Consider the following 72,089-nt stretch of genomic DNA (forward strand, 5'->3'; position numbering starts at 1 on the left):
ACGAAATAAGGTAGAACAGGGACGGACTATGGGCACCGAAGGTACACTGAGTGAAGTGGAGCCTAAGGCGCTTAGGCATCCCAATCACATAGTGGATGTTCAATACCTGTGGTTATCCTCACTCTGTTTTTCTGTGGAAAAGGCTTCAAACCTTTGGAGGGAAGTCTTTTTTAGGTGGGTTTCGAGGCCTTGTTGAATGTTTCATGAAAGAAGCCGTTAGGACTGCCTGTGTGCTAAACAGGAATAGGCGCGTATAGGGCTCTAGTGTCAGATGGCCATCCCCTCGAAAATAGGACATTCTGTTTGTGGAAACTCCTTCAGGCGCATTCTCCTTTCTGACAGTGTGTTTCCAGTGGAGGAAAACAGAAAAAGGACGGAGAGAGGGCAGGTTGCATACTGTGAGTGAAGGGCAGGGTAATGCACTTGGCCTCACAGACACATACTCGACGTGCAGCACCCTTGATATTCCACAGAGTCTAGCTCTGCTCAAAACACTTCAAATGTTCTGAGAAAACAGTGCCATGGGACGTACTCATTACAGGGATGCGTCTGTGCAAAGCTGGAAACTGTGGTACCTGTCTGTGGTGAGATCTTGATGTGTTCCATAAGGGCGCTTACCTGTGTTCATAGTAAAGTGTCTATTCAGGGAAACTAGTTCAGTTGGATACTCACTGATAACAGTGTCTTCTCCTTTAAGGAATGAAGGTAGAACAAGGACGGACTATGGGCACTTCAGATACTGTGAATGAAGTGCAGGCTATAGCTTGTAGGCATCCAAAACCAATATGGAATGTGCACGACATGTGGTCATCCGCACTCTGTTTCTGTGTCGATTCCCCAGTGTCTACCTCTGCTCAAAACACTTCTAATGTCACGAGGAACGGCGTTCTAGGACGTACTCATGACAGGGACGAATCTGTGGAAAGTGGGTAGCTCTGGGACCTGTCTGTGTTGAAATGATTAAGTGTTGCACACAGGGCCCTTACAGGTGATTCATAGGAAAATATCTGTTTGGGGAAACGACTTCAGGTGGATACTCATTCATAACAGTGTCTTTTCCTTGGAGGAATGAAGATAGAACAGAGGCGGACTATGGGCACTTTGGGTACTGTGAGTGAAGTGCAGCCTATGGTGCGTAGGCATCCCAAACACATAATGGATGTTCACGAACAGTTGTCATCCGTACAGTCTTTCGTGTCAAGAGAGCTTCACACATTGGGAGACAAGTGTGCTTGAGGAGGGATTCGTGGCAGTGTTCAGTCTGTCCAATAAAGAAGCTGCTGGGACTGCATTGTGGCAAACAGGAATAGTCGCGAATAGGGCGCTAGTATCAGACGTCCATCCCCTTGACCCTAGGACATTCTGTTTCAGGCAAACTGCTTCAGGCGGATCCTCATATCTGACAGTCTCTTTCCAGTGGAGGAAAGATGATAGAACAAGGCCGGACAGAGGGCAGGTTGCATACTGTGTGTGAAGGGCAGGGAAATGCACTTAGGCCTCTAAGACACATACTGGTAGTGTATTGAACCCTTGAGAGTTCACAGAGTCTACCTCTGCTCCAAACACTTCAATTTTGCGAGACAACTGTGGTATGGCACGTACTCATGACAAGGAAGCCTCTGGGCAAAACTGAATACAGTGGTACCTGTCTTTGTTGAAATCATGATGTGTTCCCTACAAGGCACTTACCTGTGTTCCAAGGAAGGTACCTATGCAGAGAAACGATTCCGGGTGGATACTCAATCCAACCAGTGTGTTCTCCTTTTACGAAATAAGGTAGAACAGGGACGGACTATGGGCACCGCAGGTACACTGAGTGAAGTGCAGCCTAAGGCGCTTAGGCATCCCAAACACATAGTGGATGTTCAATACCTGTGGTTATCCTCACTCTGTTTCTCTGTCAAAAGGCTTCAAACCTTTGAAGAGAAGTCTGTTTTAGGTGGGTTTCGAAGCCTTGTTGAATATTTCATGAAAGAAGCTGTTAGGACTGCCTGTGTGCTAAACAGGAATAGGCGCGTATAGGGCTCGAGTGTCAGATGGCCATCCCCTCGAGCATAGGACATTCTGTTTGAGGCAAACTCCTTGGGGCGCATTCTCCTTTCTGACAGTGTCTTTCCAGTGGAGGAAAGCAGATAGAAAAAGGACGGAGAGAGTGCAGGTTGCATACTGTGAGTGAAGGGCAGGATAATGCACTTGGCCTCACAGACACATACTCGACGTGCAACAGCCTTGATATTCCACAGAGTCTAGCTCTGCTCAAAACACTTCAAATGTTCTGAGAAAACAGTGCCATGGGACGTACTCATGACAGGGATGCGTCTGTGTAAAGCTGGAAACTGTGGTACCTGTCTGTGGTGAGGTCATGATGTGTTCCATAAAGGGCGCTTACCTGTGTTCATAGTAAAGTGTCTATTCAGGGAAACTAGTTCAGTTGGATACTCACTCATAACAGTGTCTTCTCCTTTAAGGAATGAAGATAGAACAAGGATGGACTCTGGGCACTTCAGATACTGTGAATGAAGTGCAGGCTATAACGTGTAGGCATCCAAAACCAATAAGGAATGTGCACGACATGTGGTCATCCGCACTCAGTTTCCGTGTCGATTCCCCAGTGTCTACCTCTGCTCAAAACACTTCTAATGTCACGAGGAACGGTGTTCTAGGACGACTCATCACAGGGACGAATCTGTGGAAAGTGCATAGCTCTGGGACCTGTCTGTGTTGAAATGATTAAGTGTTGCACACAGGGCCCTGACAGGTGATTCATAGGAAAATATCTGTTTGGGGAAACGACTTCAGGTGGATACTCATTCATAACAGTGTCTTCTCCTTGGAGGAATGAAGATAGAACAGAGACGGACTATGGGCACTTTGGGTACTGTGAGTGAAGTGCAGTCTATGGTGCGTAGGCATCGAAAACACATAATGGATGTTCACAACCAGTTGTCATCCGTACTGTCTTTCGTGTCAGGAAAGCTTCACACATTGGGAGACAAGTGTGCTTGAGGCAGTGTTCAGTCTGTCCAAGAAAGAAGCTGCTGGGACTGCATTGTGGGAAACAGGAATAGTCGCGTATAGGGCTCTAGTATCAGACGTCCATCCCCTTGACCCTAGGACATTCTGTTTCAGGCAAACTGCTTCAGGCGGATCCTCATATCTGACAGTCTCTTTCCAGTGGAGGAAAGATGATAGAACAAGGCCGGACAGAGGGCAGGTTGCATACTGTGTGTGAATGGCAGGGAAATGCACTTAGGCCTCTAAGACACATACTGGCAGTGGAAAACCCTTGAGAGTTCACAGAGTCTACCTCTGCTCAAAACACTTCAATTTTGCGAGACAACTGTGATATGTCACGTACTCATGACAAGGAAGCCTCTGTGCAAAACTGAATACAGTGGTACCTGTCATTGTTGAAATCATGATGTGTTCCCTACAAGGTAATTACCTGTGTTCCGAGGAAAGTACCTATGCAGAGAAACGAGTCCTGGTGGATACTCAATCCAACCAGTGTGTTCTCCTTTTACGAAATAAGGTAGAACAGGGACGGACTATGGGCACCGAAGGTACACTGAGTGAAGTGGAGCCTAAGGCGCTTAGGCATCCCAATCACATAGTGGATGTTCAATACCTGTGGTTATCCTCACTCTGTTTTTCTGTGGAAAAGGCTTCAAACCTTTGGAGGGAAGTCTTTTTTAGGTGGGTTTCGAGGCCTTGTTGAATGTTTCATGAAAGAAGCCGTTAGGACTGCCTGTGTGCTAAACAGGAATAGGCGCGTATAGGGCTCTAGTGTCAGATGGCCATCCCCTCGAGCATAGGACATTCTGTTTGTGGAAACTCCTTCAGGCGCATTCTCCTTTCTGACAGTGTGTTTCCAGTGGAGGAAAACAGAAAAAGGACGGAGAGAGGGCAGGTTGCATACTGTGAGTGAAGGGCAGGGTAATGCACTTGGCCTCACAGACACATACTCGACGTGCAGCACCCTTGATATTCCACAGAGTCTAGCTCTGCTCAAAACACTTCAAATGTTCTGAGAAAACAGTGCCATGGGACGTACTCATTACAGGGATGCGTCTGTGCAAAGCTGGAAACTGTGGTACCTGTCTGTGGTGAGATCTTGATGTGTTCCATAAGGGCGCTTACCTGTGTTCATAGTAAAGTGTCTATTCAGGGAAACTAGTTCAGTTGGATACTCACTGATAACAGTGTCTTCTCCTTTAAGGAATGAAGGTAGAACAAGGACGGACTATGGGCACTTCAGATACTGTGAATGAAGTGCAGGCTATAGCGTGTAGGCATCCAAAACCAATATGGAATGTGCACGACATGTGGTCATCCGCACTCTGTTTCTGTGTCGATTCCCCAGTGTCTACCTCTGCTCAAAACACTTCTAATGTCACGAGGAACGGCGTTCTAGGACGTACTCATGACAGGGACGAATCTGTGGAAAGTGGGTAGCTCTGGGACCTGTCTGTGTTGAAATGATTAAGTGTTGCACACAGGGCCCTTACAGGTGATTCATAGGAAAATATCTGTTTGGGGAAACGACTTCAGGTGGATACTCATTCATAACAGTGTCTTCTCCTTGGAGGAATGAAGATAGAACAGAGGCGGACTATGGGCACTTTGGGTACTGTGAGTGAAGTGCAGCCTATGGTGCGTAGGCATCCCAAACACATAATGGATGTTCACGAACAGTTGTCATCCGTACAGTCTTTCGTGTCAAGAGAGCTTCACACATTGGGAGACAAGTGTGCTTGAGGAGGGATTCGTGGCAGTGTTCAGTCTGTCCAATAAAGAAGCTGCTGGGACTGCATTGTGGCAAACAGGAATAGTCGCGAATAGGGCGCTAGTATCAGACGTCCATCCCCTTGACCCTAGGACATTCTGTTTCAGGCAAACTGCTTCAGGCGGATCCTCATATCTGACAGTCTCTTTCCAGTGGAGGAAAGATGATAGAACAAGGCCGGACAGAGGGCAGGTTGCATACTGTGTGTGAAGGGCAGGGAAATGCACTTAGGCCTCTAAGACACATACTGGTAGTGTATTGAACCCTTGAGAGTTCACAGAGTCTACCTCTGCTCCAAACACTTCAATTTTGCGAGACAACTGTGGTATGGCACGTACTCATGACAAGGAAGCCTCTGGGCAAAACTGAATACAGTGGTACCTGTCTTTGTTGAAATCATGATGTGTTCCCTACAAGGCACTTACCTGTGTTCCAAGGAAGGTACCTATGCAGAGAAACGATTCCGGGTGGATACTCAATCCAACCAGTGTGTTCTCCTTTTACGAAATAAGGTAGAACAGGGACGGACTATGGGCACCGCAGGTACACTGAGTGAAGTGCAGCCTAAGGCGCTTAGGCATCCCAAACACATAGTGGATGTTCAATACCTGTGGTTATCCTCACTCTGTTTCTCTGTCAAAAGGCTTCAAACCTTTGAAGAGAAGTCTGTTTTAGGTGGGTTTCGAAGCCTTGTTGAATATTTCATGAAAGAAGCTGTTAGGACTGCCTGTGTGCTAAACAGGAATAGGCGCGTATAGGGCTCGAGTGTCAGATGGCCATCCCCTCGAGCATAGGACATTCTGTTTGAGGCAAACTCCTTGGGGCGCATTCTCCTTTCTGACAGTGTCTTTCCAGTGGAGGAAAGCAGATAGAAAAAGGACGGAGAGAGTGCAGGTTGCATACTGTGAGTGAAGGGCAGGATAATGCACTTGGCCTCACAGACACATACTCGACGTGCAACAGCCTTGATATTCCACAGAGTCTAGCTCTGCTCAAAACACTTCAAATGTTCTGAGAAAACAGTGCCATGGGACGTACTCATGACAGGGATGCGTCTGTGTAAAGCTGGAAACTGTGGTACCTGTCTGTGGTGAGGTCATGATGTGTTCCATAAAGGGCGCTTACCTGTGTTCATAGTAAAGTGTCTATTCAGGGAAACTAGTTCAGTTGGATACTCACTCATAACAGTGTCTTCTCCTTTAAGGAATGAAGGTAGAACAAGGATGGACTCTGGGCACTTCAGATACTGTGAATGAAGTGCAACTATAACGTGTAGGCATCCAAAACCAATAAGGAATGTGCACGACATGTGGTCATCCGCACTCAGTTTCCGTGTCGATTCCCCAGTGTCTACCTCTGCTCAAAACACTTCTAATGTCACGAGGAACGGTGTTCTAGGACGACTCATCACAGGGACGAATCTGTGGAAAGTGCATAGCTCTGGGACCTGTCTGTGTTGAAATGATTAAGTGTTGCACACAGGGCCCTGACAGGTGATTCATAGGAAAATATCTGTTTGGGGAAACGACTTCAGGTGGATACTCATTCATAACAGTGTCTTCTCCTTGGAGGAATGAAGATAGAACAGAGACGGACTATGGGCACTTTGGGTACTGTGAGTGAAGTGCAGTCTATGGTGCGTAGGCATCGCAAACACATAATGGATGTTCACAACCAGTTGTCATCCGTACTGTCTTTCGTGTCAAGAAAGCTTCACACATTGGGAGACAAGTGTGCTTGAGGAGGGATTCGTGGCAGTGTTCAGTCTGTCCAAGAAAGAAGCTGCTGGGACTGCATTGTTGCAAACAGGAATAGTACGGATAGGGCTCTAGTATCAGACGTCCATCCCCTTGACCCTAGGACATTCTGTTTCAGGCAAACTGCTTCAGGCGGATCCTCATATCTGACAGTCTCTTTCCAGTGGAGGTAAGATGATAGAACAAGGCCGGACAGAGGGCAGGTTGCATACTGTGTGTGAAGGGCAGGGAAATGCACTTAGGCCTCTAAGACACATACTGGCAGTGTATTAAACCCTTGAGAGTTCACAGAGTCTACCTCTGCTCCAAACACTTCAATTTTGCGAGACAACTGTGGTATGGCACGTACTCATGACAAGGAAGCCTCTGTGCAAAACTGAATACAGTGGTACCTGTCTTTGTTGAAATCATGATGTGTTCCCTACAAGGCACTTACCTGTGTTCCGAGGAAGGTACCTATGCAGAGAAACGAGTCCTGGTGGATACTCAATCCAACCAGTGTGTTCTCCTTTTACGAAATAAGGTAGAACAGGGACGGACTATGGGCACCGCAGGTACACTGAGTGAAGTGTAGCCTAAGGCGCTTAGGCATCCCAAACACATAGTGGATGTTCAATACCTGTGGTTATCCTCACTCTGATTTTCTGTGGAAAAGGCTTCAAACCTTTGGAGGGAAGTCTGTTTTAGGTGGGTTTCGAGGCCTTGTTGTATCTTTCATGGAAGAAGCTGTTAGGACTGCCTGTGTGCTAAACAGGAATAGGCGCGTATAGGGCTCTAGTGTCAGATGGCCATCCCCTCGAGCATAGGACATTCTGTTTGAGGCAAACTCCTTGAGGCGCATTCTCCTTTCTGACAGTGTCTTTCCAGTGGAGGAAAGCAGATAGAAAAAGGACGGAGAGAGGGCAGGTTGCATACTGTGAGTGAAGGGCAGGGTAATGCACTTGGCCTCACAGACACATACTCGACGTGCAGCACCCTTGATATTCCACAGAGTCTAGCTCTGCTCAAAACACTTCAAATGTTCTGAGAAAACAGTGCCATGGGACGTACTCATTACAGGGATGCGTCTGTGCAAAGCTGGAAACTGTGGTAATTGTCTGTGGTGAGATCATGATGTGTTCCATATAGGGAGCTTACCTGTGTTCATAGTAAAGTGTCTATTCAGGGAAACTAGTTCAGTTGGATACTCACTGATAACAGTGTCTTCTCCTTTAAGGAATGAAGGTAGAACAAGGACGGACTATGGGCATTTCAGATACTGTGAATGAAGTGCAGGCTATAGCGTGTAGGCATCCAAAACCAATATGGAATGTGCACGACATGTGGTCATCCGCACTCTGTTTCTGTGTCGATTCCCCAGTGTCTACCTCTGCTCAAAACACTTCTAATGTCACGAGGAACGGCGTTCTAGGACTTACTCATGACAGGGACGAATCTGTGGAAAGTGGGTAGCTCTGGGACCTGTCTGTGTTGAAATGATTAAGTGTTGCACACAGGGCCCTTACAGGTGATTCATAGGAAAATATCTGTTTGGGAAAAAGACTTCAGGTGGATACTCATTCATAACAGTGTCTTCTCCTTGGAGGAATGAAGATAGAACAGAGACGGACTATGGGCACTTTGGGTACTGTGAGTGAAGTGCAGCCTATGGTGCGTAGGCATCCCAAACACATAATGGATGTTCACGACCAGTTGACATCCGTACTGTCTTTCGTGTCAAGAAAGCTTCACACATTGGGAGACAAGTGTGCTTGAGGAGGGATTAGTGTCAGTGTTCAGTCTGTCCAAGAAAGAAGCTGCTGGGACTGCTTGTGGCAAACAGGAATAGTCGCATATAGGGCTCTAGTATCAGACGTCTATCGCCTTGACTCTAGGACCTTCTGTTTCAGGCACTGCATCAGGCGGATCATCATATCTGACAGTGTCTTTCCAGTGGAGGAAAGCAGATAGAAAAAGGACTGACAGAGGGCAGGTTGCATACTATGAGGGAAGGGCAGGGTAATGCACTTGCGCCTCTCAGACACATACTGGACGGGCAACACCCTTGATAGTCCACAGAGTCTACCTCTGCTCAAAACACTTCAAATGTCCTGAGATAACTGTGCCATGGGACGGACTCATGACAGGGATGCATCTGTGTAAAGCTGGAAACTGTGGTACCTGTCTGTGGTGAGATCATGATGTGTTCCATACAGGGCGCTTACCTGTGTTCATAGTAAAGTGTCTATTCAGGGAAACTAGTTCAGTTGGATACTCACTGATAACAGTGTCTTCTCCTTTAAGGAATGAAGGTAGAACAAGGACGGACTGTGGGCACTTCAGATACTGTGAATGAAGTGCAGGCTATAGCGTGTAGGCATGCAAATCCAATATGGAATGTGCACGACATGTGGTCATCCGCACTCTGTTTCTGTGTCGATTCCCCAGTAACCTCTGCTCAAAACACTTCTAATGTCACAAGGAACGGCGTTCTAGGACGTACTCATCACAGGGACGATTCTGTGGAAAGTGCGTAGCTCTGGGACCTGTCTGTGTTGAAATGATTAAGTGTTGCATACAGGGCCCTTACAGGTGATTCATAGGAAAATATCTGTTTGGGGAAACGACTTCAGGTGGATACTCATTCATAACAGTGTCTTCTCATTGGAGGAATGAAGAGAGAACAGAGACTGACTATGGGCACTTTGGGTACTGTGAGTGAAATGTAGCCTATGGTGCGTAGGCATCCAAAACACATAATGGATATTCACGACCAGTTGTCATCCGTACTGTCTTTCGTGTCAAGAAAGCTTCACACATTGGGAGACAAGTGTGCTTGAGGCAGTGTTCAGTCTGTCCAAGAAAGAAGCTGCTGGGACTGCATTGTGGGAAACAGGAATAGTCGCGTATAGGGCTCTAGTATAAGACGTCCATCCCCTTGACCCTAGGACATTCTGTTTCAGGCAAACTGCTTCAGGTGGATCCTCATATCTGACAGTCTTTTTCCAGTGTAGGAAAGATGATAGAACAAGGCCGGACAGAGGGCAGGTTGCATACTGTGTGTGAAGGGCAGGGAAATGCACTTAGGCCTCTAAGACACATACTGGCAGTGGAAAACCCTTGAGAGTTCACAGAGTCTACCTCTGCTCCAAACACTTCAATTTTGCGAGACAACTGTGGTATGGCACGTACTCATGACAAGGAAGCCTCTGTGCAAAACTGAATACAGTGGTACCTGTCTTTGTTGAAATCATGATGTGTTCCCTACAAGGCACTTACCTTGTTCCGAGGAAGGTACCTATGCAGAGAAACGAGTCCTGGTGGATACTCAATCCAACCAGTGTGTTCTCCTTTTACGAAATAAGGTAGAACAGGGACGGACTATGGGCACCGCAGGTACACTGAGTGAAGTGCAGCCTAAGGCGCTTAGGCATCCCAAACACATAGTGGATGTTCAATACCTGTGGTTATCCTCACTCTGTTTTTCTGTGGTAAAGGCTTCAAACCTTTGGAAGGAAGTCTGTTTTAGGTGGGTTTCGAGGCCTTGTTGAATGTTTCATGAAAGAAGCTGTTAGGACTGCCTGTGTGCTATATAGGTATAGGCGCGTATAGGGCTCTAGTGTCAGATGGCCATCCTCTCGAGCATAGGACATTCTGTTTGTGGAAACTCCTTCAGGCGCATTCTCCTTTCTGACAGTGTCTTTCCAGTGGAGGAAAGCAGATAGAAAAAGGACGGAGAGAGGGCAGGTTGCATACTGTGAGTGAAGGGCAGGGTAATGCACTTGGCCTCACAGACACATACTCGACGTGCAACACCCTTGATATTCCACAGAGTCTAGCTCTGCTCAAAACACTTCAAATGTTCAGAGAAAACAGTGCCATGGGACGTACTCATGACAGGGATGCGTCTGTGTAAAGCTGGAAACTCTGGTACCTGTCTGTGGTGAGGTCATGATGTGTTCCATAAAGGGCGCTTACCTGTGTTCATAGTAAAGTGTCTATTCAGGGAAACTAGTTCAGTTGGATACTCACTCATAACAGTGTCTTCTCCTTTAAGGAATGAAGGTAGAACAAGGACGGACTGTGGGCACTTCAGATACGGTGAATGAAGTGCAGGCTATAACGTGTAGGCATCCAAAACCAATAAGGAATGTGCACGACATGTGGTCATCCGCACTCTGTTTCCGTGTCGATTCCCCAGTGTCTACCTCTGCTCAAAACACTTCTAATGTCACGAGGAACGGTGTTCTAGGACGACTCATCACAGGGACGAATCTGTGGAAAGTGCGTAGCTCTGGGACCTGTCTGTGTTGAAATGATTAAGTGTTGCACACAGGGCCCTTACAGGTGATTCATAGGAAAATATCTGTTTGGGAAAAAGACTTCAGGTGGATACTCATTCATAACAGTGTCTTCTCCTTGGAGGAATGAAGATAGAACAGAGACGGACTATGGGCACTTTGGGTACTGTGAGTGAAGTGCAGCCTATGGTGCGTAGGCATCCCAAACACATAATGGATGTTCACGACCAGTTGTCATCCGTACTGTCTTTCGTGTCAAGAGAGCTTCACACATTGGGAGACAAGTGTGCTTGAGGAGGGATTCGTGGCAGTGTTCAGTCTGTCCAAGAAAGAAGCTGCTGGGACTGCATTGTGGCAAACAGGAATAGTCGCGAATAGGGCGCTAGTATCAGACGTCCATCCCCTTGAACCTAGGACATTCTGTTTCAGGCAAACTGCTTCAGGCGGATCTCATATCTGACAGTCTCTTTCCAGTGGAGGAAAGATGATAGAACAAGGCCGGACAGAGGGCAGGTTGCATACTGTGTGTGAAGTGCAGGGAAATGCACTTAGGCCTCTAAGACACATACTGGTAGTGTATTGAACCCTTGAGTGTTCACAGAGTCTACCTCTGCTCCAAACACTTCAATTTTGCGAGACAACTGTGGTATGGCACGTACTCATGACAAGGAAGCCTCTGTGCAAAACTGAATACAGTGGTACCTGTCTTTGTTGAAATCATGATGTGTTCCCTACAAGGCACTTACCTGTGTTCCAAGGAAGGTACCTATGCAGAGAAACGATTCCGGGTGGATACTCAATCCAACCAGTGTGTTCTCCTTTTACGAAATAAGGTAGAACAGGGACGGACTATGGGCACCGCAGGTACACTGAGTGAAGTGCAGCCTAAGGCGCTTAGGCATCCCAAACACATAGTGGATGTTCAATACCTGTGGTTATCCTCACTCTGTTTCTCTGTCGAAAAGGCTTCAAACCTTTGAAGGGAAGTCTGTTTTAGGTGGGTTTCGAGGCCTTGTTGAATATTTCATGAAAGAAGCTGTTAGGACTGCCTGTGTGCTAAACAGGAATAGGCGCGTATAGGGCTCGAGTGTCAGAATGCCATCCCCTCGAGCATAGGACATTCTGTTTGAGGCAAACTCCTTGGGGCGCATTCTCCTTTCTGACAGTGTCTTTCCAGTGGAGGAAAGCAGATAGAAAAAGGACGGAGAGAGTGCAGGTTGCATACTGTGAGTGAAGGGCAGGGTAATGCACTTGGCCTCACAGACACATACTCGACGTGCAACACCCTTGATATTCCACAGAGTCTAGCTCTGCTCAAAACACTTCAAATGTTCTGAGAAAACAGTGCCATGGGACGTACTCATGACAGGGATGCGTCTGTGTAAAGCTGGAAACTGTGGTACCTGTCTGTGGTGAGGTCATGATGTGTTCCATAAAGGGCGCTTACCTTTGTTCATAGTAAAGTGTCTATTCAGGGAAACTAGTTCAGTTGGATACTCACTCATAACAGTGTCTTCTCCTTTAAGGAATGAAGGTAGAACAAGGACGGACCTTGGGCACTTCAGATACTGTGAATGAAGTGCAGGCTATAGCGTGTAGGCATCCAAAATCAATATGGATAGTGCACGACATGTGGTCATCCGCACTCTGTTTCTGTGTCGATTCCCCAGTGTCTACTTCTGCTCAAAACACTTCTAATGTCACGAGGAACGGCGTTCTAGGACGTATTCAAGACAGGGACGAATCTGTGGAAAGTGGGTAGCTCTGGGACCTGTCTGTGTTGAAATGATTAAGTGTTGCACACAGGGCCCTTACCGGTGATTCATAGGAAAATATCTGTTTGGGGAAACGACTTCAAGTGGATACTCATTCATAACAGGGTCTTCTCCTTGGAGGAATGAAGATAGAACAGAGACGGACTATGGGCACTTTGGGTACTGTGAGTGAAGTGCAGGCTATAGTGCATAGGCATCCCAAACACATAATGGATGTTCACGACCAGTTGACATCCGTACTGTCTTTCGTGTCAAGAAAGCTTCACACATTGGGAGACAAGTGTGCTTGAGGAGGGATTCGTGGCAGTGTTCAGTCTGTCCAAGAAAGAAGCTGCTGGGACTGCTTGTGGCAAACAGGAATAGTCGCATATAGGGCTCTAGTATCAGACGTCTATCGCCTTGACTCTAGGACCTTCTGTTTCAGGCAAACTGCATCAGGCGGATCATCATATCTGACAGTGTCTTTCCAGTGGAGGAAAGCAGATAGAAAAAGGACTGACAGAGGGCAGGTTGCATACTATGAGGGAAGGGCAGGGTAATGCACTTGCGCCTCTCAGACACATACTGGACGGGCAACACCCTTGATAGTCCACAGAGTCTACCTCTGCTCAAAACTCTTCAAATGTCCTCAGATAACTGTGCCATGGGACGGACTCATGACAGGGATGCGTCTGTGTAAAGCTGGAAACTGTGGTACCTGTCTGTGGTGAGATCATGATGTGTTCCATACAGGGCGCTTACCTGTGTTCATAGTAAAGTGTCTATTCAGGGAAACTAGTTCAGTTGGATACTCACTGATAACAGTGTCTTCTCCTTTAAGGAATGAAGGTAGAACAAGGACGGACTGTGGGCACTTCAGATACTGTGAATGAAGTGCAGTCTATAGCGTGTAGGCATGCAAAACCAATATGGAATGTGCACGACATGTGGTCATCCGCACTCTGTTTCCGTGTCGATTCCCCAGTGTCTACCTCTGCTCAAAACACTTCTAATGTCACAAGAAACGGCGTTCTAGGACGTACAAATCACAGGGATGATTCGGTGGAAAGTGCGTAGCTCGGGGACCTGTCTGTGTTGAAATGATTAAGTGTTGCACACAGGGCCCTTACAGGTGATTCATAGGAAAATATCTGTTTGGGGAAACGACTTCAGGTGGATACTCATTCATAACAGTGTCTTCTCCTTGGAGAAATGAAGATAGAACAGAGACGGACTATGGGCACTTTGGGTACTGTGAGTGAAATGTAGCCTATGGTGCGTAGGCATCCAAAACACATAATGGATATTCACGACCAGTTGTCATCCGTACTGTCTTTCGTGTCAGGAAAGCTTCACACATTGGGAGACAAGTGTGCTTGAGGCAGTGTTCAGTCTGTCCAAGAAAGAAGCTGCTGGGACTGCATTTTGGGAAACAGGAATAGTCGCGTATAGGGCTCTAGTATCAGACGTCCATTCCCTTGACCCTAGGACATTCTGTTTCAAGCAAACTGCTTCAGGCGGATCCTCATATCTGACAGTCTCTTTCCAGTGGAGGAAAGATGATAGAACAAGGCCGGACTGAGGGCAGGTTGCATACTGTGTGTGAATGGCAGGGAAATGCACTTAGGCCTCTAAGACACATACTGGCAGTGGAAAACCCTTGAGAGTTCACAGAGTCTACCTCTGCTCAAAACACTTCAATTTTGCGAGACAACTGTGATATGTCACGTACTCATGACAAGGAAGCCTCTGTGCAAAACTGAATACAGTGGTACCTGTCATTGTTGAAATCATGATGTGTTCCCTACAAGGTAATTACCTGTGTTCCGAGGAATGTACCTATGCAGAGAAACGAGTCCTGGTGGATACTCAATCCAACCAGTGTGTTCTCCTTTTACGAAATAAGGTAGAACAGGGACGGACTATGGGCACCGCAGGTACACTGAGTGAAGTGCAGCCTAAGGCGCTTAGGCATCCCAAACACATAGTGGATGTTCAATACCTGTGGTTATCCTCACTCTGTTTTTCTGTGGAAAAGGCTTTAAACCTTTGGAAGGAAGTCTGTTTTAGGTGGGTTTCGAGGCCTTGTTGAATGTTTCATGAAAGAAGCTGTTAGGACTGCCTGTGTGCTATACAGGTATAGGCGCGTATAGGGCTCTAGTGTCAGATGGCCATCCTCTCGAGCATAGGACATTCTGTTTGTGGAAACTCCTTCAGGCGCATTCTCCTTTCTGACAGTGTCTTTCCAGTGGAGGAAAACAGATAGAAAAAGGACGGAGAGAGGGCAGGTTGCATACTGTGAGTGAAGGGCAGGGTAATGCACTTGGCCTCACAGACACATACTCGACGTGCAGCACCCTTGATATTCCACAGAGTCTAGCTCTGCTCAAAACACTTCAAATGTTCTGAGAAAACAGTGCCATGGGACGTACTCATTACAGGGATGCGTCTGTGCAAAGCTGGAAACTGTGGTACCTGTCTGTGGTGAGATCATGATGTGTTCCATATAGGGCGCTTACCTGTGTTCATAGTAAAGTGCTATTTAGGGAAACTAGTTAAGTTGGATAATCACTCATAACAGTGTCTTCTCCTTTAAGGATTGAAGGTAGAACAAGGATGGACTGTGGGCACTTCAGATACTGTGAATGAAGTGCAGGCTATAACGTGTAGGCATCCAAAACCAATAAGGAATGTGCACGACATGTGGTCATCCGCACTCAGTTTCCGTGTCGATTCCCCAGTGTCTACCTCTGCTCAAAACACTTCTAATGTCACGAGGAATGGTGTTCTAGGACGACTCATCACAGGGACGAATCGGTGGAAAGTGGGTAGCTCTGGGACCTGTCTGTGTTGAAATGATTAAGTGTTGCACACAGGGCCCTTACAGGTGATTCATAGGAAAATATCTGTTTGGGGAAACGACTTCAGGTGGATACTCATTCATAACAGTGTCTTCTCCTTGGAGGAATTAAGATAGAACAGAGACGGACTATGGGCACTTTGGGTACTGTGACTGAAGTGCAGCCTATGGTGCGTAGGCATCCCAAACACATAATGGATGTTCACGACCAGTTGTCATCCGTACTGTCTTTCGTGTCAAGAAAGCTTCACACATTGGGAGACAAGTGTGCTTGAGGAGGGATTCGTGGCAGTGTTCAGTCTGTCCAAGAAAGAAGCTGCTGAGACTGCATTGTGGCAAACAGGAATAGTCGCGAATAGGGCTCTAGTATCAGACGTCCATCCCCTTGACCCTAGGACATTCTGTTTCAGGCAAACTGCTTCAGGCGGATCCTCATATCTAACAGTCTCTTTCCAGTGGAGGAAAGATGATAGAACAAGGCCGGACAGAGGGCAGGTTGCATACTGTGTGTGAATGGCAGGGAAATGCACTTAGGCCTCTAAGACACATACTGGCAGTGGAAAACCCTTGAGAGTTCACAGAGTCTACCTCTGCTCAAAACACTTCAATTTTGCGAGACAACTGTGATATGTCACGTACTCATGACAAGGAAGCCTCTGTGCAAAACTGAATACAGTGGTACCTGTCATTGTTGAAATCATGATGTGTTCCCTACAAGGTAATTACCTGTGTTCCGAGGAATGTACCTATGCAGAGAAACGAGTCCTGGTGGATACTCAATCCAACCAGTGTGTTCTCCTTTTACGAAATAAGGTAGAACAGGGACGGACTATGGGCACCGAAGGTACACTGAGTGAAGTGGAGCCTAAGGCGCTTAGGCATCCCAAACACATAGTGGATGTTCAATACCTGTGGTTATCCTCACTCTGTTTTTCTGTGGAAAAGGCTTCAAACCTTTGGAGGGAAGTCTGTTTTAGGTGGGTTTCGAGGCCTTGTTGAATGTTTCATGAAAGAAGCTGTTAGGACTGCCTGTGTGCTAAACAGGAATAGGCGCGTATAGGGCTCTAGTGTCAGATGGCCATCCCCTCGAGCATAGGACATTCTGTTTGAGGAAACTCCTTGAGGCGCATTCTCCTTTCTGACAGTGTCTTTCCAGTGGAGGAAAGCAGATAGAAAAAGGACGGAGAGAGGGCAGGTTGCATACTGTGAGTAAAGGGCATGGTAATGCACTTGGCCTCACAGACACATACTCGACGTGCAGCACCCTTGATATTCAACAAAGTCTAGCTCTGCTAAAAATACTTCAAATGTTCTGAGAAAACAGTGCCATGGGACGTACTCATTACAGGGATGCGTATGTGCAAAGCTGGAAACTGTGGTACCTGTCTGTGTTGAGATCATGATGTGTTTCATATAGGGCGCTTACCTGTGTTCATAGTAAAGTGTCTATTCAGGGAAACTAGTTCAGTTGGATACTCACTGATAACAGTGTCTTCTCCTTTAAGGAATGAAGGTAGAACAAGGACGGACTATGGGCACTTCAGATACTGTGAATGAAGTGCAGGCTATAGCGTGTAGGCATCCAAAACCAATATGGAATGTGCACGACATGTGGTCATCCGCACTCTGTTTCTGTGTCGATTCCCCAGTGTCTACCTCTGCTCAAAACACTTCTAATGTCACGACGAATGGCTTTCTAGGACGTACTCATGACAGGGACGAATCTGTGGAAAGTGCGTAGCTCTGGGACCTGTCTGTGTTGAAATGATTAAGTGTTGCACACAGGGCCCTTACAGGTGATTCATAAGAAAATATCTGTTTGGGGAAACGACTTCAGGTGGATACTCATTCATAACAGTGTCTTCTACTTGGAGGAATGAAGATAGAACAGAGACGGACTATGGGCACTTTGGGTACTGTGAGTGAAGTGCAGCCTATGGTGCGTAGGCATCGCAAACACATAATGGATGTTCACGACCAGTTGACATCCGTACTGTCTTTCGTGTCAAGGAAGCTTCACACATTGGGAGACAAGTGTGCTTGAGGAGGGTATCGTGGCAGTGTTCAGTCTGTCCAAAAAAGAAGCTGCTGGGACTGCATTGTTGCAAACAGGAATAGTACGGATAGGGCTCTAGTATCAGACGTCCATCCCCTTGACCCTAGGACATTCTGTTTCAGGCAAACTGCTTCAGGCGGATCCTCATATCTGACAGTCTCTTTCCAGTGAAGGTAAGATGATAGAACAAGGCCGGACAGAGGGCAGGTTGCATACTGTGTGTGAAGGGCAGGGAAATGCACTTAGGCCTCTAAGACACATACTGGCAGTGTATTGAACACTTGAGAGTTCACAGAGTCTACCTCTGCTCCAAACACTTCAATTTTGCGAGACAACTGTGGTATGGCACGTACTCATGACAAGGAAGCCTCTGTGCAAAACTGAATACAGTGGTACCTGTCTTTGTTGAAATCATGATGTGTTCCCTACAAGGCACTTACCTGTGTTCCAAGGAAGGTACCTATGCAGAGAAACGATTCCGGGTGGATACTCAATCCAACCAGTGTGTTCTCCTTTTACGAAATAAGGTAGAACAGGGACGGACTATGGGCACCGCAGGTACACTGAGTGAAGTGCAGCCTAAGGCGCTTAGGCATCCCAAACACATAGTGGATGTTCAATACCTGTGGTTATCCTCACTCTGTTTCTCTGTCGAAAAGGCTTCAAACCTTTGAAGGGAAGTCTGTTTTAGGTGGGTTTCGAGGCCTTGTTGAATATTTCATGAAAGAAGCTGTTAGGACTGCCTGTGTGCTAAACAGGAATAGGCGCGTATAGGGCTCGAGTGTCAGATGGCCATCCCCTCGAGCATAGGACATTCTGTTTGAGGCAAACTCCTTGGGGCGCATTCTCCTTTCTGACAGTGTCTTTCCAGTGGAGGAAAGCAGATAGAAAAAAGACGGAGAGAGTGCAGGTTGCATACTGTGAGTGAAGGGCAGGATAATGCACTTGGCCTCACAGACACATACTCGACGTGCAACAGCCTTGATATTCCACAGAGTCTAGCTCTGCTCAATACACTTCAAATGTTCTGAGAAAACAGTGCCATGGGACGTACTCATGACAGGGATGCGTCTGTGTAAAGCTGGAAACTGTGGTACCTGTCTGTGGTGAGGTCATGATGTGTTCCATAAAGGGCGCTTACCTGTGTTCATAGTAAAGTGTCTATTCAGGGAAACTAGTTCAGTTGGATCCTCACTCATAACAGTGTCTTCTCCTTTAAGGAATGAAGGTAGAACAAGGATGGACTGTGGGCACTTCATATACTGTGAATGAAGTGCAGGCTATAACGTGTAGGCATCCAAAACCAATAAGGAATGTGCACGACATGTGGTCATCAGCACTCAGTTTCCGTGTCGATTCCCCAGTGTCTACCTCTGCTCAAAACACTTCTAATGTCACGAGGAATGGTGTTCTAGGACGACTCATCACAGGGACGAATCGGTGGAAAGTGGGTAGCTCTGGGACCTGTCTGTGTTGAAATGATTAAGTGTTGCACACAGGGCCCTTACAGGTGATTCATAGGAAAATATCTGTTTGGGGAAACGACTTCAGGTGGATACTCATTCATAACAGTGTCTTCTCATTGGAGAAATGAAGATAGAACAGAGACGGACTATGGGCACTTTGGGTACTGTGAGTGAAATGTAGCCTATGGTGCGTAGGCATCCAAAACACATAATGGATATTCACGACCAGTTGTCATCCGTACTGTCTTTCGTGTCAGGAAAGCTTCACACATTGGGAGACAAGTGTGCTTGAGGCAGTGTTCAGTCTGTCCAAGAAAGAAGCTGCTGGGACTGCATTGTGGGAAACAGGAATAGTCGCGTATAGGGCTCTAGTATCAGACGTCCATTCCCTTGACCCTAGGACATTCTGTTTCAGGCAAACTGCTTCAGGCGGATCCTCATATCTGACAGTCTCTTTCCAGTGGAGGAAAGATGATAGAACAAGGCCGGACAGAGGGCAGGTTGCATACTGTGTGTGAATGGCAGGGAAATGCACTTAGGCCTCTAAGACACATACTGGCAGTGGAAAACCCTTGAGAGTTCACAGAGTCTACCTCTGCTCAAAACACTTCAATTTTGCGAGACAACTGTGATATGTCACGTACTCATGACAAGGAAGCCTCTGTGCAAAACTGAATACAGTGGTACCTGTCATTGTTGAAATCATGATGTGTTCCCTACAAGGTAATTACCTGTGTTCCGAGGAATGTACCTATGCAGAGAAACGAGTCCTGGTGGATACTCAATCCAACCAGTGTGTTCTCCTTTTACGAAATAAGGTAGAACAGGGACGGACTATGGGCACCGAAGGTACACTGAGTGAAGTGGAGCCTAAGGCGCTTAGGCATCCCAATCACATAGTGGATGTTCAATACCTGTGGTTATCCTCACTCTGTTTTTCTGCGGAAAAGGCTTCAAACCTTTGGAGGGAAGTCTGTTTTAGGTGGGTTTCGAGGCCTTGTTGAATGTTTCATGAAAGAAGCCGTTAGGACTGCCTGTGTGCTAAACAGGAATAGGCGCGTATAGGGCTCTAGTGTCAGATGGCCATCCCCTCGAGCATAGGACATTCTGTTTGTGGAAACTCCTTCAGGCGCATTCTCCTTTCTGACAGTGTGTTTCCAGTGGAGGAAAACAGAAAAAGGACGGAGAGAGGGCAGGTTGCATACTGTGAGTGAAGGGCAGGGTAATGCACTTGGCCTCACAGACACATACTCGACGTGCAGCACCCTTGATATTCCACAGAGTCTAGCTCTGCTCAAAACACTTCAAATGTTCTGAGAAAACAGTGCCATGGGACGTACTCATTACAGGGATGCGTCTGTGCAAAGCTGGAAACTGTGGTACCTGTCTGTGGTGAGATCATGATGTGTTCCATAAGGGCGCTTACCTGTGTTCATAGTAAAGTGTCTATTCAGGGAAACTAGTTCAGTTGGATACTCACTGATAACAGTGTCTTCTCCTTTAAGGAATGAAGGTAGAACAAGGACGGACTGTGGGCACTTCAGATACTGTGAATGAAGTGCAGGCTATAGCGTGTAGGCATCCAAAACCAATATGGAATGTGCACGACATGTGGTCATCCGCACTCTGTTTCTGTGTCGATTCCCCAGTGTCTACCTCTGCTCAAAACACTTCTAATGTCACGAGGAACGGCGTTCTAGGACGTACTCATGACAGGGACGAATCTGTGGAAAGTGCGTAGCTCTGGGACCTGTCTGTGTTGAAATGATTAAGTGTTGCACACAGGGCCCTTACAGGTGATTCATAGGAAAATATCTGTTTGGGGAAACGACTTCAGGTGGATACTCATTCATAACAGTGTCTTCTCCTTGGAGGAATGAAGATAGAACAGAGGCGGACTATGGGCACTTTGGGTACTGTGAGTGAAGTGCAGCCTATGGTGCGTAGGCATCCCAAACACATAATGGATGTTCACGAACAGTTGTCATCCGTACAGTCTTTCGTGTCAAGAGAGCTTCACACATTGGGAGACAAGTGTGCTTGAGGAGGGATTCGTGGCAGTGTTCAGTCTGTCCAATAAAGAAGCTGCTGGGACTGCATTGTGGCAAACAGGAATAGTCGCGAATAGGGCGCTAGTATCAGACGTCCATCCCCTTGACCCTAGGACATTCTGTTTCAGGCAAACTGCTTCAGGCGGATCCTCATATCTGACAGTCTCTTTCCAGTGGAGGAAAGATGATAGAACAAGGCCGGACAGAGGGCAGGTTGCATACTGTGTGTGAAGGGCAGGGAAATGCACTTAGGCCTCTAAGACACATACTGGTAGTGTATTGAACCCTTGAGAGTTCACAGAGTCTACCTCTGCTCCAAACACTTCAATTTTGCGAGACAACTGTGGTATGGCACGTACTCATGACAAGGAAGCCTCTGGGCAAAACTGAATACAGTGGTACCTGTCTTTGTTGAAATCATGATGTGTTCCCTACAAGGCACTTACCTGTGTTCCAAGGAAGGTACCTATGCAGAGAAACGATTCCGGGTGGATACTCAATCCAACCAGTGTGTTCTCCTTTTACGAAATAAGGTAGAACAGGGACGGACTATGGGCACCGCAGGTACACTGAGTGAAGTGCAGCCTAAGGCGCTTAGGCATCCCAAACACATAGTGGATGTTCAATACCTGTGGTTATCCTCACTCTGTTTCTCTGTCAAAAGGCTTCAAACCTTTGAAGAGAAGTCTGTTTTAGGTGGGTTTCGAAGCCTTGTTGAATATTTCATGAAAGAAGCTGTTAGGACTGCCTGTGTGCTAAACAGGAATAGGCGCGTATAGGGCTCGAGTGTCAGATGGCCATCCCCTCGAGCATAGGACATTCTGTTTGAGGCAAACTCCTTGGGGCGCATTCTCCTTTCTGACAGTGTCTTTCCAGTGGAGGAAAGCAGATAGAAAAAGGACGGAGAGAGTGCAGGTTGCATACTGTGAGTGAAGGGCAGGATAATGCACTTGGCCTCACAGACACATACTCGACGTGCAACAGCCTTGATATTCCACAGAGTCTAGCTCTGCTAAAAAAAATTCAAATGTTCTGAGAAAACAGTGCCATGGGACGTACTCATGACAGGGATGCGTCTGTGTAAAGCTGGAAACTGTGGTACCTGTCTGTGGTGAGGTCATGATGTGTTCCATAAAGGGCGCTTACCTGTGTTCATAGTAAAGTGTCTATTCAGGGAAACTAGTTCAGTTGGATACTCACTCATAACAGTGTCTTCTCCTTTAAGGAATGAAGGTAGAACAAGGATGGACTCTGGGCACTTCAGATACTGTGAATGAAGTGCAGGCTATAACGTGTAGGCATCCAAAACCAATAAGGAATGTGCACGACATGTGGTCATCCGCACTCAGTTTCCGTGTCGATTCCCCAGTGTCTACCTCTGCTCAAAACATTTCTAATGTCACGAGGAACGGTGTTCTAGGACGACTCATCACAGGGACGAATCTGTGGAAAGTGCGTAGCTCTGGGACCTGTCTGTGTTGAAATGATTAAGTGTTGCACACAGGGCCCTGACAGGTGATTCATAGGAAAATATCTGTTTGGGGAAACGACTTCAGGTGGATACTCATTCATAACAGTGTCTTCTCCTTGGAGGAATGAAGATAGAACAGAGACGGACTATGGGCACTTTGGGTACTGTGAGTGAAGTGCAGTCTATGGTGCGTAGGCATCGCAAACACATAATGGATGTTCACAACCAGTTGTCATCCGTACTGTCTTTCGTGTCAAGAAAGCTTCACACATTGGGAGACAAGTGTGCTTGAGGAGGGATTCGTGGCAGTGTTCAGTCTGTCCAAGAAAGAAGCTGCTGGGACTGCATTGTTGCAAACAGGAATAGTACGGATAGGGCTCTAGTATCAGACGTCCATCCCCTTGACCCTAGGACATTCTGTTTCAGGCAAACTGCTTCAGGCGGATCCTCATATCTGACAGTCTCTTTCCAGTGGAGGTAAGATGATAGAACAAGGCCGGACAGAGGGCAGGTTGCATACTGTGTGTGAAGGGCAGGGAAATGCACTTAGGCCTCTAAGACACATACTGGCAGTGTATTGAACCCTTGAGAGTTCACAGAGTCTACCTCTGCTCCAAACACTTCAATTTTGCGAGACAACTGTGGTATGGCACGTACTCATGACAAGGAAGCCTCTGTGCAAAACTGAATACAGTGGTACCTGTCTTTGTTGAAATCATGATGTGTTCCCTACAAGGCACTTACCTGTGTTCCGAGGAAGGTACCTATGCAGAGAAACGAGTCCTGGTGGATACTCAATCCAACCAGTGTGTTCTCCTTTTACGAAATAAGGTAGAACAGGGACGGACTATGGGCACCGCAGGTACACTGAGTGAAGTGTAGCCTAAGGCGCTTAGGCATCCCAAACACATAGTGGATGTTCAATACCTGTGGTTATCCTCACTCTGATTTTCTGTGGAAAAGGCTTCAAACCTTTGGAGGGAAATCTGTTTTAGGTGGGTTTCGAGGCCTTGTTGTATCTTTCATGGAAGAAGCTGTTAGGACTGCCTGTGTGCTAAACAGGAATAGGCGCGTATAGGGCTCTAGTGTCAGATGGCCATCCCCTCGAGCATAGGACATTCTGTTTGAGGCAAACTCCTTGAGGCGCATTCTCCTTTCTGACAGTGTCTTTCCAGTGGAGGAAAGCAGATAGAAAAAGGACGGAGAGAGGGCAGGTTGCATACTGTGAGTGAAGGGCAGGGTAATGCACTTGGGCTCACAGACACATACTCGACGTGCAGCACCCTTGATATTCCACAGAGTCTAGCTCTGCTCAAAACACTTCAAATGTTCTGAGAAAACAGTGCCATGGGACGTACTCATTACAGGGATGCGTCTGTGCAAAGCTGGAAACTGTGGTAATTGTCTGTGGTGAGATCATGATGGGTTCCATATAGGGAGCTTACCTGTGTTCATAGTAATGTGTCTATTCAGGGAAACTAGTTCAGTTGGATACTCACTGATAACAGTGTCTTCTCCTTTAAGGAATGAAGGTAGAACAAGGACGGACTATGGGCATTTCAGATACTGTGAATGAAGTGCAGGCTATAGCGTGTAGGCATCCAAAACCAATATGGAATGTGCACGACATGTGGTCATCCGCACTCTGTTTCTGTGTCGATTCCCCAGTGTCTACCTCTGCTCAAAACACTTCTAATGTCACGAGGAACGGCGTTCTAGGACTTACTCATGACAGGGACGAATCTGTGGAAAGTGGGTAGCTCTGGGACCTGTCTGTGTTGAAATGATTAAGTGTTGCACACAGGGCCCTTACAGGTGATTCATAGGAAAATATCTGTTTGGGAAAAAGACTTCAGGTGGATACTCATTCATAACAGTGTCTTCTCCTTGGAGGAATGAAGATAGAACAGAGACGGACTATGGGCACTTTGGGTACTGTGAGTGAAGTGCAGCCTATGGTGCGTAGGCATCCCAAACACATAATGGATGTTCACGACCAGTTGACATCCGTACTGTCTTTCGTGTCAAGAAAGCTTCACACATTGGGAGACAAGTGTGCTTGAGTAGGGATTAGTGTCAGTGTTCAGTCTGTCCAAGAAAGAAGCTGCTGGGACTGCTTGTGGCAAACAGGAATAGTCGCATATAGGGCTCTAGTATCAGACGTCTATCGCCTTGACTCTAGGACCTTCTGTTTCAGGCACTGCATCAGGCGGATCATCATATCTGACAGTGTCTTTCCAGTGGAGGAAAGCAGATAGAAAAAGGACTGACAGAGGGCAGGTTGCATACTATGAGGGAAGGGCAGGGTAATGCACTTGCGCCTCTCAGACACATACTGGACGGGCAACACCCTTGATAGTCCACAGAGTCTACCTCTGCTCAAAACACTTCAAATGTCCTGAGATAACTGTGCCATGGGACGGACTCATGACAGGGATGCATCTGTGTAAAGCTGGAAACTGTGGTACCTGTCTGTGGTGAGATCATGATGTGTTCCATACAGGGCGCTTACCTGTGTTCATAGTAAAGTGTCTATTCAGGGAAACTAGTTCAGTTGGATACTCACTGATAACAGTGTCTTCTCCTTTAAGAAATGAAGGTAGAACAAGGACGGACTGTGGGCACTTCAGATACTGTGAATGAAGTGCAGGCTATAGCGTGTAGGCATGCAAAACCAATATGGAATGTGCACGACATGTGGTCATCCGCACTCTGTTTCTGTGTCGATTCCCCAGTAACCTCTGCTCAAAACACTTCTAATGTCACAAGGAACGGCGTCCTAGGACGTACTCATCACAGGGACGATTCTGTGGAAAGTGCGTAGCTCTGGGACCTGTCTGTGTTGAAATGATTAAGTGTTGCACACAGGGCCCTTAAAGGTGATTCATAGGAAAATATCTGTTTGGGGAAACGACTTCAGGTGGATACTCATTCATAACAGTGTCTTCTCATTGGAGGAATGAAGAGAGAACAGAGACTGACTATGGGCACTTTGGGTACTGTGAGTGAAATGTAGCCTATGGTGCGTAGGCATCCAAAACACATAATGGATATTCACGACCAGTTGTCATCCGTACTGTCTTTCGTGTCAAGAAAGCTTCACACATTGGGAGACAAGTGTGCTTGAGGCAGTGTTCAGTCTGTCCAAGAAAGAAGCTGCTGGGACTGCATTGTGGGAAACAGGAATAGTCGCGTATAGGGCTCTAGTATAAGACGTCCATCCCCTTGACCCTAGGACATTCTGTTTCAGGCAAACTGCTTCAGGTGGATCCTCATATCTGACAGTCTTTTTCCAGTGTAGGAAAGATGATAGAACAAGGCCGGACAGAGGGCAGGTTGCATACTGTGTGTGAAGGGCAGGGAAATGCACTTAGGCCTCTAAGACACATACTGGCAGTGGAAAACCCTTGAGAGTTCACAGAGTCTACCTCTGCTCCAAACACTTCAATTTTGCGAGACAACTGTGGTATGGCACGTACTCATGACAAGGAAGCCTCTGTGCAAAACTGAATACAGTGGTACCTGTCTTTGTTGAAATCATGATGTGTTCCCTACAAGGCACTTACCTTGTTCCGAGGAAGGTACCTATGCAGAGAAACGAGTCCTGGTGGATACTCAATCCAACCAGTGTGTTCTCCTTTTACGAAATAAGGTAGAACAGGGACGGACTATGGGCACCGCAGGTACACTGAGTGAAGTGCAGCCTAAGGCGCTTAGGCATCCCAAACACATAGTGGATGTTCAATACCTGTGGTTATCCTCACTCTGTTTTTCTGTGGAAAAGGCTTCAAACCTTTGGAAGGAAGTCTGTTTTAGGTGGGTTTCGAGGCCTTGTTGAATGTTTCATGAAAGAAGCTGTTAGGACTGCCTGTGTGCTATATAGGTATAGGCGCGTATAGGGCTCTAGTGTCAGATGGCCATCCTCTCGAGCATAGGACATTCTGTTTGTGGAAACTCCTTCAGGCGCATTCTCCTTTCTGACAGTGTCTTTCCAGTGGAGGAAAGCAGATAGAAAAAGGACAGAGAGAGGGCAGGTTGCATACTGTGAGTGAAGGGCAGGGTAATGCACTTGGCCTCACAGACACATACTCGACGTGCAACACCCTTGATATTCCACAGAGTCTAGCTCTGCTCAAAACACTTCAAATGTTCTGAGAAAACAGTGCCATGGGACGTACTCATGACAGGGATGCGTCTGTGTAAAGCTGGAAACTGTGGTACCTGTCTGTGGTGAGGTCATGATGTGTTCCATAAAGGGCGCTTACCTGTGTTCATAGTAAAGTGTCTATTCAGGGAAACTAGTTCAGTTGGATACTCACTCATAACAGTGTCTTCTCCTTTAAGGAATGAAGGTAGAACAAGGACGGACTGTGGGCACTTCAGATACTGTGAATGAAGTGCAGGCTATAACGTGTAGGCATCCAAAACCAATAAGGAATGTGCACGACATGTGGTCATCCGCACTCTGTTTCCGTGTCGATTCCCCAGTGTCTACCTCTGCTCAAAACACTTCTAATGTCACGAGGAACGGTGTTCTAGGACGACTCATCACAGGGACGAATCTGTGGAAAGTGCGTAGCTCTGGGACCTGTCTGTGTTGAAATGATTAAGTGTTGCACACAGGGCCCTTACAGGTGATTCATAGGAAAATATCTGTTTGGGGAAACGACTTCAGGTGGATATTCATTCATAACAGTGTCTTCTCCTTGGAGGAATGAAGATAGAACAGAGACGGACTATGGGCACTTTGGGTACTGTGAGTGAAGTGCAGCCTATGGTGCGTAGGCATCCCAAACACATAATGGATGTTCACGACCAGTTGTCATCCGTACTGTCTTTCGTGTCAAGAGAGCTTCACACATTGGGAGACAAGTGTGCTTGAGGAGGGATTAGTGTCAGTGTTCAGTCTGTCCAAGAAAGAAGCTGCTGGGACTGCTTGTGGCAAACAGGCATAGTCGCATATAGGGCTCTAGTATCAGACGTCTATCGCCTTGACTCTAGGACCTTCTGTTTCAGGCAAACTGCATCAGGCGGATCATCATATCTGACAGTGTCTTTCCAGTGGAGGAAAGCAGATAGAAAAAGGACTGACAGAGGGCAGGTTGCATACTATGAGGGAAGGGCAGGGTAATGCACTTGCGCCTCTCAGACACATACTGGACGGGCAACACCCTTGATAGTCCACAGAGTCTACCTCTGCTCAAAACACTTCAAATGTCCTGAGATAACAGTGCCATGGGACGGACTCATGACAGGGATGCATCTGTGTAAAGCTGGAAACTGTGGTACCTGTCTGTGGTGAGATCATGATGTGTTCCATACAGGGCGCTTACCTGTGTTCATAGTAAAGTGTCTATTCAGGGAAACTAGTTCAGTTGGATACTCACTCATAACAGTGTCTTCTCCTTTAAGGAATGAAGGTAGAACAAGGACGGACTGTGGGCACTTCAGATACTGTGAATGAAGTGCAGGCTATAGCGTGTAGGCATGCAAAACCAATATGGAATGTGCACGACATGTGGTCATCCGCACTCTGTTTCTGTGTCGATTCCCCAGTGTCTACCTCTGCTCAAAACACTTCTAATGTCACGAGGAACGGCGTTCTAGGACGTACTCATGACAGGGACGAATCTGTGGAAAGTGCGTAGCTCTGGGACCTGTCTGTGTTGAAATGATTAAGTGTTGCACACAGGGCCCTTACAGGTGATTCATAGGAAAATATCTGTTTGGGGAAACGACTTCAGGTGGATACTCATTCATAACAGTGTCTTCTCATTGGAGGAATGAAGAGAGAACAGAGACTGACTATGGGCACTTTGGGTACTGTGAGTGAAATGTAGCCTATGGTGCGTAGGCATCCAAAACACATAATGGATATTCACGACCAGTTGTCATCCGTACTGTCTTTCGTGTCAAGAAAGCTTCACACATTGGGAGACAAGTGTGCTTGAGGCAGTGTTCAGTCTGTCCAAGAAAGAAGCTGCTGGGACTGCATTGTGGGAAACAGGAATAGTCGCGTATAGGGCTCTAGTATAAGACGTCCATCCCCTTGACCCTAGGACATTCTGTTTCAGGCAAACTGCTTCAGGTGGATCCTCATATCTGACAGTCTTTTTCCAGTGTAGGAAAGATGATAGAACAAGGCCGGACAGAGGGCAGGTTGCATACTGTGTGTGAAGGGCAGGGAAATGCACTTAGGCCTCTAAGACACATACTGGCAGTGGAAAACCCTTGAGAGTTCACAGAGTCTACCTCTGCTCCAAACACTTCAATTTTGCGAGACAACTGTGGTATGGCACGACTCATGACAAGGAAGCCTCTGTGCAAAACTGAATACAGTGGTACCTGTCTTTGTTGAAATCATGATGTGTTCCCTACAAGGCACTTACCTTGTTCCGAGGAAGGTACCTATGCAGAGAAACGAGTCCTGGTGGATACTCAATCCAACCAGTGTGTTCTCCTTTTACGAAATAAGGTAGAACAGGGACGGACTATGGGCACCGCAGGTACACTGAGTGAAGTGCAGCCTAAGGCGCTTAGGCATCCCAAACACATAGTGGATGTTCAATACCTGTGGTTATCCTCACTCTGTTTTTCTGTGGAAAAGGCTTCAAACCTTTGGAAGGAAGTCTGTTTTAGGTGGGTTTCGAGGCCTTGTTGAATGTTTCATGAAAGAAGCTGTTAGGACTGCCTGTGTGCTATATAGGTATAGGCGCGTATAGGGCTCTAGTGTCAGATGGCCATCCTCTCGAGCATAGGACATTCTGTTTGTGGAAACTCCTTCAGGCGCATTCTCCTTTCTGACAGTGTCTTTCCAGTGGAGGAAAGCAGATAGAAAAAGGACGGAGAGAGGGCAGGTTGCATACTGTGAGTGAAGGGCAGGGTAATGCACTTGGCCTCACAGACACATACTCGACGTGCAACACCCTTGATATTCCACAGAGTCTAGCTCTGCTCAAAACACTTCAAATGTTCTGAGAAAACAGTGCCATGGGACGTACTCATGACAGGGATGCGTCTGTGTAAAGCTGGAAACTGTGGTACCTGTCTGTGGTGAGGTCATGATGTGTTCCATAAAGGGCGCTTACCTGTGTTCATAGTAAAGTGTCTATTCAGGGAAACTAGTTCAGTTGGATACTCACTCATAACAGTGTCTTCTCCTTTAAGGAATGAAGGTAGAACAAGGACGGACTGTGGGCACTTCAGATACTGTGAATGAAGTGCAGGCTATAACGTGTAGGCATCCAAAACCAATAAGGAATGTGCACGACATGTGGTCATCCGCACTCTGTTTCCGTGTCGATTCCCCAGTGTCTACCTCTGCTCAAAACACTTCTAATGTCACGAGGAACGGTGTTCTAGGACGACTCATCACAGGGACGAATCTGTGGAAAGTGCGTAGCTCTGGGACCTGTCTGTGTTGAAATGATTAAGTGTTGCACACAGGGCCCTTACAGGTGATTCATAGGAAAATATCTGTTTGGGGAAACGACTTCAGGTGGATACTCATTCATAACAGTGTCTTCTCCTTGGAGGAATGAAGATAGAACAGAGACGGACTATGGGCACTTTGGGTACTGTGAGTGAAGTGCAGCCTATGGTGCGTAGGCATCCCAAACACATAATGGATGTTCACGACCAGTTGTCATCCGTACTGTCTTTCGTGTCAAGAGAGCTTCACACATTGGGAGACAAGTGTGCTTGAGGAGGGATTAGTGTCAGTGTTCAGTCTGTCCAAGAAAGAAGCTGCTGGGACTGCTTGTGGCAAACAGGAATAGTCGCATATAGGGCTCTAGTATCAGACGTCTATCACCTTGACTCTAGGACCTTCTGTTTCAGGCAAACTGCATCAGGCGGATCATCATATCTGACAGTGTCTTTCCAGTGGAGGAAAGCAGATAGAAAAAGGACTGACAGAGGGCAGGTTGCATACTATGAGGGAAGGGCAGGGTAATGCACTTGCGCCTCTCAGACACATACTGGACGGGCAACACCCTTGATAGTCCACAGAGTCTACCTCTGCTCAAAACACTTCAAATGTCCTGAGATAACTGTGCCATGGGACGGACTCATGACAGGGATGCATCTGTGTAAAGCTGGAAACTGTGGTACCTGTCTGTGGTGAGATCATGATGTGTTCCATACAGGGCGCTTACCTGTGTTCATAGTAAAGTGTCTATTCAGGGAAACTAGTTCAGTTGGATACTCACTGATAACAGTGTCTTCTCCTAAGGAATGAAGGTAGAACAAGGACGGACTGTGGGCACTTCAGATACTGTGAATGAAGTGCAGGCTATAGCGTGTAGGCATGCAAAACCAATATGGAATGTGCACGACATGTGGTCATCCGCACTCTGTTTCTGTGTCGATTCCCCAGTAACCTCTGCTCAAAACACTTCTAAGGTCACAAGGAACGGCGTTCTAGGACGTACTCATCACAGGGACGATTCTGTGGAAAGTGCGTAGCTCTGGGACCTGTCTGTGTTGAAATGATTAAGTGTTGCACACAGGGCCCTTACAGGTGATTCATAGGAAAATATCTGTTTGGGGAAACGACTTCAGGTGGATACTCATTCATAACAGTGTCTTCTCATTGGAGGAATGAAGAGAGAACAGAGACTGACTATGGGCACTTTGGGTACTGTGAGTGAAATGTAGCCTATGGTGCGTAGGCATCCAAAACACATAATGGATATTCACGACCAGTTGTCATACGTACTGTCTTTCGTGTCAAGAAAGCTTCACACATTGGGAGACAAGTGTGCTTGAGGCAGTGTTCAGTCTGTCCAAGAAAGAAGCTGCTGGGACTGCATTGTGGGAAACAGGAATAGTCGCGTATAGGGCTCTAGTATAAGACGTCCATCCCCTTGACCCTAGGACATTCTGTTTCAGGCAAACTGCTTCAGGTGGATCCTCATATCTGACAGTCTTTTTCCAGTGTAGGAAAGATGATAGAACAAGGCCGGACAGAGGGCAGGTTGCATACTGTGTGTGAAGGGCAGGGAAATGCACTTAGGCCTCTAAGACACATACTGGCAGTGGAAAACCCTTGAGAGTTCACAGAGTCTACCTCTGCTCCAAACACTTCAATTTTGCGAGACAACTGTGGTATGGCACGTACTCATGACAAGGAAGCCTCTGTGCAAAACTGAATACAGTGGTACCTGTCTTTGTTGAAATCATGATGTGTTCCCTACAAGGCACTTACCTTGTTCCGAGGAAGGTACCTATGCAGAGAAACGAGTCCTGGTGGATACTCAATCCAACCAGTGTGTTCTCCTTTTACGAAATAAGGTAGAACAGGGACGGACTATGGGCACCGCAGGTACACTGAGTGAAGTGCAGCCTAAGGCGCTTAGGCATCCCAAACACATAGTGGATGTTCAATACCTGTGGTTATCCTCACTCTGTTTTTCTGTGGAAAAGGCTTCAAACCTTTGGAAGGAAGTCTGTTTTAGGTGGGTTTCGAGGCCTTGTTGAATGTTTCATGAAAGAAGCTGTTAGGACTGCCTGTGTGCTATATAGGTATAGGCGCGTATAGGGCTCTAGTGTCAGATGGCCATCCTCTCGAGCATAGGACATTCTGTTTGTGGAAACTCCTTCAGGCGCATTCTCCTTTCTGACAGTGTCTTTCCAGTGGAGGAAAGCAGATAGAAAAAGGACAGAGAGAGGGCAGGTTGCATACTGTGAGTGAAGGGCAGGGTAATGCACTTGGCCTCACAGACACATACTCGACGTGCAACACCCTTGATATTCCACAGAGTCTAGCTCTGCTCAAAACACTTCAAATGTTCTGAGAAAACAGTGCCATGGGACGTACTCATGACAGGGATGCGTCTGTGTAAAGCTGGAAACTGTGGTACCTGTCTGTGGTGAGGTCATGATGTGTTCCATAAAGGGCGCTTACCTGTGTTCATAGTAAAGTGTCTATTCAGGGAAACTAGTTCAGTTGGATACTCACTCATAACAGTGTCTTCTCCTTTAAGGAATGAAGGTAGAACAAGGACGGACTGTGGGCACTTCAGATACTGTGAATGAAGTGCAGGCTATAACGTGTAGGCATCCAAAACCAATAAGGAATGTGCACGACATGTGGTCATCCGCACTCTGTTTCCGTGTCGATTCCCCAGTGTCTACCTCTGCTCAAAACACTTCTAATGTCACGAGGAACGGCGTTCTAGGACGTACTCATGACAGGGACGAATCTGTGGAAAGTGCGTAGCTCTGGGACCTGTCTGTGTTGAAATGATTAAGTGTTGCACACAGGGCCCTTACAGGTGATTCATAGGAAAATATCTGTTTGGGGAAACGACTTCAGGTGGATACTCATTCATAACAGTGTCTTCTCATTGGAGGAATGAAGAGAGAACAGAGACTGACTATGGGCACTTTGGGTACTGTGAGTGAAATGTAGCCTATGGTGCGTAGGCATCCAAAACACATAATGGATATTCACGACCAGTTGTCATCCGTACTGTCTTTCGTGTCAAGAAAGCTTCACACATTGGGAGACAAGTGTGCTTGAGGCAGTGTTCAGTCTGTCCAAGAAAGAAGCTGCTGGGACTGCATTGTGGGAAACAGGAATAGTCGCGTATAGGGCTCTAGTATAAGACGTCCATCCCCTTGACCCTAGGACATTCTGTTTCAGGCAAACTGCTTCAGGTGGATCCTCATATCTGACAGTCTTTTTCCAGTGTAGGAAAGATGATAGAACAAGGCCGGACAGAGGGCAGGTTGCATACTGTGTGTGAAGGGCAGGGAAATGCACTTAGGCCTCTAAGACACATACTGGCAGTGGAAAACCCTTGAGAGTTCACAGAGTCTACCTCTGCTCCAAACACTTCAATTTTGCGAGACAACTGTGGTATGGCACGACTCATGACAAGGAAGCCTCTGTGCAAAACTGAATACAGTGGTACCTGTCTTTGTTGAAATCATGATGTGTTCCCTACAAGGCACTTACCTTGTTCCGAGGAAGGTACCTATGCAGAGAAACGAGTCCTGGTGGATACTCAATCCAACCAGTGTGTTCTCCTTTTACGAAATAAGGTAGAACAGGGACGGACTATGGGCACCGCAGGTACACTGAGTGAAGTGCAGCCTAAGGCGCTTAGGCATCCCAAACACATAGTGGATGTTCAATACCTGTGGTTATCCTCACTCTGTTTTTCTGTGGAAAAGGCTTCAAACCTTTGGAAGGAAGTCTGTTTTAGGTGGGTTTCGAGGCCTTGTTGAATGTTTCATGAAAGAAGCTGTTAGGACTGCCTGTGTGCTATATAGGTATAGGCGCGTATAGGGCTCTAGTGTCAGATGGCCATCCTCTCGAGCATAGGACATTCTGTTTGTGGAAACTCCTTCAGGCGCATTCTCCTTTCTGACAGTGTCTTTCCAGTGGAGGAAAGCAGATAGAAAAAGGACGGAGAGAGGGCAGGTTGCATACTGTGAGTGAAGGGCAGGGTAATGCACTTGGCCTCACAGACACATACTCGACGTGCAACACCCTTGATATTCCACAGAGTCTAGCTCTGCTCAAAACACTTCAAATGTTCTGAGAAAACAGTGCCATGGGACGTACTCATGACAGGGATGCGTCTGTGTAAAGCTGGAAACTGTGGTACCTGTCTGTGGTGAGGTCATGATGTGTTCCATAAAGGGCGCTTACCTGTGTTCATAGTAAAGTGTCTATTCAGGGAAACTAGTTCAGTTGGATACTCACTCATAACAGTGTCTTCTCCTTTAAGGAATGAAGGTAGAACAAGGACGGACTGTGGGCACTTCAGATACTGTGAATGAAGTGCAGGCTATAACGTGTAGGCATCCAAAACCAATAAGGAATGTGCACGACATGTGGTCATCCGCACTCTGTTTCCGTGTCGATTCCCCAGTGTCTACCTCTGCTCAAAACACTTCTAATGTCACGAGGAACGGTGTTCTAGGACGACTCATCACAGGGACGAATCTGTGGAAAGTGCGTAGCTCTGGGACCTGTCTGTGTTGAAATGATTAAGTGTTGCACACAGGGCCCTTACAGGTGATTCATAGGAAAATATCTGTTTGGGGAAACGACTTCAGGTGGATACTCATTCATAACAGTGTCTTCTCCTTGGAGGAATGAAGATAGAACAGAGACGGACTATGGGCACTTTGGGTACTGTGAGTGAAGTGCAGCCTATGGTGCGTAGGCATCCCAAACACATAATGGATGTTCACGACCAGTTGTCATCCGTACTGTCTTTCGTGTCAAGAGAGCTTCACACATTGGGAGACAAGTGTGCTTGAGGAGGGATTAGTGTCAGTGTTCAGTCTGTCCAAGAAAGAAGCTGCTGGGACTGCTTGTGGCAAACAGGAATAGTCGCATATAGGGCTCTAGTATCAGACGTCTATCACCTTGACTCTAGGACCTTCTGTTTCAGGCAAACTGCATCAGGCGGATCATCATATCTGACAGTGTCTTTCCAGTGGAGGAAAGCAGATAGAAAAAGGACTGACAGAGGGCAGGTTGCATACTATGAGGGAAGGGCAGGGTAATGCACTTGCGCCTCTCAGACACATACTGGACGGGCAACACCCTTGATAGTCCACAGAGTCTACCTCTGCTCAAAACACTTCAAATGTCCTGAGATAACTGTGCCATGGGACGGACTCATGACAGGGATGCATCTGTGTAAAGCTGGAAACTGTGGTACCTGTCTGTGGTGAGATCATGATGTGTTCCATACAGGGCGCTTACCTGTGTTCATAGTAAAGTGTCTATTCAGGGAAACTAGTTCAGTTGGATACTCACTGATAACAGTGTCTTCTCCTAAGGAATGAAGGTAGAACAAGGACGGACTGTGGGCACTTCAGATACTGTGAATGAAGTGCAGGCTATAGCGTGTAGGCATGCAAAACCAATATGGAATGTGCACGACATGTGGTCATCCGCACTCTGTTTCTGTGTCGATTCCCCAGTAACCTCTGCTCAAAACACTTCTAAGGTCACAAGGAACGGCGTTCTAGGACGTACTCATCACAGGGACGATTCTGTGGAAAGTGCGTAGCTCTGGGACCTGTCTGTGTTGAAATGATTAAGTGTTGCACACAGGGCCCTTACAGGTGATTCATAGGAAAATATCTGTTTGGGGAAACGACTTCAGGTGGATACTCATTCATAACAGTGTCTTCTCATTGGAGGAATGAAGAGAGAACAGAGACTGACTATGGGCACTTTGGGTACTGTGAGTGAAATGTAGCCTATGGTGCGTAGGCATCCAAAACACATAATGGATATTCACGACCAGTTGTCATACGTACTGTCTTTCGTGTCAAGAAAGCTTCACACATTGGGAGACAAGTGTGCTTGAGGCAGTGTTCAGTCTGTCCAAGAAAGAAGCTGCTGGGACTGCATTGTGGGAAACAGGAATAGTCGCGTATAGGGCTCTAGTATAAGACGTCCATCCCCTTGACCCTAGGACATTCTGTTTCAGGCAAACTGCTTCAGGTGGATCCTCATATCTGACAGTCTTTTTCCAGTGTAGGAAAGATGATAGAACAAGGCCGGACAGAGGGCAGGTTGCATACTGTGTGTGAAGGGCAGGGAAATGCACTTAGGCCTCTAAGACACATACTGGCAGTGGAAAACCCTTGAGAGTTCACAGAGTCTACCTCTGCTCCAAACACTTCAATTTTGCGAGACAACTGTGGTATGGCACGTACTCATGACAATGAAGCCTCTGTGCAAAACTGAATACAGTGGTACCTGTCTTTGTTGAAATCATGATGTGTTCCCTACAAGGCACTTACCTTGTTCCGAGGAAGGTACCTATGCAGAGAAACGAGTCCTGGTGGATACTCAATCCAACCAGTGTGTTCTCCTTTTACGAAATAAGGTAGAACAGGGACGGACTATGGGCACCGCAGGTACACTGAGTGAAGTGCAGCCTAAGGCGCTTAGGCATCCCAAACACATAGTGGATGTTCAATACCTGTGGTTATCCTCACTCTGTTTTTCTGTGGAAAAGGCTTCAAACCTTTGGAAGGAAGTCTGTTTTAGGTGGGTTTCGAGGCCTTGTTGAATGTTTCATGAAAGAAGCTGTTAGGACTGCCTGTGTGCTATATAGGTATAGGCGCGTATAGGGCTCTAGTGTCAGATGGCCATCCTCTCGAGCATAGGACATTCTGTTTGTGGAAACTCCTTCAGGCGCATTCTCCTTTCTGACAGTGTCTTTCCAGTGGAGGAAAGCAGATAGAAAAAGGACAGAGAGAGGGCAGGTTGCATACTGTGAGTGAAGGGCAGGGTAATGCACTTGGCCTCACAGACACATACTCGACGTGCAACACCCTTGATATTCCACAGAGTCTAGCTCTGCTCAAAACACTTCAAATGTTCTGAGAAAACAGTGCCATGGGACGTACTCATGACAGGGATGCGTCTGTGTAAAGCTGGAAACTGTGGTACCTGTCTGTGGTGAGGTCATGATGTGTTCCATAAAGGGCGCTTACCTGTGTTCATAGTAAAGTGTCTATTCAGGGAAACTAGTTCAGTTGGATACTCACTCATAACAGTGTCTTCTCCTTTAAGGAATGAAGGTAGAACAAGGACGGACTGTGGGCACTTCAGATACTGTGAATGAAGTGCAGGCTATAACGTGTAGGCATCCAAAACCAATAAGGAATGTGCACGACATGTGGTCATCCGCACTCTGTTTCCGTGTCGATTCCCCAGTGTCTACCTCTGCTCAAAACACTTCTAATGTCACGAGGAACGGTGTTCTAGGACGACTCATCACAGGGACGAATCTGTGGAAAGTGCGTAGCTCTGGGACCTGTCTGTGTTGAAATGATTAAGTGTTGCACACAGGGCCCTTACAGGTGATTCATAGGAAAATATCTGTTTGGGGAAACGACTTCAGGTGGATATTCATTCATAACAGTGTCTTCTCCTTGGAGGAATGAAGATAGAACAGAGACGGACTATGGGCACTTTGGGTACTGTGAGTGAAGTGCAGCCTATGGTGCGTAGGCATCCCAAACACATAATGGATGTTCACGACCAGTTGTCATCCGTACTGTCTTTCGTGTCAAGAGAGCTTCACACATTGGGAGACAAGTGTGCTTGAGGAGGGATTAGTGTCAGTGTTCAGTCTGTCCAAGAAAGAAGCTGCTGGGACTGCTTGTGGCAAACAGGCATAGTCGCATATAGGGCTCTAGTATCAGACGTCTATCGCCTTGACTCTAGGACCTTCTGTTTCAGGCAAACTGCATCAGGCGGATCATCATATCTGACAGTGTCTTTCCAGTGGAGGAAAGCAGATAGAAAAAGGACTGACAGAGGGCAGGTTGCATACTATGAGGGAAGGGCAGGGTAATGCACTTGCGCCTCTCAGACACATACTGGACGGGCAACACCCTTGATAGTCCACAGAGTCTACCTCTGCTCAAAACACTTCAAATGTCCTGAGATAACAGTGCCATGGGACGGACTCATGACAGGGATGCATCTGTGTAAAGCTGGAAACTGTGGTACCTGTCTGTGGTGAGATCATGATGTGTTCCATACAGGGCGCTTACCTGTGTTCATAGTAAAGTGTCTATTCAGGGAAACTAGTTCAGTTGGATACTCACTCATAACAGTGTCTTCTCCTTTAAGGAATGAAGGTAGAACAAGGACGGACTGTGGGCACTTCAGATACTGTGAATGAAGTGCAGGCTATAGCGTGTAGGCATGCAAAACCAATATGGAATGTGCACGACATGTGGTCATCCGCACTCTGTTTCTGTGTCGATTCCCCAGTGTCTACCTCTGCTCAAAACACTTCTAATGTCACGAGGAACGGCGTTCTAGGACGTACTCATGACAGGGACGAATCTGTGGAAAGTGCGTAGCTCTGGGACCTGTCTGTGTTGAAATGATTAAGTGTTGCACACAGGGCCCTGACAGGTGATTCATAGGAAAATATCTGTTTGGGGAAACGACTTCAGGTGGATACTCATTCATAACAGTGTCTTCTCATTGGAGGAATGAAGAGAGAACAGAGACTGACTATGGGCACTTTGGGTACTGTGAGTGAAATGTAGCCTATGGTGCGTAGGCATCCAAAACACATAATGGATATTCACGACCAGTTGTCATCCGTACTGTCTTTCGTGTCAAGAAAGCTTCACACATTGGGAGACAAGTGTGCTTGAGGCAGTGTTCAGTCTGTCCAAGAAAGAAGCTGCTGGGACTGCATTGTGGGAAACAGGAATAGTCGCGTATAGGGCTCTAGTATAAGACGTCCATCCCCTTGACCCTAGGACATTCTGTTTCAGGCAAACTGCTTCAGGTGGATCCTCATATCTGACAGTCTTTTTCCAGTGTAGGAAAGATGATAGAACAAGGCCGGACAGAGGGCAGGTTGCATACTGTGTGTGAAGGGCAGGGAAATGCACTTAGGCCTCTAAGACACATACTGGCAGTGGAAAACCCTTGAGAGTTCACAGAGTCTACCTCTGCTCCAAACACTTCAATTTTGCGAGACAACTGTGGTATGGCACGACTCATGACAAGGAAGCCTCTGTGCAAAACTGAATACAGTGGTACCTGTCTTTGTTGAAATCATGATGTGTTCCCTACAAGGCACTTACCTTGTTCCGAGGAAGGTACCTATGCAGAGAAACGAGTCCTGGTGGATACTCAATCCAACCAGTGTGTTCTCCTTTTACGAAATAAGGTAGAACAGGGACGGACTATGGGCACCGCAGGTACACTGAGTGAAGTGCAGCCTAAGGCGCTTAGGCATCCCAAACACATAGTGGATGTTCAATACCTGTGGTTATCCTCACTCTGTTTTTCTGTGGAAAAGGCTTCAAACCTTTGGAAGGAAGTCTGTTTTAGGTGGGTTTCGAGGCCTTGTTGAATGTTTCATGAAAGAAGCTGTTAGGACTGCCTGTGTGCTATATAGGTATAGGCGCGTATAGGGCTCTAGTGTCAGATGGCCATCCTCTCGAGCATAGGACATTCTGTTTGTGGAAACTCCTTCAGGCGCATTCTCCTTTCTGACAGTGTCTTTCCAGTGGAGGAAAGCAGATAGAAAAAGGACGGAGAGAGGGCAGGTTGCATACTGTGAGTGAAGGGCAGGGTAATGCACTTGGCCTCACAGACACATACTCGACGTGCAACACCCTTGATATTCCACAGAGTCTAGCTATGCTCAAAACACTTCAAATGTTCTGAGAAAACAGTGCCATGGGACGTACTCATGACAGGGATGCGTCTGTGTAAAGCTGGAAACTGTGGTACCTGTCTGTGGTGAGGTCATGATGTGTTCCATAAAGGGCGCTTACCTGTGTTCATAGTAAAGTGTCTATTCAGGGAAACTAGTTCAGTTGGATACTCACTCATAACAGTGTCTTCTCCTTTAAGGAATGAAGGTAGAACAAGGACGGACTGTGGGCACTTCAGATACTGTGAATGAAGTGCAGGCTATAACGTGTAGGCATCCAAAACCAATAAGGAATGTGCACGACATGTGGTCATCCGCAGTCAGTTTCCGTGTCGATTCCCCAGTGTCTACCTCTGCTCAAAACACTTCTAATGTCACGAGGAATGGTGTTCTAGGACGACTGTTCACAGGGACGAATCGGTGGAAAGTGGGTAGCTCTGGGACCTGTCTGTGTTGAAATGATTAAGTGTTGCACACAGGGCCCTTACAGGTGATTCATAGGAAAATCTCTGTTTGGGGAAACGACTTCAGGTGGATACTCATTCATAACAGTGTCTTCTCCTTGGAGGAATTAAGATAGAACAGAGACGGACTATGGGCACTTTGGGTACTGTGAGTGAAGTGCAGCCTATGGTGCGTAGGCATCCCAAACACATAATGGATGTTCACGACCAGTTGTCATCCGTACTGTCTTTCGTGTCAAGAAAGCTTCACACATTGGGAGACAAGTGTGCTTGAGGAGGGATTCGTGGCAGTGTTCAGTCTGTCCAAGAAAGAAGCTGCTGGGACTGCATTGTGGCAAACAGGAATAGTCGCGTATAGGGCTCTAGTATCAGACGTCCATTCCCTTGACCCTAGGACATTCTGTTTCAGGCAAACTGCTTCAGGCGGATCCTCATATCTGACAGTCTTTTTCCAGTGGAGGAAAGATGATAGAACAAGGCCGGACAGAGGGCAGGTTGCATACTGTGTGTGAAGGGCAGGGAAATGCACTTAGGCCTCTAAGACACATACTGGCAGTGGAAAACCCTTGAGAGTTCACAGAGTCTACCTCTGCTCCAAACACTTCAATTTTGCGAGACAACTGTGGTATGGCACGTACTCATGACAAGGAAGCCTCTGTGCAAAACTGAATACAGTGGTACCTGTCTTTGTTGAAATCATGATGTGTTCCCTACAAGGCACTTACCTTGTTCCGAGGAAGGTACCTATGCAGAGAAACGAGTCCTGGTGGATACTCAATCCAACCAGTGTGTTCTCCTTTTACGAAATAAGGTAGAACAGGGACGGACTATGGGCACCGCAGGTACACTGAGTGAAGTGCAGCCTAAGGCGCTTAGGCATCCCAAACACATAGTGGATGTTCAATACCTGTGGTTATCCTCACTCTGTTTTTCTGTGGAAAAGGCTTCAAACCTTTGGAAGGAAGTCTGTTTTAGGTGGGTTTCGAGGCCTTGTTGAATGTTTCATGAAAGAAGCTGTTAGGACTGCCTGTGTGCTATATAGGTATAGGCGCGTATAGGGCTCTAGTGTCAGATGGCCATCCTCTCGAGCATAGGACATTCTGTTTGTGGAAACTCCTTCAGGCGCATTCTCCTTTCTGACAGTGTCTTTCCAGTGGAGGAAAGCAGATAGAAAAAGGACGGAGAGAGGGCAGGTTGCATACTGTGAGTGAAGGGCAGGGTAATGCACTTGGCCTCACAGACACATACTCGACGTGCAACACCCTTGATATTCCACAGAGTCTAGCTCTGCTCAAAACACTTCAAATGTTCTGAGAAAACAGTGCCATGGGACGTACTCATGACAGGGATGCGTCTGTGTAAAGCTGGAAACTGTGGTACCTGTCTGTGGTGAGGTCATGATGTGTTCCATAAAGGGCGCTTACCTGTGTTCATAGTAAAGTGTCTATTCAGGGAAACTAGTTCAGTTGGATACTCACTCATAACAGTGTCTTCTCCTTTAGGGAATGAAGGTAGAACAAGGACGGACTGTGGGCACTTCAGATACTGTGAATGAAGTGCAGGCTATAACGTGTAGGCATCCAAAACCAATAAGGAATGTGCACGACATGTGGTCATCCGCACTCTGTTTCCGTGTCGATTCCCCAGTGTCTACCTCTGCTCAAAACACTTCTAATGTCACGAGGAACGGTGTTCTAGGACGACTCATCACAGGGACGAATCTGTGGAAAGTGCGTAGCTCTGGGACCTGTCTGTGTTGAAATGATTAAGTGTTGCACACAGGGCCCTTACAGGTGATTCATAGGAAAATCTCTGTTTGGGGAAACGACTTCAGGTGGATACTCATTCATAACAGTGTCTTCTCCTTGGAGGAATGAAGATAGAACAGAGACGGACTATGGGCACTTTGGGTACTGTGAGTGAAGTGCAGCCTATGGTGCGTAGGCATCCCAAACACATAATGGATGTTCACGACCAGTTGTCATCCGTACTGTCTTTCGTGTCAAGAGAGCTTCACACATTGGGAGACAAGTGTGCTTGAGGAGGGATTAGTGTCAGTGTTCAGTCTGTCCAAGAAAGAAGCTGCTGGGACTGCTTGTGGCAAACAGGAATAGTCGCATATAGGGCTCTAGTATCAGACGTCTATCGCCTTGACTCTAGGACCTTCTGTTTCAGGCAAACTGCATCAGGCGGATCATCATATCTGACAGTGTCTTTCCAGTGGAGGAAAGCAGATAGAAAAAGGACTGACAGAGGGCAGGTTGCATACTATGAGGGAAGGGCAGGGTAATGCACTTGCGCCTCTCAGACACATACTGGACGGGCAACACCCTTGATAGTCCACAGAGTCTACCTCTGCTCAAAACACTTCAAATGTCCTGAGATAACTGTGCCATGGGACGGACTCATGACAGGGATGCATCTGTGTAAAGCTGGAAACTGTGGTACCTGTCTGTGGTGAGATCATGATGTGTTCCATACAGGGCGCTTACCTGTGTTCATAGTAAAGTGTCTATTCAGGGAAACTAGTTCAGTTGGATACTCACTGATAACAGTGTCTTCTCCTAAGGAATGAAGGTAGAACAAGGACGGACTGTGGGCACTTCAGATACTGTGAATGAAGTGCAGGCTATAGCGTGTAGGCATGCAAAACCAATATGGAATGTGCACGACATGTGGTCATCCGCACTCTGTTTCTGTGTCGATTCCCCAGTAACCTCTGCTCAAAACACTTCTAAGGTCACAAGGAACGGCGTTCTAGGACGTACTCATCACAGGGACGATTCTGTGGAAAGTGCGTAGCTCTGGGACCTGTCTGTGTTGAAATGATTAAGTGTTGCACACAGGGCCCTTACAGGTGATTCATAGGAAAATATCTGTTTGGGGAAACGACTTCAGGTGGATACTCATTCATAACAGTGTCTTCTCATTGGAGGAATGAAGAGAGAACAGAGACTGACTATGGGCACTTTGGGTACTGTGAGTGAAATGTAGCCTATGGTGCGTAGGCATCCAAAACACATAATGGATATTCACGACCAGTTGTCATACGTACTGTCTTTCGTGTCAAGAAAGCTTCACACATTGGGAGACAAGTGTGCTTGAGGCAGTGTTCAGTCTGTCCAAGAAAGAAGCTGCTGGGACTGCATTGTGGGAAACAGGAATAGTCGCGTATAGGGCTCTAGTATAAGACGTCCATCCCCTTGACCCTAGGACATTCTGTTTCAGGCAAACTGCTTCAGGTGGATCCTCATATCTGACAGTCTTTTTCCAGTGTAGGAAAGATGATAGAACAAGGCCGGACAGAGGGCAGGTTGCATACTGTGTGTGAAGGGCAGGGAAATGCACTTAGGCCTCTAAGACACATACTGGCAGTGGAAAACCCTTGAGAGTTCACAGAGTCTACCTCTGCTCCAAACACTTCAATTTTGCGAGACAACTGTGGTATGGCACGTACTCATGACAAGGAAGCCTCTGTGCAAAACTGAATACAGTGGTACCTGTCTTTGTTGAAATCATGATGTGTTCCCTACAAGGCACTTACCTTGTTCCGAGGAAGGTACCTATGCAGAGAAACGAGTCCTGGTGGATACTCAATCCAACCAGTGTGTTCTCCTTTTACGAAATAAGGTAGAACAGGGACGGACTATGGGCACCGCAGGTACACTGAGTGAAGTGCAGCCTAAGGCGCTTAGGCATCCCAAACACATAGTGGATGTTCAATACCTGTGGTTATCCTCACTCTGTTTTTCTGTGGAAAAGGCTTCAAACCTTTGGAAGGAAGTCTGTTTTAGGTGGGTTTCGAGGCCTTGTTGAATGTTTCATGAAAGAAGCTGTTAGGACTGCCTGTGTGCTATATAGGTATAGGCGCGTATAGGGCTCTAGTGTCAGATGGCCATCCTCTCGAGCATAGGACATTCTGTTTGTGGAAACTCCTTCAGGCGCATTCTCCTTTCTGACAGTGTCTTTCCAGTGGAGGAAAGCAGATAGAAAAAGGACAGAGAGAGGGCAGGTTGCATACTGTGAGTGAAGGGCAGGGTAATGCACTTGGCCTCACAGACACATACTCGACGTGCAACACCCTTGATATTCCACAGAGTCTAGCTCTGCTCAAAACACTTCAAATGTTCTGAGAAAACAGTGCCATGGGACGTACTCATGACAGGGATGCGTCTGTGTAAAGCTGGAAACTGTGGTACCTGTCTGTGGTGAGGTCATGATGTGTTCCATAAAGGGCGCTTACCTGTGTTCATAGTAAAGTGTCTATTCAGGGAAACTAGTTCAGTTGGATACTCACTGATAACAGTGTCTTCTCCTTTAAGGAATGAAGGTAGAACAAGGACGGACTGTGGGCACTTCAGATACTGTGAATGAAGTGCAGGCTATAGCGTGTAGGCATCCAAAACCAATATGGAATGTGCACGACATGTGGTCATCCGCACTCTGTTTCTGTGTCGATTCCCCAGTGTCTACCTCTGCTCAAAACACTTCTAATGTCACGACGAATGGCTTTCTAGGACGTACTCATGACAGGGACGAATCTGTGGAAAGTGCGTAGCTCTGGGACCTGTCTGTGTTGAAATGATTAAGTGTTGCACACAGGGCCCTTACAGGTGATTCATAAGAAAATATCTGTTTGGGGTAACGACTTCAGGTGGATACTCATTCATAACAGTGTCTTCTACTTGGAGGAATGAAGATAGAACAGAGACGGACTATGGGCACTTTGGGTACTGTGAGTGAAGTGCAGCCTATGGTGCGTAGGCATCCCAAACACATAATGGATGTTCACGACCAGTTGACATCCGTACTGTCTTTCGTGTCAAGGAAGCTTCACACATTGGGAGACAAGTGTGCTTGAGGAGGGTATCGTGGCAGTGTTCAGTCTGTCCAAAAAAGAAGCTGCTGGGACTGCATTGTTGCAAACAGGAATAGTACGGATAGGGCTCTAGTATCAGACGTCCATCCCCTTGACCCTAGGACATTCTGTTTCAGGCAAACTGCTTCAGGCGGATCCTCATATCTGACAGTCTCTTTCCAGTGGAGGTAAGATGATAGAACAAGGCCGGACAGAGGGCAGGTTGCATACTGTGTGTGAAGGGCAGGGAAATGCACTTAGGCCTCTAAGACACATACTGGCAGTGTATTGAACACTTGAGAGTTCACAGAGTCTACCTCTGCTCCAAACACTTCAATTTTGCGAGACAACTGTGGTATGGCACGTACTCATGACAAGGAAGCCTCTGTGCAAAACTGAATACAGTGGTACCTGTCTTTGTTGAAATCATGATGTGTTCCCTACAAGGCACTTACCTGTGTTCCAAGGAAGGTACCTATGCAGAGAAACGATTCCGGGTGGATACTCAATCCAACCAGTGTGTTCTCCTTTTACGAAATAAGGTAGAACAGGGACGGACTATGGGCACCGCAGGTACACTGAGTGAAGTGCAGCCTAAGGCGCTTAGGCATCCCAAACACATAGTGGATGTTCAATACCTGTGGTTATCCTCACTCTGTTTCTCTGTCAAAAGGCTTCAAACCTTTGAAGAGAAGTCTGTTTTAGGTGGGTTTCGAGGCCTTGTTGAATATTTCATGAAAGAAGCTGTTAGGACTGCCTGTGTGCTAAACAGGAATAGGCGCGTATAGGGCTCGAGTGTCAGAATGCCATCCCCTCGAGCATAGGACATTCTGTTTGAGGCAAACTCCTTGGGGCGCATTCTCCTTTCTGACAGTGTCTTTCCAGTGGAGGAAAGCAGATAGAAAAAGGACGGAGAGAGTGCAGGTTGCATACTGTGAGTGAAGGGCAGGGTAATGCACTTGGCCTCACAGACACATACTCGACGTGCAACACCCTTGATATTCCACAGAGTCTAGCTCTGCTCAAAACACTTCAAATGTTCTGAGAAAACAGTGCCATGGGACGTACTCATTACAGGGATGCGTCTGTGTAAAGCTGGAAACTGTGGTACCTGTCTGTGGTGAGGTCATGATGTGTTCCATAAAGGGCGCTTACCTGTGTTCATAGTAAAGTGTCTATTCAGGGAAACTAGTTCAGTTGGATACTCACTCATAACAGTGTCTTCTCCTTTAAGGAATGAAGGTAGAACAAGGACGGACCTTGGGCACTTCAGATACTGTGAATGAAGTGCAGGCTATAGCGTGTAGGCATCCAAAATCAATATGGATAGTGCACGACATGTGGTCATCCGCACTCTGTTTCTGTGTCGATTCCCCAGTGTCTACTTCTGCTCAAAACACTTCTAATGTCACGAGGAACGGTTTTCTAGGACGTACTCAAGACAGGGACGAATCTGTGGAAAGTGGGTAGCTCTGGGACCTGTCTGTGTTGACATGATTAAGTGTTGCACACAGGGCCCTTACAGGTGATTCATAGGAAAATATCTGTTTGGGGAAACGACTTCAAGTGGATACTCATTCATAACAGGGTCTTCTCCTTGGAGGAATGAAGATAGAACAGAGACGGACTATGGGCACTTTGGGTACTGTGAGTGAAGTGCAGGCTATAGTGCATAGGCATCCCAAACACATAATGGATGTTCACGACCAGTTGACATCCGTACTGTCTTTCGTGTCAAGAAAGCTTCACACATTGGGAGACAAGTGTGCTTGAGGAGGGATTCGTGGCAGTGTTCAGTCTGTCCAAGAAAGAAGCTGCTGGGACTGCTTGTGGCAAACAGGAATAGTCGCATATAGGGCTCTAGTATCAGACGTCTATCGCCTTGACTCTAGGACCTTCTGTTTCAGGCAAACTGCATCAGGCGGATCATCATATCTGACAGTGTCTTTCCAGTGGAGGAAAGCAGATAGAAAAAGGACGGACAGAGGGCAGGTTGCATACTATGAGGGAAGGGCAGGGTAATGCACTTGCGCCTCTCAGACACATACTGGACGGGCAACACCCTTGATAGTCCACAGAGTCTACCTCTGCTCAAAACACTTCAAATGTCCTGAGATAACTGTGCCATGGGACGGACTCATGACAGGGATGCGTCTGTGTAAAGCTGGAAACTGTGGTACCTGTCTGTGGTGAGATCATGATGTGTTCCATACAGAGCGCTTACCTGTGTTCATAGTAAAGTGTCTATTCAGGGAAACTAGTTCAGTTGGATACTCACTGATAACAGTGTCTTCTCCTTTAAGGAATGAAGGTAGAACAAGGACGGACTGTGGGCACTTCAGATACTGTGAATGAAGGGCAGGCTATAGCGTGTAGGCATGCAAAACCAATATGGAATGTGCACGACATGTGGTCATCCGCACTCTGTTTCCGTGTCGATTCCCCAGTGTCTACCTCTGCTCAAAACACTTCTAATGTCACAAGGAACGGCGTTCTAGGACGTACTCATCACAGGGATGATTCGGTGGAAAGTGCGTAGCTCTGGGACCTGTCTGTGTTGAAATGATTAAGTGTTGCACACAGGGCCCTTACAGGTGATTCATAGGAAAATATCTGTTTGGGGAAACGACTTCAGGTGGATACTCATTCATAACAGTGTCTTCTCCTTGGAGAAATGAAGATAGAACAGAGACGGACTATGGGCACTTTGGGTACTGTGAGTGAAATGTAGCCTATGGTGCGTAGGCATCCAAAACACATAATGGATATTCACGACCAGTTGTCATCCGTACTGTCTTTCGTGTCAGGAAAGCTTCACACATTGGGAGACAAGTGTGCTTGAGGCAGTGTTCAGTCTGTCCAAGAAAGAAGCTGCTGGGACTGCATTGTGGGAAACAGGAATAGTCGCGTATAGGGCTCTAGTATCAGACGTCCATTCCCTTGACCCTAGGACATTCTGTTTCAGGCAAACTGATTCAGGCGGATCCTCATATCTGACAGTCTCTTTCCAGTGGAGGAAAGATGATAGAACAAGGCCGGACAGAGGGCAGGTTGCATACTGTGTGTGAATGGCAGGGAAATGCACTTAGGCCTCTAAGACACATACTGGCAGTGGAAAACCCTTGAGAGTTCACAGAGTCTACCTCTGCTCAAAACACTTCAATTTTGCGAGACAACTGTGATATGTCACGTACTCATGACAAGGAAGCCTCTGTGCAAAACTGAATACAGTGGTACCTGTCATTGTTGAAATCATGATGTGTTCCCTACAAGGTAATTACCTGTGTTCCGAGGAATGTACCTATGCAGAGAAACGAGTCCTGGTGGATACTCAATCCAACCAGTGTGTTCTCCTTTTACGAAATAAGGTAGAACAGGGACGGACTATGGGCACCGAAGGTACACTGAGTGAAGTGGAGCCTAAGGCGCTTAGGCATCCCAATCACATACTGGATGTTCAATACCTGTGGTTATCCTCACTCTGTTTTTCTGTGGAAAAGGCTTCAAACCTTTGGAGGGAAGTCTGTTTTAGGTGGGTTTCGAGGCCTTGTTGAATGTTTCATGAAAGAAGCCGTTAGGACTGCCTGTGTGCTAAACAGGAATAGGCGCGTATAGGGCTCTAGTGTCAGATGGCCATCCCCTCGAGCATAGGACATTCTGTTTGTGGAAACTCCTTCAGGCGCATTCTCTTTTCTGACAGTGTGTTTCCAGTGGAGGAAAACAGAAAAAGGACGGAGAGAGGGCAGGTTGCATACTGTGAGTGAAGGGCAGGGTAATGCACTTGGCCTCACAGACACATACTCGACGTGCAGCACCCTTGATATTCCACAGAGTCTAGCTCTGCTCAAAACACTTCAAATGTTCTGAGAAAACAGTGCCATGGGACGTACTCATTACAGGGATGCGTCTGTGCAAAGCTGGAAACTGTGGTACCTGTCTGTGGTGAGATCATGATGTGTTCCATAAGGGCGCTTACCTGTGTTCATAGTAAAGTGTCTATCAGGGAAACTAGTTCAGTTGGATACTCACTGATAACAGTGTCTTCTCCTTTAAGGAATGAAGGTAGAACAAGGACGGACTATGGGCACTTCAGATACTGTGAATGAAGTGCAGGCTATAGCGTGTAGGAATCCAAAACCAATATGGAATGTGCACGACATGTGGTCATCCGCACTCTGTTTCTGTGTCGATTCCCCAGTGTCTACGTCTGCTCAAAACACTTCTAATGTCACGAGGAACGGCGTTCTAGGACGTACTCATGACAGGGACGAATCTGTGGAAAGTGCGTAGCTCTGGGACCTGTCTGTGTTGAAATGATTAAGTGTTGCACACAGGGCCCTTACAGGTGATTCATAGGAAAATATCTGTTTGGGGAAACGACTTCAGGTGGATACTCATTCATAACAGTGTCTTCTCCTTGGAGGAATGAAGATAGAACAGAGGCGGACTATGGGCACTTTGGGTACTGTGAGTGAAGTGCAGCCTATGGTGCGTAGGCATCCCAAACACATAATGGATGTTCACGAACAGTTGTCATCCGTACAGTCTTTCGTGTCAAGAGAGCTTCACACATTGGGAGACAAGTGTGCTTGAGGAGGGATTCGTGGCAGTGTTCAGTCTGTCCAATAAAGAAGCTGCTGGGACTGCATTGTGGCAAACAGGAATAGTCGCGAATAGGGCGCTAGTATCAGACGTCCATCCCCTTGACCCTAGGACATTCTGTTTCAGGCAAACTGCTTCAGGCGGATCCTCATATCTGACAGTCTCTTTCCAGTGGAGGAAAGATGATAGAACAAGGACGGATAGAGGTCAGGTTGCATACTGTGTGTGAAGGGCAGGGAAATGCACTTAGGCCTCTAAGACACATACTGGTAGTGTATTGAACCCTTGAGAGTTCACAGAGTCTACCTCTGCTCCAAACACTTCAATTTTGCGAGACAACTGTGGTATGGCACGTACTCATGACAAGGAAGCCTCTGGGCAAAACTGAATACAGTGGTACCTGTCTTTGTTGAAATCATGATGTGTTTCCTACAAGGCACTTACCTGTGTTCCGAGGAAGGTACCTATGCAGAGAAACGAGTCCTGGTGGATACTCAATCGAACCAGTGTGTTCTCCTTTTACGAAATAAGGTAGAACAGGGACGGACTATGGGCACCGCAGGTACACTGAGTGAAGTGCAGCCTAAGGCGCTTAGGCATCCCAAACACATAGTGGATGTTCAATACCTGTGGTTATCCTCACTCTGTTTCTCTGTCAAAAGGCTTCAAACCTTTGAAGAGAAGTCTGTTTTAGGTGGGTTTCGAAGCCTTGTTGAATATTTCATGAAAGAAGCTGTTAGGACTGCCTGTGTGCTAAACAGGAATAGGCGCGTATAGGGCTCGAGTGTCAGATGGCCATCCCCTCGAGCATAGGACATTCTGTTTGAGGCAAACTCCTTGGGGCGCATTCTCCTTTCTGACAGTGTCTTTCCAGTGGAGGAAAGCAGATAGAAAAAGGACGGAGAGAGTGCAGGTTGCATACTGTGAGTGAAGGGCAGGATAATGCACTTGGCCTCACAGACACATACTCGACGTGCAACAGCCTTGATATTCCACAGAGTCTAGCTCTGCTCAAAACACTTCAAATGTTCTGAGAAAACAGTGCCATGGGACGTACTCATGACAGGGATGCGTCTGTGTAAAGCTGGAAACTGTGGTACCTGTCTGTGGTGAGGTCATGATGTGTTCCATAAAGGGCGCTTACCTGTGTTCAGAGTAAAGTGTCTATTCAGGGAAACTAGTTCAGTTGGATACTCACTCATAACAGTGTCTTTTCCTTTAAGGAATGAAGGTAGAACAAGGATGGACTCTGGGCACTTCAGATACTGTGAATGAAGTGCAGGCTATAACGTGTAGGCATCCAAAACCAATAAGGAATGTGCACGACATGTGGTCATCCGCACTCAGTTTCCGTGTCGATTCCCCAGTGTCTACCTCTGCTCAAAACACTTCTAATGTCACGAGGAACGGTGTTCTAGGACGACTCATCACAGGGACGAATCTGTGGAAAGTGCATAGCTCTGGGACCTGTCTGTGTTGAAATGATTAAGTGTTGCACACAGGGCCCTGACAGGTGATTCATAGGAAAATATCTGTTTGGGGAAACGACTTCAGGTGGATACTCATTCATAACAGTGTCTTCTCCTTGGAGGAATGAAGATAGAACAAGGACGGACTATGGGCACTTTGGGTACTGTGAGTGAAGTGCAGTCTATGGTGCGTAGGCATCGCAAACACATAATGGATGTTCACAACCAGTTGTCATCCATACTGTCTTTCGTGTCAAGAAAGCTTCACACATTGGGAGACAAGTGTGCTTGAGAAGGGATTCGTGGCAGTGTTCAGTCTGTCCAAGAAAGAAGCTGCTGGGACTGTATTGTTGCAAACAGGAATAGTACGGATAGGGCTCTAGTATCAGACGTCCATCCCCTTGACCCTAGGACATTCTGTTTCAGGCAAACTGCTTCAGGCGGATCCTCATATCTGACAGTCTCTTTCCAGTGGAGGTAAGATGATAGAACAAGGCCGGACAGAGGGCTGGTTGCATACTGTGTGTGAAGGGCGGGGAAATGCACTTAGGCCTCTAAGACACATACTGGCAGTGTATTGAACCCTTGAGAGTTCACAGAGTCTACCTCTGCTCCAAACACTTCAATTTTGCGAGACAACTGTGGTATGGCACGTACTCATGACAAGGAAGCCTCTGTGCAAAACTGAATACAGTGGTACCTGTCTTTGTTGAAATCATGATGTGTTCCCTACAAGGCACTTACCTGTGTTCCGAGGAAGGTACCTATGCAGAGAAACGAGTCCTGGTGGATACTCAATCCAACCAGTGTGTTCTCCTTTTACGAAATAAGGTAGAACAGGGACGGACTATGGGCACCGCAGGTACACTGAGTGAAGTGTAGCCTAAGGCGCTTAGGCATCCCAAACACATAGTGGATGTTCAATACCTGTGGTTATCCTCACTCTGATTTTCTGTGGAAAAGGCTTCAAAGCTTTGGAGGGAAATCTGTTTTAGTTGGGTTTCGAGGCCTTGTTGTATCTTTCATGGAAGAAGCTGTTAGGACTGCCTGTGTGCTAAACAGGAATAGGCGCGTATAGGGCTCTAGTGTCAGATGGCCATCCCCTCGAGCATAGGACATTCTCTTTGAGGCAAACTCCTTGAGGCGTATTCTCCTTTCTGACAGTGTCTTTCCAGTGGAGGAAAGCAGATAGAAAAAGGACGGAGAGAGGGCAGGTTGCATACTGTGAGTGAAGGGCAGGGTAATGCACTTGGCCTCACAGACACATACTCGACGTGCAGTACCCTTGATATTCCACAGATTCTAGCTCTGCTCAAAACACTTCAAATGTTCTGAGAAAACAGTGCCATGGGACGTACTCATTACAGGGATGCGTCTGTGCAAAGCTGGAAACTGTGGTAATTGTCTGTGGTGAGATCATGATGTGTTCCATATAGGGAGCTTACCAGTGTTCATAGTAAAGTGTCTATTCAGGGAAACTAGTTCAGTTGGATACTCACTCATAACAGTGTCTTCTCCTTTAAGGAATGAAGGTAGAACAAGGACGGACTATGGGCATTTCAGATACTGTGAATGAAGTGCAGGCTATAGCGTGTAGGCATCCAAAACCAATATGGAATGTGCACGACATGTGGTCATCCGCACTCTGTTTCTGTTTCGATTCCCCAGTGTCTACCTCTGCTCAAAACACTTCTAATGTCACGAGGAACGGCGTTCTAGGACTTACTCATGACAGGGACGAATCTGTGGAAAGTGGGTAGCTCTGGGACCTGTCTGTGTTGAAATGATTAAGTGTTGCACACAGGGCCCTTACAGGTGATTCATAGGAAAATATCTGTTTGGGAAAAAGACTTCATGTGGATACTCATTCATAACAGTGTCTTCTCCTTGGAGGAATGAAGATAGAACAGAGACGGACTATGGGCACTTTGGGTACTGTGAGTGAAGTGCAGCCTATGGTGCGTAGGCATCCCAAACACATAATGGATGTTCACGACCAGTTGACATCCGTACTGTCTTTCGTGTCAAGAAAGCTTCACACATTGGGAGACAAGTGTGCTTGAGGAGGGATTAATGTCAGTGTTCAGTCTGTCCAAGAAAGAAGCTGCTGGGACTGCATTGTGGCAAACCGGAATAGTCGCATATAGGGCTCTAGTATCAGACGTCTATCGCCTTGACTTTAGGACCTTCTGTTTCAGGCACTGCATCAGGCGGATCATCATATCTGACAGTGTCTTTCCAGTGGAGGTAAGCAGATAGAAAAAGGACTGACAGAGGGCAGGTTGCATACTATGAGGGAAGGGCAGGGTAATGCACTTGCGCCTCTCAGACACATACTGGACGGGCAACACCCTTGATAGTCCACAGAGTCTACCTCTGCTCAAAACACTTCAAATATCCTGAGATAACTGTGCCATGGGACGGACTCATGACAGGGATGCATCTGTGTAAAGCTGGAAACTGTGGTACCTGTCTGTGGTGAGATCATGATGTGTTCCATACAGGGCGCTTACCTGTGTTCATAGTAAAGTGTCTATTCAGGGAAACTAGTTCAGTTGGATACTCACTGATAACAGTGTCTTCTCCTTTAAGGAATGAAGGTAGAACAAGGACGGACTGTGGGCACTTCAGATACTGTGAATGAAGTGCAGGCTATAGCGTGTAGGCATGCAAAACCAATATGGAATGTGCACGACATGTGGTCATCCGCACTCTGTTTCCGTGTCGATTCCCCAGTGTCTACCTCTGCTCAAAACACTTCTAATGTCACAAGGAACGGCGTTCTAGGACGTACTCATCACAGGGATGATTCGGTGGAAAGTGCGTAGCTCTGGGACCTGTCTGTGTTGAAATGATTAAGTGTTGCACACAGGGCCCTGACAGGTGATTCATAGGAAAATATCTGTTTGGGGAAACGACTTCAGGTGGATACTCATTCATAACAGTGTCTTCTCCTTGGAGGAATGAAGATAGAACAAGGACGGACTATGGGCACTTTGGGTACTGTGAGTGAAGTGCAGTCTATGGTGCGTAGGCATCGCAAACACATAATGGATGTTCACAACCAGTTGTCATCCATACTGTCTTTCGTGTCAAGAAAGCTTCACACATTGGGAGACAAGTGTGCTTGAGAAGGGATTCGTGGCAGTGTTCAGTCTGTCCAAGAAAGAAGCTGCTGGGACTGTATTGTTGCAAACAGGAATAGTACGGATAGGGCTCTAGTATCAGACGTCCATCCCCTTGACCCTAGGACATTCTGTTTCAGGCAAACTGCTTCAGGCGGATCCTCATATCTGACAGTCTCTTTCCAGTGGAGGTAAGATGATAGAACAAGGCCGGACAGAGGGCAGGTTGCATACTGTGTGTGAAGGGCGGGGAAATGCACTTAGGCCTCTAAGACACATACTGGCAGTGTATTGAACCCTTGAGAGTTCACAGAGTCTACCTCTGCTCCAAACACTTCAATTTTGCGAGACAACTGTGGTATGGCACGTACTCATGACAAGGAAGCCTCTGTGCAAAACTGAATACAGTGGTACCTGTCTTTGTTGAAATCATGATGTGTTCCCTACAAGGCACTTACCTGTGTTCCGAGGAAGGTACCTATGCAGAGAAACGAGTCCTGGTGGATACTCAATCCAACCAGTGTGTTCTCCTTTTACGAAATAAGGTAGAACAGGGACGGACTATGGGCACCGCAGGTACACTGAGTGAAGTGTAGCCTAAGGCGCTTAGGCATCCCAAACACATAGTGGATGTTCAATACCTGTGGTTATCCTCACTCTGATTTTCTGTGGAAAAGGCTTCAAAGCTTTGGAGGGAAATCTGTTTTAGGTGGGTTTCGAGGCCTTGTTGAATGTTTCATGAAAGAAGCTGTTAGGACTGCCTGTGTGCTAAACAGGAATAGGCGCGTATAGGGCTCTAGTGTCAGATGGCCATCCCCTCGAGCATAGGACATTCTCTTTGAGGCAAACTCCTTGAGGCGTATTCTCCTTTCTGACAGTGTCTTTCCAGTGGAGGAAAGCAGATAGAAAAAGGACGGAGAGAGGGCAGGTTGCATACTGTGAGTGAAGGGCAGGGTAATGCACTTGGCCTCACAGACACATACTCGACGTGCAGTACCCTTGATATTCCACAGATTCTAGCTCTGCTCAAAACACTTCAAATGTTCTGAGAAAACAGTGCCATGGGACGTACTCATTACAGGGATGCGTCTGTGCAAAGCTGGAAACTGTGGTAATTGTCTGTGGTGAGATCATGATGTGTTCCATATAGGGAGCTTACCAGTGTTCATAGTAAAGTGTCTATTCAGGGAAACTAGTTCAGTTGGATACTCACTGATAACAGTGTCTTCTCCTTTAAGGAATGAAGGTAGAACAAGGACGGACTATGGGCATTTCAGATACTGTGAATGAAGTGCAGGCTATAGCGTGTAGGCATCCAAAACCAATATGGAATGTGCACGACATGTGGTCATCCGCACTCTGTTTCTGTTTCGATTCCCCAGTGTCTACCTCTGCTCAAAACACTTCTAATGTCACGAGGAACGGCGTTCTAGGACTTACTCATGACAGGGACGAATCTGTGGAAAGTGGGTAGCTCTGGGACCTGTCTGTGTTGAAATGATTAAGTGTTGCACACAGGGCCCTTACAGGTGATTCATAGGAAAATATCTGTTTGGGAAAAAGACTTCATGTGGATACTCATTCATAACAGTGTCTTCTCCTTGGAGGAATGAAGATAGAACAGAGACGGACTATGGGCACTTTGGGTACTGTGAGTGAAGTGCAGCCTATGGTGCGTAGGCATCCCAAACACATAATGGATGTTCACGACCAGTTGACATCCGTACTGTCTTTCGTGTCAAGAAAGCTTCACACATTGGGAGACAAGTGTGCTTGAGGAGGGATTAATGTCAGTGTTCAGTCTGTCCAAGAAAGAAGCTGCTGGGACTGCATTGTGGCAAACCGGAATAGTCGCATATAGGGCTCTAGTATCAGACGTCTATCGCCTTGACTCTAGGACCTTCTGTTTCAGGCACTGCATCAGGCGGATCATCATATCTGACAGTGTCTTTCCAGTGGAGGAAAGCAGATAGAAAAAGGACTGACAGAGGGCAGGTTGCATACTATGAGGGAAGGGCAGGGTAATGCACTTGCGCCTCTCAGACACATACTGGACGGGCAACACCCTTGATAGTCCACAGAGTCTACCTCTGCTCAAAACACTTCAAATATCCTGAGATAACTGTGCCATGGGACGGACTCATGACAGGGATGCATCTGTGTAAAGCTGGAAACTGTGGTACCTGTCTGTGGTGAGATCATGATGTGTTCCATACAGGGCGCTTACCTGTGTTCATAGTAAAGTGTCTATTCAGGGAAACTAGTTCAGTTGGATACTCACTGATAACAGTGTCTTCTCCTTTAAGGAATGAAGGTAGAACAAGGACGGACTGTGGGCACTTCAGATACTGTGAATGAAGTGCAGGCTATAGCGTGTAGGCATGCAAAACCAATATGGAATGTGCACGACATGTGGTCATCCGCACTCTGTTTCCGTGTCGATTCCCCAGTGTCTACCTCTGCTCAAAACACTTCTAATGTCACAAGGAACGGCGTTCTAGGACGTACTCATCACAGGGATGATTCGGTGGAAAGTGCGTAGCTCTGGGACCTGTCTGTGTTGAAATGATTAAGTGTTGCACACAGGGCCCTTACAGGTGATTCATAGGAAAATATCTGTTTGGGGAAACGACTTCAGGTGGATACTCATTCATAACAGTGTCTTCTCCTTGGAGAAATGAAGATAGAACAGAGACGGACTATGGGCACTTTGGGTACTGTGAGTGAAATGTAGCCTATGGTGCGTAGGCATCCAAAACACATAATGGATATTCACGACCAGTTGTCATCCGTACTGTCTTTCGTGTCAGGAAAGCTTCACACATTGGGAGACAAGTGTGCTTGAGGCAGTGTTCAGTCTCTCCAAGAAAGAAGCTGCTGGGACTGCATTGTGGGAAACAGGAATAGTCGCGTATAGGGCTCTAGTATCAGACGTCCATTCCCTTGACCCTAGGACATTCTGTTTCAGGCAAACTGCTTCAGGCGGATCCTCATATCTGACAGTCTCTTTCCAGTGGAGGAAAGATGATAGAACAAGGCCGGACAGAGGGCAGGTTGCATACTGTGTGTGAATGGCAGGGAAATGCACTTAGGCCTCTAAGACACATACTGGCAGTGGAAAACCCTTGAGAGTTCACAGAGTCTACCTCTGCTCAAAACACTTCAATTTTGCGAGACAACTGTGATATGTCACGTACTCATGACAAGGAAGCCTCTGTGCAAAACTGAATACAGTGGTACCTGTCATTGTTGAAATCATGATGTGTTCCCTACAACGTAATTACCTGTGTTCCGAGGAATGTACCTATGCAGAGAAACGAGTCCTGGTGGATACTCAATCCAACCAGTGTGTTCTCCTTTTACGAAATAAGGTAGAACAGGGACGGACTATGGGCACCGAAGGTACACTGAGTGAAGTGGAGCCTAAGGCGCTTAGGCATCCCAATCACATAGTGGATGTTCAATACCTGTGGTTATCCTCACTCTGTTTTTCTGTGGAAAAAGGCTTCAAACCTTTGGAGGGAAGTCTGTTTTAGGTGGGTTTCGAGGCCTTGTTGAATGTTTCATGAAAGAAGCCGTTAGGACTGCCTGTGTGCTAAACAGGAATAGGCGCGTATAGGGCTCTAGTGTCAGATGGCCATCCCCTCGAGCATAGGACATTCTGTTTGTGGAAACTCCTTCAGGCGCATTCTCTTTTCTGACAGTGTGTTTCCAGTGGAGGAAAACAGAAAAAGGACGGAGAGAGGGCAGGTTGCATACTGTGAGTGAAGGGCAGGGTAATGCACTTGGCCTCACAGACACATACTCGACGTGCAGCACCCTTGATATTCCACAGAGTCTAGCTCTGCTCAAAACACTTCAAATGTTCTGAGAAAACAGTGCCATGGGACGTACTCATTACAGGGATGCGTCTGTGCAAAGCTGGAAACTGTGGTACCTGTCTGTGGTGAGATCATGATGTGTTCCATAAGGGCGCTTACCTGTGTTCATAGTAAAGTGTCTATCAGGGAAACTAGTTCAGTTGGATACTCACTGATAACAGTGTCTTCTCCTTTAAGGAATGAAGGTAGAACAAGGACGGACTATGGGCACTTCAGATACTGTGAATGAAGTGCAGGCTATAGCGTGTAGGCATCCAAAACCAATATGGAATGTGCACGACATGTGGTCATCCGCACTCTGTTTCTGTGTCGATTCCCCAGTGTCTACGTCTGCTCAAAACACTTCTAATGTCACGAGGAACGGCGTTCTAGGACGTACTCATGACAGGGACGAATCTGTGGAAAGTGCGTAGCTCTGGGACCTGTCTGTGTTGAAATGATTAAGTGTTGCACACAGGGCCCTTACAGGTGATTCATAGGAAAATATCTGTTTGGGGAAACGACTTCAGGTGGATACTCATTCATAACAGTGTCTTCTCCTTGGAGGAATGAAGATAGAACAGAGGCGGACTATGGGCACTTTGGGTACTGTGAGTGAAGTGCAGCCTATGGTGCGTAGGCATCCCAAACACATAATGGATGTTCACGAACAGTTGTCATCCGTACAGTCTTTCGTGTCAAGAGAGCTTCACACATTGGGAGACAAGTGTGCTTGAGGAGGGATTCGTGGCAGTGTTCAGTCTGTCCAATAAAGAAGCTGCTGGGACTGCATTGTGGCAAACAGGAATAGTCGCGAATAGGGCGCTAGTATCAGACGTCCATCCCCTTGACCCTAGGACATTCTGTTTCAGGCAAACTGCTTCAGGCGGATCCTCATATCTGACAGTCTCTTTCCAGTGGAGGAAAGATGATAGAACAAGGACGGATAGAGGTCAGGTTGCATACTGTGTGTGAAGGGCAGGGAAATGCACTTAGGCCTCTAAGACACATACTGGTAGTGTATTGAACCCTTGAGAGTTCACAGAGTCTACCTCTGCTCCAAACACTTCAATTTTGCGAGACAACTGTGGTATGGCACGTACTCATGACAAGGAAGCCTCTGGGCAAAACTGAATACAGTGGTACCTGTCTTTGTTGAAATCATGATGTGTTTCCTACAAGGCACTTACCTGTGTTCCGAGGAAGGTACCTATGCAGAGAAACGAGTCCTGGTGGATACTCAATCGAACCAGTGTGTTCTCCTTTTACGAAATAAGGTAGAACAGGGACGGACTATGGGCACCGCAGGTACACTGAGTGAAGTGCAGCCTAAGGCGCTTAGGCATCCCAAACACATAGTGGATGTTCAATACCTGTGGTTATCCTCACTCTGTTTCTCTGTCAAAAGGCTTCAAACCTTTGAAGAGAAGTCTGTTTTAGGTGGGTTTCGAAGCCTTGTTGAATATTTCATGAAAGAAGCTGTTAGGACTGCCTGTGTGCTAAACAGGAATAGGCGCGTATAGGGCTCGAGTGTCAGATGGCCATCCCCTCGAGCATAGGACATTCTGTTTGAGGCAAACTCCTTGGGGCGCATTCTCCTTTCTGACAGTGTCTTTCCAGTGGAGGAAAGCAGATAGAAAAAGGACGGAGAGAGTGCAGGTTGCATACTGTGAGTGAAGGGCAGGATAATGCACTTGGCCTCACAGACACATACTCGACGTGCAACAGCCTTGATATTCCACAGAGTCTAGCTCTGCTCAAAACACTTCAAATGTTCTGAGAAAACAGTGCCATGGGACGTACTCATGACAGGGATGCGTCTGTGTAAAGCTGGAAACTGTGGTACCTGTCTGTGGTGAGGTCATGATGTGTTCCATAAAGGGCGCTTACCTGTGTTCAGAGTAAAGTGTCTATTCAGGGAAACTAGTTCAGTTGGATACTCACTCATAACAGTGTCTTTTCCTTTAAGGAATGAAGGTAGAACAAGGATGGACTCTGGGCACTTCAGATACTGTGAATGAAGTGCAGGCTATAACGTGTAGGCATCCAAAACCAATAAGGAATGTGCACGACATGTGGTCATCCGCACTCAGTTTCCGTGTCGATTCCCCAGTGTCTACCTCTGCTCAAAACACTTCTAATGTCACGAGGAACGGTGTTCTAGGACGACTCATCACAGGGACGAATCTGTGGAAAGTGGGTAGCTCTGGGACCTGTCTGTGTTGAAATGATTAAGTGTTGCACACAGGGCCCTGACAGGTGATTCATAGGAAAATATCTGTTTGGGGAAACGACTTCAGGTGGATACTCATTCATAACAGTGTCTTCTCCTTGGAGGAATGAAGATAGAACAAGGACGGACTATGGGCACTTTGGGTACTGTGAGTGAAGTGCAGTCTATGGTGCGTAGGCATCGCAAACACATAATGGATGTTCACAACCAGTTGTCATCCATACTGTCTTTCGTGTCAAGAAAGCTTCACACATTGGGAGACAAGTGTGCTTGAGAAGGGATTCGTGGCAGTGTTCAGTCTGTCCAAGAAAGAAGCTGCTGGGACTGTATTGTTGCAAACAGGAATAGTACGGATAGGGCTCTAGTATCAGACGTCCATCCCCTTGACCCTAGGACATTCTGTTTCAGGCAAACTGCTTCAGGCGGATCCTCATATCTGACAGTCTCTTTCCAGTGGAGGTAAGATGATAGAACAAGGCCGGACAGAGGGCTGGTTGCATACTGTGTGTGAAGGGCGGGGAAATGCACTTAGGCCTCTAAGACACATACTGGCAGTGTATTGAACCCTTGAGAGTTCACAGAGTCTACCTCTGCTCCAAACACTTCAATTTTGCGAGACAACTGTGGTATGGCACGTACTCATGACAAGGAAGCCTCTGTGCAAAACTGAATACAGTGGTACCTGTCTTTGTTGAAATCATGATGTGTTCCCTACAAGGCACTTACCTGTGTTCCGAGGAAGGTACCTATGCAGAGAAACGAGTCCTGGTGGATACTCAATCCAACCAGTGTGTTCTCCTTTTACGAAATAAGGTAGAACAGGGACGGACTATGGGCACCGCAGGTACACTGAGTGAAGTGTAGCCTAAGGCGCTTAGGCATCCCAAACACATAGTGGATGTTCAATACCTGTGGTTATCCTCACTCTGATTTTCTGTGGAAAAGGCTTCAAAGCTTTGGAGGGAAATCTGTTTTAGTTGGGTTTCGAGGCCTTGTTGTATCTTTCATGGAAGAAGCTGTTAGGACTGCCTGTGTGCTAAACAGGAATAGGCGCGTATAGGGCTCTAGTGTCAGATGGCCATCCCCTCGAGCATAGGACATTCTCTTTGAGGCAAACTCCTTGAGGCGTATTCTCCTTTCTGACAGTGTCTTTCCAGTGGAGGAAAGCAGATAGAAAAAGGACGGAGAGAGGGCAGGTTGCATACTGTGAGTGAAGGGCAGGGTAATGCACTTGGCCTCACAGACACATACTCGACGTGCAGTACCCTTGATATTCCACAGATTCTAGCTCTGCTCAAAACACTTCAAATGTTCTGAGAAAACAGTGCCATGGGACGTACTCATTACAGGGATGCGTCTGTGCAAAGCTGGAAACTGTGGTAATTGTCTGTGGTGAGATCATGATGTGTTCCATATAGGGAGCTTACCAGTGTTCATAGTAAAGTGTCTATTCAGGGAAACTAGTTCAGTTGGATACTCACTCATAACAGTGTCTTCTCCTTTAAGGAATGAAGGTAGAACAAGGACGGACTATGGGCATTTCAGATACTGTGAATGAAGTGCAGGCTATAGCGTGTAGGCATCCAAAACCAATATGGAATGTGCACGACATGTGGTCATCCGCACTCTGTTTCTGTTTCGATTCCCCAGTGTCTACCTCTGCTCAAAACACTTCTAATGTCACGAGGAACGGCGTTCTAGGACTTACTCATGACAGGGACGAATCTGTGGAAAGTGGGTAGCTCTGGGACCTGTCTGTGTTGAAATGATTAAGTGTTGCACACAGGGCCCTTACAGGTGATTCATAGGAAAATATCTGTTTGGGAAAAAGACTTCATGTGGATACTCATTCATAACAGTGTCTTCTCCTTGGAGGAATGAAGATAGAACAGAGACGGACTATGGGCACTTTGGGTACTGTGAGTGAAGTGCAGCCTATGGTGCGTAGGCATCCCAAACACATAATGGATGTTCACGACCAGTTGACATCCGTACTGTCTTTCGTGTCAAGAAAGCTTCACACATTGGGAGACAAGTGTGCTTGAGGAGGGATTAATGTCAGTGTTCAGTCTGTCCAAGAAAGAAGCTGCTGGGACTGCATTGTGGCAAACCGGAATAGTCGCATATAGGGCTCTAGTATCAGACGTCTATCGCCTTGACTTTAGGACCTTCTGTTTCAGGCACTGCATCAGGCGGATCATCATATCTGACAGTGTCTTTCCAGTGGAGGTAAGCAGATAGAAAAAGGACTGACAGAGGGCAGGTTGCATACTATGAGGGAAGGGCAGGGTAATGCACTTGCGCCTCTCAGACACATACTGGACGGGCAACACCCTTGATAGTCCACAGAGTCTACCTCTGCTCAAAACACTTCAAATATCCTGAGATAACTGTGCCATGGGACGGACTCATGACAGGGATGCATCTGTGTAAAGCTGGAAACTGTGGTACCTGTCTGTGGTGAGATCATGATGTGTTCCATACAGGGCGCTTACCTGTGTTCATAGTAAAGTGTCTATTCAGGGAAACTAGTTCAGTTGGATACTCACTGATAACAGTGTCTTCTCCTTTAAGGAATGAAGGTAGAACAAGGACGGACTGTGGGCACTTCAGATACTGTGAATGAAGTGCAGGCTATAGCGTGTAGGCATGCAAAACCAATATGGAATGTGCACGACATGTGGTCATCCGCACTCTGTTTCCGTGTCGATTCCCCAGTGTCTACCTCTGCTCAAAACACTTCTAATGTCACAAGGAACGGCGTTCTAGGACGTACTCATCACAGGGATGATTCGGTGGAAAGTGCGTAGCTCTGGGACCTGTCTGTGTTGAAATGATTAAGTGTTGCACACAGGGCCCTGACAGGTGATTCATAGGAAAATATCTGTTTGGGGAAACGACTTCAGGTGGATACTCATTCATAACAGTGTCTTCTCCTTGGAGGAATGAAGATAGAACAAGGACGGACTATGGGCACTTTGGGTACTGTGAGTGAAGTGCAGTCTATGGTGCGTAGGCATCGCAAACACATAATGGATGTTCACAACCAGTTGTCATCCATACTGTCTTTCGTGTCAAGAAAGCTTCACACATTGGGAGACAAGTGTGCTTGAGAAGGGATTCGTGGCAGTGTTCAGTCTGTCCAAGAAAGAAGCTGCTGGGACTGTATTGTTGCAAACAGGAATAGTACGGATAGGGCTCTAGTATCAGACGTCCATCCCCTTGACCCTAGGACATTCTGTTTCAGGCAAACTGCTTCAGGCGGATCCTCATATCTGACAGTCTCTTTCCAGTGGAGGTAAGATGATAGAACAAGGCCGGACAGAGGGCAGGTTGCATACTGTGTGTGAAGGGCGGGGAAATGCACTTAGGCCTCTAAGACACATACTGGCAGTGTATTGAACCCTTGAGAGTTCACAGAGTCTACCTCTGCTCCAAACACTTCAATTTTGCGAGACAACTGTGGTATGGCACGTACTCATGACAAGGAAGCCTCTGTGCAAAACTGAATACAGTGGTACCTGTCTTTGTTGAAATCATGATGTGTTCCCTACAAGGCACTTACCTGTGTTCCGAGGAAGGTACCTATGCAGAGAAACGAGTCCTGGTGGATACTCAATCCAACCAGTGTGTTCTCCTTTTACGAAATAAGGTAGAACAGGGACGGACTATGGGCACCGCAGGTACACTGAGTGAAGTGTAGCCTAAGGCGCTTAGGCATCCCAAACACATAGTGGATGTTCAATACCTGTGGTTATCCTCACTCTGATTTTCTGTGGAAAAGGCTTCAAAGCTTTGGAGGGAAATCTGTTTTAGGTGGGTTTCGAGGCCTTGTTGAATGTTTCATGAAAGAAGCTGTTAGGACTGCCTGTGTGCTAAACAGGAATAGGCGCGTATAGGGCTCTAGTGTCAGATGGCCATCCCCTCGAGCATAGGACATTCTCTTTGAGGCAAACTCCTTGAGGCGTATTCTCCTTTCTGACAGTGTCTTTCCAGTGGAGGAAAGCAGATAGAAAAAGGACGGAGAGAGGGCAGGTTGCATACTGTGAGTGAAGGGCAGGGTAATGCACTTGGCCTCACAGACACATACTCGACGTGCAGTACCCTTGATATTCCACAGATTCTAGCTCTGCTCAAAACACTTCAAATGTTCTGAGAAAACAGTGCCATGGGACGTACTCATTACAGGGATGCGTCTGTGCAAAGCTGGAAACTGTGGTAATTGTCTGTGGTGAGATCATGATGTGTTCCATATAGGGAGCTTACCAGTGTTCATAGTAAAGTGTCTATTCAGGGAAACTAGTTCAGTTGGATACTCACTGATAACAGTGTCTTCTCCTTTAAGGAATGAAGGTAGAACAAGGACGGACTATGGGCATTTCAGATACTGTGAATGAAGTGCAGGCTATAGCGTGTAGGCATCCAAAACCAATATGGAATGTGCACGACATGTGGTCATCCGCACTCTGTTTCTGTTTCGATTCCCCAGTGTCTACCTCTGCTCAAAACACTTCTAATGTCACGAGGAACGGCGTTCTAGGACTTACTCATGACAGGGACGAATCTGTGGAAAGTGGGTAGCTCTGGGACCTGTCTGTGTTGAAATGATTAAGTGTTGCACACAGGGCCCTTACAGGTGATTCATAGGAAAATATCTGTTTGGGAAAAAGACTTCATGTGGATACTCATTCATAACAGTGTCTTCTCCTTGGAGGAATGAAGATAGAACAGAGACGGACTATGGGCACTTTGGGTACTGTGAGTGAAGTGCAGCCTATGGTGCGTAGGCATCCCAAACACATAATGGATGTTCACGACCAGTTGACATCCGTACTGTCTTTCGTGTCAAGAAAGCTTCACACATTGGGAGACAAGTGTGCTTGAGGAGGGATTAATGTCAGTGTTCAGTCTGTCCAAGAAAGAAGCTGCTGGGACTGCATTGTGGCAAACCGGAATAGTCGCATATAGGGCTCTAGTATCAGACGTCTATCGCCTTGACTCTAGGACCTTCTGTTTCAGGCACTGCATCAGGCGGATCATCATATCTGACAGTGTCTTTCCAGTGGAGGAAAGCAGATAGAAAAAGGACTGACAGAGGGCAGGTTGCATACTATGAGGGAAGGGCAGGGTAATGCACTTGCGCCTCTCAGACACATACTGGACGGGCAACACCCTTGATAGTCCACAGAGTCTACCTCTGCTCAAAACACTTCAAATATCCTGAGATAACTGTGCCATGGGACGGACTCATGACAGGGATGCATCTGTGTAAAGCTGGAAACTGTGGTACCTGTCTGTGGTGAGATCATGATGTGTTCCATACAGGGCGCTTACCTGTGTTCATAGTAAAGTGTCTATTCAGGGAAACTAGTTCAGTTGGATACTCACTGATAACAGTGTCTTCTCCTTTAAGGAATGAAGGTAGAACAAGGACGGACTGTGGGCACTTCAGATACTGTGAATGAAGTGCAGGCTATAGCGTGTAGGCATGCAAAACCAATATGGAATGTGCACGACATGTGGTCATCCGCACTCTGTTTCCGTGTCGATTCCCCAGTGTCTACCTCTGCTCAAAACACTTCTAATGTCACAAGGAACGGCGTTCTAGGACGTACTCATCACAGGGATGATTCGGTGGAAAGTGCGTAGCTCTGGGACCTGTCTGTGTTGAAATGATTAAGTGTTGCACACAGGGCCCTTACAGGTGATTCATAGGAAAATATCTGTTTGGGGAAACGACTTCAGGTGGATACTCATTCATAACAGTGTCTTCTCCTTGGAGAAATGAAGATAGAACAGAGACGGACTATGGGCACTTTGGGTACTGTGAGTGAAATGTAGCCTATGGTGCGTAGGCATCCAAAACACATAATGGATATTCACGACCAGTTGTCATCCGTACTGTCTTTCGTGTCAGGAAAGCTTCACACATTGGGAGACAAGTGTGCTTGAGGCAGTGTTCAGTCTCTCCAAGAAAGAAGCTGCTGGGACTGCATTGTGGGAAACAGGAATAGTCGCGTATAGGGCTCTAGTATCAGACGTCCATTCCCTTGACCCTAGGACATTCTGTTTCAGGCAAACTGCTTCAGGCGGATCCTCATATCTGACAGTCTCTTTCCAGTGGAGGAAAGATGATAGAACAAGGCCGGACAGAGGGCAGGTTGCATACTGTGTGTGAATGGCAGGGAAATGCACTTAGGCCTCTAAGACACATACTGGCAGTGGAAAACCCTTGAGAGTTCACAGAGTCTACCTCTGCTCAAAACACTTCAATTTTGCGAGACAACTGTGATATGTCACGTACTCATGACAAGGAAGCCTCTGTGCAAAACTGAATACAGTGGTACCTGTCATTGTTGAAATCATGATGTGTTCCCTACAACGTAATTACCTGTGTTCCGAGGAATGTACCTATGCAGAGAAACGAGTCCTGGTGGATACTCAATCCAACCAGTGTGTTCTCCTTTTACGAAATAAGGTAGAACAGGGACGGACTATGGGCACCGAAGGTACACTGAGTGAAGTGGAGCCTAAGGCGCTTAGGCATCCCAATCACATAGTGGATGTTCAATACCTGTGGTTATCCTCACTCTGTTTTTCTGTGGAAAAAGGCTTCAAACCTTTGGAGGGAAGTCTGTTTTAGGTGGGTTTCGAGGCCTTGTTGAATGTTTCATGAAAGAAGCCGTTAGGACTGCCTGTGTGCTAAACAGGAATAGGCGCGTATAGGGCTCTAGTGTCAGATGGCCATCCCCTCGAGCATAGGACATTCTGTTTGTGGAAACTCCTTCAGGCGCATTCTCCTTTCTGACAGTGTGTTTCCAGTGGAGGAAAACAGAAAAAGGACGGAGAGAGGGCAGGTTGCATACTGTGAGTGAAGGGCAGGGTAATGCACTTGGCCTCACAGACACATACTCGACGTGCAGCACCCTTGATATTCCACAGAGTCTAGCTCTGCTCAAAACACTTCAAATGTTCTGAGAAAACAGTGCCATGGGACGTACTCATGACAGGGATGCGTCTGTGCAAAGCTGGAAACTGTGGTACCTGTCTGTGGTGAGATCATGATGTGTTCCATAAGGGCGCTTACCTGTGTTCATAGTAAAGTGTCTATTCAGGGAAACTAGTTCAGTTGGATACTCACTGATAACAGTGTCTTCTCCTTTAAGGAATGAAGGTAGAACAAGGACGGACTATGGGCACTTCAGATACTGTGAATGAAGTGCAGGCTATAGCGTGTAGGCATCCAAAACCAATATGGAATGTGCACGACATGTGGTCATCCGCACTCTGTTTCTGTGTCGATTCCCCAGTGTCTACGTCTGCTCAAAACACTTCTAATGTCACGAGGAACGGCGTTCTAGGACGTACTCATGACAGGGACGAATCTGTGGAAAGTGCGTAGCTCTGGGACCTGTCTGTGTTGAAATGATTAAGTGTTGCACACAGGGCCCTTACAGGTGATTCATAGGAAAATATCTGTTTGGGGAAACGACTTCAGGTGGATACTCATTCATAACAGTGTCTTCTCCTTTGAGGAATGAAGATAGAACAGAGGCGGACTATGGGCACTTTGGGTACTGTGAGTGAAGTGCAGCCTATGGTACGTAGGCATCCCAAACACATAATGGATGTTCACGAACAGTTGTCATCCGTACAGTCTTTCGTGTCAAGAGAGCTTCACACATTGGGAGACAAGTGTGCTTGAGGAGGGATTCGTGGCAGTGTTCAGTCTGTCCAATAAAGAAGCTGCTGGGACTGCATTGTGGCAAACAGGAATAGTCGCGAATAGGGCGCTAGTATCAGACGTCCATCCCCTTGACACTAGGACATTCTGTTTCAGGCAAACTGCTTCAGGCGGATCCTCATATCTGACAGTCTCTTTCCAGTGGAGGAAAGATGATAGAACAAGGACGGACAGAGGGCAGGTTGCATACTGTGTGTGAAGTGCAGGGAAATGCACTTAGGCCTCTAAGACACATACTGGTAGTGTATTGAACCCTTGAGAGTTCACAGAGTCTACCTCTGCTCCAAACACTTCAATTTTGCGAGACAACTGTGGTCTGGCACGTACTCATGAAAAGGAAGCCTCTGGGCAAAACTGAATACAGTGGTACCTGTCTTTGTTGAAATCATGATGTGTTCCCTACAAGGCACTTACCTGTGTTCCAAGGAAGGTACCTATGCAGAGAAACGATTCCGGGTGGATACTCAATCCAACCAGTGTGTTCTCCTTTTACGAAATAAGGTAGAACAGGGACGGACTATGGGCACCGCAGGTACACTGAGTGAAGTGCAGCCTAAGGCGCTTAGGCATCCCAAACACATAGTGGATGTTCAATACCTGTGGTTATCCTCACTCTGTTTCTCTGTCAAAAGGCTTCAAACCTTTGAAGAGAAGTCTGTTTTAGGTGGGTTTCGAAGCCTTGTTGAATATTTCATGAAAGAAGCTGTTAGGACTGCCTGTGTGCTAAACAGGAATAGGCGCGTATAGGGCTCGAGTGTCAGATGGCCATCCCCTCGAGCATAGGACATTCTGTTTGAGGCAAACTCCTTGGGGCGCATTCTCCTTTCTGACAGTGTCTTTCCAGTGGAGGAAAGCAGATAGAAAAAGGACGGAGAGAGTGCAGGTTGCATACTGACAGTGAAGGGCAGGATAATGCACTTGGCGTCACAGACACATACTCAACGTGCAACAGCCTTGATATTCCACAGAGTCTAGCTCTGCTCAAAACACTTCAAATGTTCTGAGAAAACAGTGCCATGGGACGTACTCATGACAGGGATGCGTCTGTGTAAAGCTGGAAACTGTGGTACCTGTCTGTGGTGAGGTTATGATGTGTTCCATAAAGGGCGCTTACCTGTGTTCATAGTAAAGTGTCTATTCAGGGAAACTAGTTCAGTTGGATACTCACTCATAACAGTGTCTTCTCCTTTAAGGAATGAAGGTAGAACAAGGACGGACCTTGGGCACTTCAGATACTGTGAATGAAGTGCAGGCTATAGCGTGTATGCATCCAAAACCAATAAGGAATGTGCACGACATGTGGTCATCCGCACTCAGTTTCCGTGTCGATTCCCCAGTGTCTACCTCTGCTCAAAACACTTCTAATGTCACGAGGAACGGTGTTCTAGGAAGACTCATCACAGGGACGAATCTGTGGAAAGTGCATAGCTCTGGGACCTGTCTGTGTTGAAATGATTAAGTGTTGCACACAGGGCCCTGACAGGTGATTCATAGGAAAATATCTGTTTGGGGAAACGACTTCAGGTGGATACTCATTCATAACAGTGTCTTCTCCTTGGAGGAATGAAGATAGAACAGAGACGGACTATGGGCACTTTGGGTACTGTGAGTGAAGTGCAGTCTATGGTGCGTAGGCATCGCAAACACATAATGGATGTTCACAACCAGTTGTCATCCGTACTGTCTTTCGTGTCAAGAAAGCTTCACACATTGGGAGACAAGTGTGCTTGAGGAGGGATTCGTGGCAGTGTTCAGTCTGTCCAAGAAAGAAGCTGCTGGGACTGCATTGTTGCAAACAGGAATAGTACGGATAGGGCTCTAGTATCAGACGTCCATCCCCTTGACCCTAGGACATTCTGTTTCAGGCAAACTGCTTCAGGCGGATCCTCATATCTGACAGTCTCTTTCCAGTGGAGGTAAGATGATAGAACAAGGCCGGACAGAGGGCAGGTTGCATACTGTGTGTGAAGGGCGGGGAAATGCACTTAGGCCTCTAAGACACATACTGGCAGTGTATTGAACCCTTGAGAGTTCACAGAGTCTACCTCTGCTCCAAACACTTCAATTTTGCGAGACAACTGTGGTATGGCACGTACTCATGACAAGGAAGCCTCTGTGCAAAACTGAATACAGTGGTACCTGTCTTTGTTGAAATCATGATGTGTTCCCTACAAGGCACTTACCTGTGTTCCGAGGAAGGTACCTATGCAGAGAAACGAGTCCTGGTGGATACTCAATCCAACCAGTGTGTTCTCCTTTTACGAAATAAGGTAGAACAGGGACGGACTATGGGCACCGCAGGTACACTGAGTGAAGTGTAGCCTAAGGCGCTTAGGCATCCCAAACACATAGTGGATGTTCAATACCTGTGGTTATCCTCACTCTGATTTTCTGTGGAAAAGGCTTCAAACCTTTGGAGGGAAATCTGTTTTAGGTGGGTTTCGAGGCCTTGTTGTATCTTTCATGGAAGAAGCTGTTAGGACTGCCTGTGTGCTAAACAGGAATAGGCGCGTATAGGGCTCTAGTGTCAGATGGCCATCCCCTCGAGCATAGGACATTCTGTTTGAGGCAAACTCCTTGAGGCGTATTCTCCTTTCTGACAGTGTCTTTCCAGTGGAGGAAAGCAGATAGAAAAAGGACGGAGAGAGGGCAGGTTGCATACTGTGAGTGAAGGGCAGGGTAATGCACTTGGCCTCACAGACACATACTCGACGTGCAGCACCCTTGATATTCCACAGATTCTAGCTCTGCTCAAAACACTTCAAATGTTCTGAGAAAACAGTGCCATGGGACGTACTCATTACAGGGATGCGTCTGTGCAAAGCTGGAAACTGTGGTAATTGTCTGTGGTGAGATCATGATGTGTTCCATATAGGGAGCTTACCAGTGTTCATAGTAAAGTGTCTATTCAGGGAAACTAGTTCAGTTGGATACTCACTGATAACAGTGTCTTCTCCTTTAAGGAATGAAGGTAGAACAAGGACGGACTATGGGCATTTCAGATACTGTGAATGAAGTGCAGGCTATAGCGTGTAGGCATCCAAAACCAATATGGAATGTGCACGACATGTGGTCATCCGCACTCTGTTTCTGTGTCGATTCCCCAGTGTCTACCTCTGCTCAAAACACTTCTAATGTCACGAGGAACGGCGTTCTAGGACTTACTCATGACAGGGACGAATCTGTGGAAAGTGGGTAGCTCTGGGACCTGTCTGTGTTGAAATGATTAAGTGTTGCACACAGGGCCCTTACAGGTGATTCATAGGAAAATATCTGTTTGGGAAAAAGACTTCAGGTGGATACTCATTCATAACAGTGTCTTCTCCTTGGAGGAATGAAGATAGAACAGAGACGGACTATGGGCACTTTGGGTACTGTGAGTGAAGTGCAGCCTATGGTGCGTAGGCATCCCAAACACACAATGGATGTTCACGACCAGTTGACATCCGTACTGTCTTTCGTGTCAAGAAAGCTTCACACATTGGGAGACAAGTGTGCTTGAGGAGGGATTAATGTCAGTGTTCAGTCTGTCCAAGAAAGAAGCTGCTGGGACTGCATTGTGGCAAACCGGAATAGTCGCATATAGGGCTCTAGTATCAGACGTCTATCGCCTTGACTCTAGGACCTTCTGTTTCAGGCACTGCATCAGGCGGATCATCATATCTGACAGTGTCTTTCCAGTGGAGGAAAGCAGATAGAAAAAGGACTGACAGAGGGCAGGTTGCATACTATGAGGGAAGGGCAGGGTAATGCACTTGCGCCTCTCAGACACATACTGGACGGGCAACACCCTTGATAGTCCACAGAGTCTACCTCTGCTCAAAACACTTCAAATGTCCTGAGATAACTGTGCCATGGGACGGACTCATGACAGGGATGCATCTGTGTAAAGCTGGAAACTGTGGTACCTGTCTGTGGTGAGATCATGATGTGTTCCATACAGGGCGCTTACCTGTGTTCATAGTAAAGTGTCTATTCAGGGAAACTAGTTCAGTTGGATACTCACTGATAACAGTGTCTTCTCCTTTAAGGAATGAAGGTAGAACAAGGACGGACTGTGGGCACTTTAG

The sequence above is a fragment of the Neovison vison genome, chromosome 13 (assembly GCF_020171115.1).
Source record: "Neovison vison isolate M4711 chromosome 13, ASM_NN_V1, whole genome shotgun sequence".
NCBI lineage: Eukaryota > Metazoa > Chordata > Mammalia > Carnivora > Mustelidae > Neogale > Neogale vison.